A 72,089-nucleotide genomic window follows, 5' to 3' on the forward strand; every position below is an offset into this window, starting at 1 on the left:
CTCTGTGCCTTCCTGCCGTCTCCGATGCCGCCATTTTCTCATTAATGGCCAACAGATTAGATTTCAGATCTGTGATGGCGGCAGAGAATGTGGACTTAATGTCTGCGGCTATCACAGCGAATGTGAGGGGGTGATCGGGGCGAGCTTTCCCCCTACCTGAGTCCTCAGGAGCGGATTGGGAGTCTTCACTGTATTCCTCTTCATGGCGTTCCGGTGCCATCTTGGCTTTTTCCACGCTGCTGTGGGTCCCTGTCTTGTTCTTAAACAGGTCCGTGATGTTCCGAGATGGAGTTGTGGATGACCCTCTCCTCCGGCGTGAGTGCGGAGTGGTGTAGAGCCGCTTGCCCGGCATCTGAGAGTGGTGGATCGGATATTTAGGCAGGTGCAGGCCGTGTGCATGTCGGAGCCCTCTCACTGTGCGTCCATGCTCATTGTGCGCCAAGCCACGCCCCCGTTTCTTTTATTTTGATCGGGTAGTGATTATTATGTTTTTTAGCATAGTTTACAAAAAAATCCACATCAAAAACGTATTAAATAGCAGCAATACTGGTGCAAATTCATGTACAGATCAGCAGTGTGCTTAACCACTTGCCGACCGCCGCTAGTACATACAGTATACATCATCAGAATGGCATGGCTGCGCAAAGCAACATACAGGTACGTTGCTTTGAATCTTCCGCTGTGCGTGCGCGCCCCTGCCGCAAGCTCTGTAACCGTGCCTTGGAGGACTATTCTTCTGCCTGCACCTCTGTACCTTTGCTGACCGCCTGATAACCGACCCGGCCTGTCTGACCATCCTGTCTGCTTCTGGTTCCAGTCCAGTCTGCTCCAGTCTGCTGCACAGTTCCTGTCTGTTTATGGTACCAGTCCAGTCTGCTCCACGGTTCCTGTCTGTTCCTGGTTCCAGTCCAGTCTGCTCCAGTCCAGTGAACTGTGCCAACTGTTCCTGGTCCCGGTCCAGTGTTCCAGCTCCTGTCTGCCAAACCTGTCTGCTGCTTCAGCTCCTGTTTCCCAGTTCCCGAGAAGTTCCTGGGTGTCTGGACTACCCCTATCTCTGTTGATTCTGCGAGGCATGCTTACCACTCCTCACTCCTGTGCCTTCTGTTACTTTACCAGGGGCCGCTAGTGGGAGCCGTAAGGGAGGCCTCCCTCTGCTATATCGGGCTCACCACCATCAGGTACGTGACAGTAGCAGACAGCCATGTCTGAGCCTGAGCAGGGAGCCTCTCCTATGGAAGAACACCTGGCAGGATTGACTGAAGCCATTAAGAATCTCCAGCAAGGCTATACCCTCTACAGGCAGGGCAGGATCAACACCAACAGTTGTGATGCTCCCACTGGAACCCAGAGTCCCTACGCCTGAAAATGTATCTGGAAATTGGAGCCAATTTAGGGCTTTCCGCAATTCTTGCAAACTATACTTCGCCCTTCAACCACGTACCTTCTCCCTGGAAGTTACCAAGGTGGGTTTTGTGGTCTCCTTGCTTACCGGAGACCCCCAAATCTGGGCCCACTGCCTTCTAGAACAGAAGAATGCTGTTTTGACCAATCTCACCACCTTCTTCGACGCAATGGTCCAATTATATGAAGACTCCAACTTTCAGCAACTGCAGAAGCCGCATTACGTAACCTGCAACAGTGACGCAGGGCAGCGGAGGATTACGTGGTGGTGGAGCGCAGATAAGAACTGGAATGATCCCGCTCTCCATCACCAGTTCCACATGGGACTCTGATTCTTTAAAAGATGAACTGGCAAGAGTCGGAATCCCACACACAGAATGCGTTAATTGATCTGGCCATACAGATCGATCGACGCCTGAGAGAACGAAAGGGCTTAAAGGGCTACTGTCAGGGAAATGGCCGTGGAAGTTTTGGCAATCTTGCCAGTAGAAGAAATGGCCGAAGGCTGTGTCAGGGAAATGACCGTGAAAATACTGGCAATCTTGCCAGTAGAAGAAATGGCCACCAGAGACACATCATGTGACAGGTGGATCCCCCTGCTGGCCTATAAAAGGCTGCCACTGTCTGACCCAAATTGCTGGATTGTCGTCAGCTTCCTGTGTCTGTTTACCTTGTAACTCCTGGCTTGATCTCTGCTTTTGGCCTGACCTGTGATCCCGATTATCTCCTCGCTCTGACCTTGGCTTGGCTGACTATTCTTCGATCCACTGCCCACTGTTTATGACCCGGCTTGCTCTTGTTTGCTCTTGGACCCTCTCCCGGTATATGACCTCTGGTCCATGTGACGAAGTGAGGGGAGCTCAGACTGGCTAAGACCTAGGGAGTGTTGGCGTCTTTTTTCTATGGACCTCTGCTGAAAACGAATATCGATCTGGTTGCATAGGGAGATGACATCGTCCAGACCGACAGGGATGGTTCTTCCCGCTAATTCGTCCTTCACTCGGTCAGAGAGGCCATGTAAAAAGGAAGCGACCAGGGCCTCATTGTTCCAGCTCAATTCAGCTGAGAGAATACGGAACTGAAGAGCATATTGTCCCACTGAACGGGATTCTTGGCGGAAACGTAGAAGAGCACTAGCCGCTGAAGAGGCGGAGCCGGCTCCTCGAAGATGTTACGGAAGAGCTTCAGGACGTCGGACAGGCTGGAAACTACTGGATCATTCTTCACCCACATGGGGGCAGCCCAGGCTATAGCTTCACCGGAAAGGAGGGAAATAATATAGGCTACCTTTGCCCGATCAGACAAGAAGTTTTGAGGCTGAAGTTCAAAATGGATGGTGCACTGGCTAAGAAACCCCCTGCAGGCTTTGAAGTCTCCAGAAAAACGGATTGGAGGTGGTAGCTTCAGTGAATGCGACTCTGCGACTGGTGTGACAGGCGCAGCCGCTGGTTGTACTTGGGGTTGCAGATTCGGGGTGCCCAACAAGGTCTGAAGCTGATCAAAGCGGGAAGCCAGATCCTGAAGGAAACGCATCACCTGAGCCTGATTAGCATCATGCATCTCGAGTCTGCGAATAAATTTGCCCTGTAATGGATCGTCTGCGGGGAGGGGCACGTCGGCCGGATTCATGGCTGTTCAAACTGTCAGGTCACCTGTGGCCAGGTGACAAGTGCACCCCGTTGGGGTCAGGGATGCACCACAGGGTGGTGAACCCTATAGCCGACTGCTGCTATCAGAAAGGAAGCGTGAACTCAAGATTCCCCAGGGCGCGGAGTCTAAGACCCAGCTTTGTGTTCACCAGAGCCTCTAGTGGTGAGGATGGCCTTCGCCGCAGCTGGATCTAGGTCACGACCCCTAGGATCCCCTAGGTCACGCTCCGCAGGAAGAGAGGGGAAGCAGCAAGCAGGACAATCGATAGTGATGGGTAAGCCGAGGTCAGGGCAACAAGCAGACAAGGGTAACCAAGGGACAGGCAAAAGGTCAGGGTCACAGGCAAACAGGAGAAGTCAGGAACGAGAAAAAAACGGTACACAGGAAGGTAATCATAGCACACTGCAGACAGGAACTTAAGCTACACGGTTGAACAGCACTGCAGACCTGTAGTGCAACAGTTAATATAGACTTCCTGGGATGGCCTGGGTGGGGCCATACAGGAAGGAGAGGTGATAAAAAGGAAACCAGAACAGAGTCAGGCCTCTAATGAACAGATGGAGACAGGTAAGCTGCCAGACTTTATTGCATATCCATGACACTAATAATGTTGTCCAGGAGGGCTATTTAACCACTTAAGACCCGGACCTTTAGGCAGCTAAAGTTTTTGTAATTCGGCACTGCGTCGCTTTAACTGACAATTGTGCGGTCGTGTGACGTGGCTCCCAAACAAAATTGGCATCCTTTTTTTCCCACAAATATAGCTTTCTTTTTGTAGTATTTGATCACATCTGCGTTTTTTTTGCGCTATAAACAAAAATAGAGCGACGTTTATTAATTGGTTTGCGCAAAATTTATAGCGTTTACAAAAAAGAGGATAGTTTTATTGCATTTTTTTTTTTTTTTCTACTAATGGTGGCGATCAGCGATTTTTTTCATGACTGCGACATTATGGTGGACACTTCGGACAATTTTGACACATTTTTACTGTGAAAATGACAGTTGCAGTTTGGGAGTTAACCACAAGGGGGCGCTGATGGGGTTATGTATGACCTCATTTGTGTTTCTAACTGTAGGGGGGTGTGGCTGTAGGTGTGATGTCATCGATTGTGGTTCCCTATAAAAGGGAAACACGATCAATGACAGCGCCACAGTGAAGAACGGGAAAGCTGTGTTTACACACAGCTCTCCCCCCGTTCTTCAGTTCCGGGGGACCGATCATGGGACTCCAGCGGCGATCGGGTCTGCGAGTCCCGCGGCCACGGTCACAGAGCTTCGGGCCGGGTCGCGTGCACGCTCCCACAGCGCGCGACCCCAAGGTTCGGCTTAAAGCGGAGGTTCACCCATAGCGCACACTTTTTAGCCTTAGATTCCTGCTCGTTTTGTCTAGGGGAATCGGCTATTGGTTTTAAAATATGATCCGTACTTACCCGTTTACGAGATGCATCCTCTCCGTCGCTTCCGGGTATGGGCTGCGGGACTGGGCGTTCCTTCTTGATTGACAGTCTTCCGAGAGGCTTCCGACGGTCGCATCCATCGTGTCACGATTTTCCGAAAGAAGCCGAACGTCGGTGCGCAGGCGCAGTATAGAGCCGCACCGACGTTCGGCTTCCTTCGGCTACGAGTGACGCGATGGATGCGACCGTCGGAAGCCTCTCGGAAGACTGTCAATCAAGAAGGAACGCCCGCTCCCGAAGACCCATACCCGGAAGCGACGGAAGAAGATGCAGCTCGAAAACGGGTAAGTACGGATCATATTTTAAAACCAATAGCCGATTCCCCTAGACAAAACGAGCAGGAATCTAAGGGGAAAATAGAAACAAAAACCGAATTGGGTGAACTTCCGCTTTAAAGAGCCACGTACATGTACATGGATGTGCCCAGCCATGCCATTCTGCTGACGTATATCGGCGTGAATGGGTCCTTTAGTGGTTAAGCCTGCCTGTCACATACAGTCCCCGCTGTCTGCTCTATAGTGTTTGTGTACCTAAAACCTGATCTGTGATTTGACCTGTGAAAGACCCCGGCTTACCTGTGACTATTCCAGCCATCCGTCTGCACCTGATCCTTGGCCTGTTCTGACTATTCTTCTGCCTGCACCTCTGTACCTTTGCTGACCGCCTGATAACCGACCTGGCCTGTCTGACCATCCTGTCTGCTCCTGGTTCCAGTCCAATCTTCTCCAGTCTGCTGCACGGTTCCTGTCTGGTTCTGGTTCCTCTTCAAGCTGTTCCAGTCCGCTGAACTGTGCCTGTCTGTTCCTGGTAGCGGTCCAGTGTTCCAGCTCCTGTCTGCCAAACCTGTCTGCTGCTTCAGCTCCTGTTTCCCAGTTCCTGAGGAGTTCCCGGGTGTCTGGACTACCCCTATCTCTGTTGATCCTGCCAGGCACTCGTACCACTCCTCACTCCTGTGCCTTCTGTTTTTTTACAGGGGCCGCGAGTGGGAGTCTTAGGGGGGGCCTCCCTCTGCTATATTGGGCTCACCACCATCAGGTACGTGACAGTGTCTGGCCTAGGGAAAGATTTCAGTGGAGGAAGGACCGCTAGAATCACTTATGCCTCCTGGGTGCCTTTTGCTGCCACACTGCCTTTCAGTCTTCCAGTCAGATTCTGTCGGGCATCACAATCCTCCTACGAGTCCGCTATAATACTGGGACTGTGTAATACATGTCCTGCTGTGAGGGACTGCTGTACTGGGGTTTGGCCGTGATATACAGGCCCTTTGGCCACCTTGTTGGAACTTTGTGGCACACCTCAGCCACCATGTGCATTTACTCCATTTTGGGCACTATCCATCTAGCTCCTCTTACAACTTGGCGTAGTTGGCAGGATATACCAAGAACAGCATCTGTCAAAGTAGTGGGGAGTGTTCTCAGGTGTAGTACAGACTCTATGCACAGGTGGCGCTGTTTCGGTAGCCACCAAACTGAGAGGAGGGAGGATAAGGAGGAACTTTAGCTCTTTTACTGGATTTCCAGCATTGACACCAGATGTGGCGTTGGTATATAGGGTCACACTTAGCACAGTGTAGCTACCCCACCATATATTTACTTAGTGACTGCCCCCCCCCCCCCGGTTCAGTTCGCACCAGAGCTTGCGAACAGGCAAAAAATTTGTTCGGACACGCGAACACCTTTAAAGTCTATGGGACACGAACATGAAAACATTTAAAAAGTTTTAAAAACTGCAGTTTTTTCAGGAGCAGTGATTATAATAATGCTTAAAGTCAAACAATAAAAGTGAAATATTCCTTTGAATTTCGTACCTGGGGGGTGTCTGTAAAGTCTGCCTGTAAAGTAGCGCATTTTTCCCGTGTTTAGAACTGTCCCTGCATAAAATGAAATTTCTAAAGGAAAAAAGTCATTTAAAACTACTTGCGACTATAATGTAATGTCTGGTCCCGGCAATACAGATAAAAGTCATTGAAAAAATGGCATGGGCTCCCCCCTCTCCAGTCCATTACCAGGCCCTTTGGGTCTGGTATGAATATTAAGGGAAACCCTGAACCAAAATTAAAAAAAAATTAGTGGGGGCCCCTCCAAATTCCATACCAGGCCTATAGTCTGCTCTTGTCTTTTTTAAAATTGTTGACACTTTTTTGGGTGAAATTGTAGTGGTACAATGTACCCAGGTTACCAATTCACATAGGGGGGTCGGGATCTGGGGGTACCCCCAGTTAAAGGGGTCTTCCAGATTCCGATAAGCCCCCCGCCCGCAGACCCCACAACCACCGGGCAAGGGTTGTGGGGATGAGGCCCTTGTCCCCATCAACATGGGGACAAGGTGCTTTGGGGTGACTCCAAAGCACCCCCCATGTTGAGGGCATGTGGCCTTATACTGTTCAGGAGGTGGGGGGCGCTCTCTCATCCCCCTCTTTTCCTGCGGCCTGCCAGGTTCACGCTCGAATTAGGGTCTGGTATGGATTTTTGGGGGGGACCCCCACACCATTATTTTTGATTTTGGTGTGGGGTTCCCCTTAAAATCCATACCAGACCTGAAGGGCCTGGTATGGATTTTGGAGGGGACCCCCACACCATTTTTTTTTTATTTGGCACAGGGTTCCCCTTAATATCCATACCAGACCTGAAGGGCCAATAATAGAAATTTGCAGCGAACACCCCAAATTGTTCGCTGTTTGGCGAACATCAGGCTCATCCCTATCTAAGGGAAAAGGCTCTACTAGTCTCCAATGGGTGTAGTCACCTACTGGTTAGCTCCTCAGCTTACCCTCTACCACCACTCACTGCTCCCTATATTCCTCCCTTCTCTTAAGACAGTCTCTGCTTCTTAGGTCAATGTCCATTCATAGTGTGATTGAAGTAAAAGTAAAGATGGTAGACAATTGATCAACAGCAACCTCTTTTTTTTTCTCTCCTAATAATCCAGTTTTTCAACACAGGAGCATGTATAAACAGGAAGATCCTACCATAGACTCTGCGGCCAGGTGCTCGCGATTCAGCGTGTCTCAGAGTGACTCACTAAAGAGCTGGATGAACTGCATTTGGGAGTATCTCTATTGTTTCTGGCATTGAAGAACTTCTATTGCATCTTTCACCTGGTAGGCTAGAAAAAAAATTACTCTCGACCAAAGGCAAGAAAATCTTCTTTCTAGTTCACTAAAAGCCTTTCTTCTTAAAGACCCCCCATATTCAAGTGACAAGATCCCACCTGAAGGCCAACTTCACCGATCAGGGAGAGGACAGCTTGCTGCTAGGTGGCTTCACATGCACTCCTAAAGTCCTCATACACCCCTGTTCTCTTGATATCTGGCTATTGGGTAGGGGTACAATGATAGTTGACAGACATAGTAGGTAAGGGTACAATGATCGTGGACAGAGATAATAGGTAAGGGTGCAATAATAGTGGACAAAGATAGTAGGTAAGTGTACAATGATAGTAAATAAAGATAGTAGGTAAGGGTACAATGATTGTGGACAGAGACAGAAGGTAAGAGTACAATGATAGTGGACAGAGATAGAAGGTAAGGGTACAATGATGGTGGACAGAGATAGAAGGTAAGGGTACAATGATAGTGGACAGAGATAGTAGGTAAGTGTACAATGATAGAAAACAGAGATAGTAGGTAGGGTACAATGATAGTAGACAGAAATAGAAGTTAAGTGTACAATGATAGTGAACAGAGATAGTAGGTGAGGGTGAAATAATAGTGGACAGAGATAGTAGGTAAGGGTGCAATGCTACTAGACAGAGATAGTAGGTAAGGGTACAATGCTAGTTGACAGAGATAGAAGGTAAGGGTACAATGAGTGGGCAGAGATCGTAGGTAAGAGTACAATGCTAGTAGACAGAGATAATAGGTAAGGGTACAATGATAGTGGACAGAGTTAGTAGGTAAGGGTACAATGATAGTAGACAGAGATAGTAGGTAAGAGTACAATGCTAGTAGACAGAGATAGAAGGTAAGAGTACAATGCTAGTAGACAAAGATAGAAGGTAAGAGTACAATGCTAGTAGACAGAGATAGTAGGTAAGGGTACAATGCTAGTAGACAGAGATAGAAGGTGAGGGTACAATGATAGTAGACAGAGATAGTAGGTAAGGGTACAATGATAGTGGACAGAGATAGTAGGTAAGGGTACAATGATAGTGGACAGAGATAGAAGGTAAGGGTGCAATGATAGTAGACAGAGATAGTAGGTAAGGGTACAATGATAGTAGACAGAGATAGAAGGTAAGGGTACAATGATAGTGGACAGAGATAGAAGGTAAGGGTGCAATGATAGTAGACAGAGATAGTAGGTAAGGGTACAATGATAGTAGACAGAGATAGAAGGTAAGGGTACAATGATAGTGGACAGAGATAGAAGGTAAGGGTGCAATGATAGTAGACAGAGATAGTAGGTAAGGGTACAATGATAGTAGACAGAGATAGAAGGTAAGGGTACAATGATAGTAGACAGAGATAGAAGGTAAGGGTACAATGATAGTGGACAGAGATAGAAGGTAAGGGTGCAATGATAGTAGACAGAGATAGAAGGTAAGGGTACAATGATAGTAGACAGAGATAGACGGTAAGGGTACAATGATAGTAGACAGAGATAGAAGGTAAGGGTACAATGATAGTAGACAGAGATAGAAGGTAAGGGTACAATGATAGTAGCCAGAGATAGAAGGTAAGGGTACAATGATAGTAGACAGAGATAGTAGGTAAGGGTACAATGATAGTAGACAGAGATAGAAGGTAAGGGTACAATGATAGTAGACAGAGATCGAAGGTAAGGGTACAATGATAGTGGACAGAGATAGAAGGTAAGGGTGCAATGATAGTAGACAGAGATAGAAGGTAAGGGTACAATGATAGTGGACAGAGATAGAAGGTAAGGGTACTATTATAGTGGACAGAGATAGTAGGTAATGATAGTAGACAGATATTATTGTAGAATAAGCCCAGATTCCGCCTCCATCACTGCTCACCCCTCCCTTCCATAAAAAGAGGAGTTGTGTCAGCAGTCCTATCACACCTGTCCTACCTGCAGCTGCTACATCCCTAGCACACTGCACTCACCTCTACCTGCAGGGCATCGGTGTCACAAGGCTTCCCTGGATAGAAGGAACATTGGTACAGAGGCACTGAGAAGAGCTCATGTAACCTTGGAGGAGCTGAAAGAAAACCAGGAGGACACCTTCCGTCGTCTCTTTGAATCTGGACCTTCTGAATGGTAAGTTTGTGTTTTCTTTTAGACAAAGTGGTGTCAACATTACTAGAGACTCGTGGCCAAAAGTTTTGAGAATGACACAAATATTTGTTTTTACAAAGTTTGCTGCTAAACTGCTTTTAGATCTTTGTTTCAGTTGTTTCTGTGATGTAGTGAAATATAATTCCACGCACTTCATACGTTTCAAAGGCTTTTATCGACAATTACATGACATTTATGCAGAGAGTCAGTATTTGCAGTGTTGGCCCTTCTTTTTCAGGACCTCTGCAATTCCACTGGGCATGCTCTCAATCAACTTCTGGGCCAATCCCTGACTGATAGCAACCCATTCTTTCATAATCACTTCTTGGGCCAGATTCACGTAGCTCAGCGGATCTATAGATCCGCTCGTTCTACGTGAATTAAGATCCGCTCCCGCAAGTTTAGGAGGCAAGTGACTAATTCACAAACCACTTACCTCCAAACTTGCGACGGCGGATCCAAAATCCCCCGGCGGAATTCAAATTCTGCGGCTACGGGAGTGTAGTATTTAAATCAGGCGCGGTCCCGCGCCGATTTAAATGCGCAGGCGCCGTCCGCAAAATTTCCCAGCGTGCATTGCTCCCACTGACGTCGCTAGGACGTCAGTGGTTGCGACGCTTACGTAAACGACGTCCGTCCGTATTCGAGAACGACTTACGCAAACGACGTTAAAAAATGTAAATTTGACGCGGGAACGTCGGCTATACTTAACATTGGCTGTGCCTGATAAAAGAAAGGGTAAGTATACGACGGAAAACCGATACGGAAACGACGTAAGAACACTGCGACGGGTCCGCGTACGTTCGTGAATTTGCGTATCTCGCTGATTTACATATTATTTATCGTAAATCAGCGGGAACGCCCCCCGTAGCCATTTTTAAATTGAAAAAAAGATCCGACAGTGTAACACAGTGTGACACTGTCAGATCTAGCCCTATCTATGTGTATGTGATTCTATGAATGAGGCGCATAGATAGGACCAGTGTAAGTCAGAGATACGATGGGGGATCTGTAGATATCTGGAGAAAATACACCGTCGTATCTCTTTGTGAATCTGGCCCCTTGGAGTTTGTCAGAATTAGTGGGTTTTTGTTTGTCCCCCCCGGGTGCCTCTTGAGGATTGACCACAAGTTCTCAATGGGATTAAGATCTGGGGAGTTTCCAGGCCATGGACCCAAAATGTCAACGTTTTGGTCCCCGAGCCACTTAGTTATCACTTTTGCCTTATGGCACGGCGCTCCATCGTGCTGGAAAATGCATTGTTCTTCACCAAACTGTTGTTGGATTGTTGGAAGAAGTTGCTGTTGGAGGTGTTTTGGTCCCATTCTTCATTCATGGCAAATTGTGAGTGAGCCCCCCACTCCCTTGGATGAGAAGCAACCCCACACATGAATGGTCTCAGGATGCTTTACTGTTGGCTAACACAGGACTGATGGTAGCGCTCACCTTTTCTTCTCCGGACAAGCCTTTTTCCTGATGCCCCAAACAATCGGAAAGAGGCTTCATCAGAGAATATGACTTTGCCCCCCCAGTCCTCAGCAGTCCATTCACCATATTTTCTGCAGAAGATCAATCTGTCCCTGATGTTTTTTTGGAGAGAAGTGGCTTCTTTGCTGCCCTTCTTGACACCAGGCCATCTTCCAAAAGTCTTAGCCTCACTGTGCGTGCCGATCATGCGATCACACCTGCCTGCTGCCATTCCTGAGCAAGCTCTGCACTGGTGGCACTCCGATCCCGCAGCTCTCCGATCACACCTGCCTGCTGCCATTCCTGAGCAAGCTCTGCACTGGTGGCACTCCGATCCCGCAGCTCTCCGATCACACCTGCCTGCTGCCATTCCTGAGCAAGCTCTGCACTGGTGGCACTCCGATCCCGCAGCTCTCCGATCACACCTGCCTGCTGCCATTCCCGAGCAAGCTCTGCACTGGTGGCACTCCGATCCCGCAGCTCTCCGATCACAGCTGCCTGCTGCCATTCCTGAGCAAGCTCTGCACTGGTGGAACTCCGATCCCGCAGCTCTCCGATCACACCTGCCTGCTGCCATTCCTGAGCAAGCTCTGCACTGGCGGCACTCCGATCCCACAGCTCTCCGATCACACCTGCCTGCTGCCATTCCTGAGCAAGCTCTGCACTGGCGGCACTCCGATCCCACAGCTCTCCGATCACACCTGCCTGCTGCCATTCCTGAGCAAGCTCTGCACTGGTGGCACTCCGATCCCGCAGCTCTCCGATCACACCTGCCTGCTGCCATTCCTGAGCAAGCTCTGCACTGGTGGCACTCCGATCCCACAGCTCTCCGATCACACCTGCCTGCTGCCATTCCTGAGCAAGCTCTGCACTGGTGGCACTCCGATCCCACAGCTCTCCGATCACACCTGCCTGCTGCCATTCCTGAGCAAGCTCTGCACTGGTGGCACTCCGATCCCGCAGCTCTCCGATCACACCTGCCTGCTGCCATTCCTGAGCAAGCTCTGCACTGGCGGCACTCCGATCCCACAGCTCTCCGATCACACCTGCCTGCTGCCATTCCTGAGCAAGCTCTGCACTGGTGGCCCTCCGATCCCGCAGCTCTCCGATCACAGCTGCCTGCTGCCATTCCCGAGCAAGCTCTGCACTGGTGGCACTCTGATCCCGCAGCTCTCCGATCACACCTGCCTGCTGCCATTCCTGAGCAAGCTCTGCACTGGTGGCCCTCCGATCCCGCAGCTCTCCGATCACACCTGCCTGCTGCCATTCCTGAGCAAGCTCTGCACTGGTGGCACTCCGATCCCACAGCTCTCCGATCACACCTACCTGCTGCCATTCCTGAGCAAGCTCTGCACTGGTGGCACTCCGATCCCGCAGCTCTCCGATCACACCTGCCTGCTGCCATTCCTGAGCAAGCTCTGCACTGGTGGCACTCTGATCCCGCAGCTCTCCGATCACACCTGCCTGCTGCCATTCCTGAGCAAGCTCTGCACTGGTGGCACTCCGATCCCGCAGCTCTCCGATCACACCTGCCTGCTGCCATTCCTGAGCAAGCTCTGCACTGGTGGCACTCTGATCCCGCAGCTCTCCGATCACACCTGCCTGCTGCCATTCCCGAGCAAGCTCTGCACTGGTGGCACTCCGATCCCGCAGCTCTCCGATCACACCTGCCTGCTGCCATTCCTGAGCAAGCTCTGCACTGGTGGCCCTCCGATCCCGCAGCTCTCCCTACACCTGCCTGCTGCCATTCCTGAGCAAGCTCTGCACTGGTGGCACTCCGATCCCACAGCTCTCCGATCACACCTCCCTGCTGCCATTCCTGAGCAAGCTCTGCACTGGTGGCACTCCGATCCCACAGCTCTCCGATCACACCCGCCTGCTGCCATTCCTGAGCAAGCTCTGCACTGGTGGCACTCCGATCCCGCAGCTCTCCGATCACACCTCCCTGCTGCCATTCCTGAGCAAGCTCTGCACTGGTGGCACTCTGATCCCGCAGCTCTCCGATCACACCTGCCTGCTGCCATTCCTGAGCAAGCTCTGCACTGGTGGCCCTCCGATCCCGCAGCTCTCCCTACACCTGCCTGCTGCCATTCCTGAGCAAGCTCTGCACTGGTGGCACTCCGATCCCGCAGCTCTCCGATCACACCTGCCTGCTGCCATTCCTGAGCAAGCTCTGCACTGGCGGCACTCCGATCCCGCAGCTCTCCGATCACACCTGCCTGCTGCCATTCCTGAGCAAGCTCTGCACTGGTGGCACTCCGATCCCGCAGCTCTCCGATCACACCTTCTTGCTGCCATTCCTGAGCAAGCTCTGCACTGGTGGCACTCCGATCCCACAGCTCTCCGATCACACCTGCCTGCTGCCATTCCTGAGCAAGCTCTGCACTGGTGGCACTCCGATCCCGCAGCTCTCCGATCACACCTGCCTGCTGCCATTCCTGAGCAAGCTCTGCACTGGTGGCACTCTGATCCCGCAGCTCTCCGATCACACCTGCCTGCTGCCATTCCTGAGCAAGCTCTGCACTGGTGGCACTCTGATCCCGCAGCTCTCCGATCACACCTGCCTGCTGCCATTCCTGAGCAAGCTCTGCACTGGTGGCCCTCCGATCCCGCAGCTCTCCGATCACACCTGCCTGCTGCCATTCCTGAGCAAGCTCTGCACTGGTGGCACTCCGATCCCGCAGCTCTCCGATCACACCCGCCTGCTGCCATTCCTGAGCAAGCTCTGCACTGGTGGCACTCCGATCCCGCAGCTCTCCGATCACACCCGCCTGCTGCCATTCCTGAGCAAGCTCTGCACTGGTGGCACTCCGATCCCGCAGCTCTCCGATCACACCCACCTGCTGCCATTCCTGAGCAAGCTCTGCACTGGTGGCCCTCCGATCCCGCAGCTCTCCGATCATACCTGCCTGCTGCCATTCCCGAGCAAGCTCTGCCCTGGTGGCACTCCGATCCCGCAGCTCTCCGATCACACCTACCTGCTGCCATTCCTGAGCAAGCTCTGCACTGGTGGCACTCCGATCCCGCAGCTCTCCGATCACACCCGCCTGCTGCCATTCCTGAGCAAGCTCTGCACTGGTGGCACTCCGATCCCGCAGCTCTCCGATCACACCTACCTGCTGCCATTCCCGAGCAAGCTCTGCACTGGTGGCACTCCGATCCCGCAGCTGAATCCTCTTTAGGAGACGGTCCTGGCGCTTGTTGGACTTTCTTGGGCACCCTGAAGCCTTCTTCACAAATGCAGTTGAAATTTTTTTTATGGGATTAGTTAATTTTCATGGCAAAGAGGAACTTTGCCGGTGACCTCGGGACTGGACAGGGACGACTGGGATGATGTCTGGGGGGCGGCTTTCCTGGCCTTAGTTTCCTCTAGAGACAGACTTATACACTATAAGTTTCTACATAGGGTGTACCTGACCCCTGCTAGACTGGCTAGAATGTTCAGAGGTCAGGGATCAACCTGCTGGCGGTGCTCCATGCCTGCTGCCGATTTCATACATGTTTTTTGGGAATGCACACAGATTCAGACATACTGACAGGAAGTGGTGGATTGTATCCGGTCGGTCACCACCATCTCGGTCCCCATGACTGTGGAGGTGTGTCTGTTACTGTTGGTTGAACCCCTGGCTACGACCAGGGCTATAAGAACCCTTCTCATTCTCGTTCTCTTCTACGCCAAGAAAATAATTATTCTCTCATGGAAGAGTTCCTCTGCCCCCACGGTATCAGCCTGGAAAGTCTTAGTCAACAAAGCCATCCCATTCTACAAAGCCACATACTTGAGCAGAGGAGCATTGACCAAGTTCGATAAGGTCTGGGGGGGTTGGATGGCCTCCACGGATACGGTATCAGACTAAACCAATTTGACGAAGAGGTGTAGTATTTAGCGGCTGCAGTGGTAGAGGAATCCTGTAGGAGGGAATCGTAGAAACATTTGCCCTACGCGCGTGGGGGTGACTGTTCAATTTTGCAGAGGGGCATGTGGTAATCTGTTGATATGGATGGGTTTCTTGGGTGGGAATGAGACCGTATATCATTTGGTTTTTGCACTGGAGCTGGGTGTGGGCGGAAGAGCCTTATGTATATTGTATGGGGGGGATTGGTTATGCTCTAACTTCATTTTGCTTCTATTCATCCTAGTCCGTTCAGTGAATATGGACGGTCTCCAATGCGAGCATTTCTGTTCCCCCATTCCTTCCCCCTCCCCCCCCCCTTTTTTTTTTCTTTCCCCCCTAATTTTGTTAGGTTTTAGTTTTGTACACCGGTCTCTGTGTTTCAACCGGTCAATGTTGGTCATGTATGTGGCCTGTTAATGTATGTGTGTTTTGAAAACTCAATAAAAACAATTTTACAAAAAAAAAAGAGGAACTTTGCAATTAATTGCAATTCGTCTGATCACTCTTCATAACATTCCGGAGTATATGCAATTTCCCATCTCGCAGACTTTGTGAAAATTAGTATTTGTGTCATTCTCAAAACTTTTGACCCACGGCTGTAGACTGTCCGTTTTGGAGCTTCAGGTTTAGCATTTCACCTTTTTGCTTTATTTATTTTTTCTGTACTATCTGGTCTTTCCTTATTATGTTAACTGACGCATTAGTCACCCACAGGGAAGTGTGCCAAATGCTTCAACAATATTCAAATACAGCCGGCCCTTTGTGTAAATCTCAGCTTACGTCCTCATAGAAGCAAAGCTTTGCTTCCTCACTTCCCTCTTTCGTGAAACATATGGGGCCAGATTCACGTAGCGCAGCGGATCTATAGATCCGCTCGATCTACGTGAATTAAGATCCGCTCCCGCAAGTTTAGGAGGCAAGTGGCTAATTCACAAACCACTTACCTCCAAACTTGCGACGGCGGATCCTAAATCCCCCAGCGGAATTCAAATTCCGCGGCTAGGGAAGTGTCATATTTAAATCAGGCGCGTTCCCGCGCCGATTTAAATGCGCAGGCGCCGTCCGCGAAATTTCCCGGCGTGCATTGCTCCCACTGACGTCGCTAGGACGTCAGTGGTTGCGACGCTTACGTAAACGACGTCCGTCCGTATTCGAGAACGACTTACGCAAACGACGTTAAAAAATTTAAATTCGACGCGGGAACGTCGGCTATACTTAACATTGGCTGCGCCTGATAAAAGAAAGGGTAAGTATACGACGGAAAACCGCTACGGAAACGACGTAAGAACACTGCGACAGGTCCGCGTACGTTCGTGAATTTGCGTATCTCGCTGATTTACATATTATTTATCGTAAATCAGCGGGAACGCCCCCGGCGCCATTTTTAAATTTAAAAAAAGATCCGACAGTGTAACACAGTGTAACACTGTCAGATCTTAGCCCTATCTATGCGTATGTGATTCTATGAACCAGGCGCATAGATAGGACCAGTGTAAGTCAGAGATACGATGGTGTATCTGTAGATTCACCGTCGTATCTCTTTGTGAATCTGGCCCATGGTATTTTATAGACATGTGCACAGAAAAAAATGTATTTTTTTTTTGTTCTGTTTCGTATCGTTCCTTAGGTTCGTTCCCGTTCGTTTTTCGTACGACAAGATTTTTTCGTATTCCGATCGTTTCATATTTTCGTTACCGTTTTATTTTCTTACATGCGGGATGGTTCGTTATTCTGTTTAATTCATGTTCGTTACTTGTTAGACAATAATTTTTGTGAATTTTCGTCAATGATTTGCATTCTGTGTTTTGGATTCCTTTTTCTGTTCGTGCTCGTGTTCGTGTTCTGTTCGTGTTTTCGGTCGTGTGTTCGTGTGACATCTATGACAATTTGTTGTGGATGTCATGTGGGCATGCGACTGAAGATACGAACAGAAAAAGGATTTTCGTCATTTTGTACTTTCGTAAATATATCGCCGGATTCGCGGCACTTAACAACAAAAACGATCGTTTTCCGTTCGTTCTCAGAAAATTTGTTTGTTTTTAAACTCCATCAGAAAACCATTTTTGGGTTCAAAAGTCTGGCCAACTGATCTCCCTTCAGATGAAAATCCACAGAAAAGTTTATTTGGCTTTACTGTACTACTCAGCACAAAAGAGAAGCTGCTTCACTAACTAACTACACTCACTGCCCATTCAAAAAAAACGAATCTGTGGCAAGGGATTTGCATTTTGTGTTTTGGGTCCTTTTTCTTTTGGTGTTTTCGGTCGTGTGTTCGTGTGACATCTGTGGCAAAAGATTTGCATTCTGTTGAATCCAAAATACGAACAGAAAAAATACAGGGGGCCATATTCTTAAACAAGTTACGTAGGCGTATCAACAGATACGCCTACGTAAGTCCCTTTCCTATGTTTAAGTGTATTCTCAAACTGAGATACACTTAAACATGCCTAAGATACACCAGCCTGCGCCGTTGTATCTTAGGCTGCAATATTTACGCTGACCGCTAGGTGGCGGTCAGCGTAGAATATGCAAATGACTACTCACGCCGATTCTCGAACGTACGCTTGCCCGCCGTAGTGTTTTAACGTCGTTTCCGTAAGCGATACGCGGCGTAAAGATAAAGATGCCCCCTAGGTGGCGTACTCAATGTTAAGTATGGCCGTCGATCCCGCGTCGAAATTTCAAAATTGAACGTCATTTACGTAAGTCGTCCGTGAATGGCGCTGGACGCCATTTACGTTACAGTCAAAACAAATGACGTCCGTGAGACGTCATTTAGCGCAATGCAAGTCGGGTAATTTACCCGACGGAGCATGCGCATTACGATCGGCGCGGGAGCGCGCCTAATTTAAATGATCCACGCCCCCTGCCTGGATCATTTGAATTAGGATGGCTTACACGGGTGGACTTTACGCGATGCCGCCGCAAGTTCACAGGTAAGTGGTTTGGGAATCCGGCACTTGCCACTTAAACTTGCGGCGGCGTAACGTAAAGTACATACGTTCCGCCGCCTGAAATGTATCAGAATATGGCCCAGGGGGTCTTTTGTTGTGGATGTCGTGTGAGCATGCGAATGGGGATGCGGACAGGGAAAGAATTCAAACAAAATGCAGAGTGCGGGTCTTTTGTTGTGGATGTCATATGAGAATACGACTGAGGCCCCATACACACGGGAGGATTTATCCGCGGATACGGTCCAGCGGACCGTTTCCGCGGATAAATCCTCTCGAGGATTTCAGCAGATTTCTCTGCGATGGAGTGTACTCACCATCGCATTGAAATCCGCGCCGAAATCCTCTGGCGATGACGTGTCGCCGCGATTATGACGCGGCGACGTGCGCGACGCTGTCATATAAGGAATTCCACGCATGCGTCGAATCATTACGACGCATGCGGGGGATCCCTTTCGGACGGATGGATCCGGTGAGTCTGTACAGACCAGCGGATCCATCTGTTGGGATGGATTCCAGCAGATGGATTTGTTTAGCATGTCAGCGAATATCCGATCTGCTGGAATCCATCCCAGGGGAGATTTATCCGCGGAAAAAGATCCGCTGGCGTGTACACACCATAGGATCTATCCGCTGAAACCCATTTGCTGGGATTTATCTGCGGATGGATTCTATGGTGTGTACGGGGCCTGAGGGTGCGAACAGAGAAGGGATTCAAACAAGATACAGAGTGCAAATCTTTTGTTGTGGATGTCGTGTGGACATGCGGCTGAGGATACGAGCAGAGAGGGGATTCAAACAAAATACAGAGTGCAAATCTTTTGTTGTGGATGTCGTGTGGACATGCGGCTGAGGATACGAGCAGAGAGGGGATTCAAACAAAATACAGAATGCAAATCTTTTGTTGTAGGTGTCATGTGGACATGCGGCTGAGGATACGAGCAGAGAGGGGATTCAAACAGGATACAGAATGCAAATCTTTTGTTATAGATGTCATTCTCGTTCTTTTGCCGTTTTAGTTTTGTCGTATTTTCGTCAGATCGTTCGTTCGTATTTGCGGTTGTTCGTTATGCGGCTCATTCGTAATCCCGTCGTTTTCGTATTTTGGTGCTTTAATTTTTTCGTATGTACACATTATTCTGCGGGTACGAAAATGAACATTTTCGCACGAAAATAACATTCGTACGAACGGGAATGCACATATCTAGTATTTTAGTCTAACATGTTTTCTATTGTATGTGGTCTCTTTGCATTGCCTCCATTATCTCCCCTCTAACAGAAGTTACACTCGTAGAGCTGTAGATATTGTAGATATCGCGTACACGCGATCGGACATTCCGACAACAAAACCGTGGATTTTTTTTTCAGACGGATGTTGGCTCAAACTTCTCTTGCATACACACGGTCGCACAAATGTTGTCGGGAATTTCAATCGCCGAGAACGCGGCCACGTACAACACATACAACGGCACTATAAAAGGGAAGTTCAATACCAAGTGCGCCACCCTTTGGGCTCCTTCTGCTAATCTCGTATTAGTAGAAGTTTGGTGAGAGACCTCTCGCGCTTTTCAGCCCGTTACAGCGTGACGAATATGCTATCTCCATTACGAACGCAAGTTTTACCAGACCGAGGGCTTCAGTCTCGTACTTGATTCAGAGCATGCGTGGAATTTTGTGCGTCAGGAATTGTCCACACACGATCGGAATTTATGAGAACGGATTTTGTTGTCGGAAAATTGGAGAGCCAGCTCTCCAATTTTTGTTGTCGGAAATTCCGACAGCAAATGTCCGATGGAGGCTACACGCGGTTGGAAATTTCCGACAACAAGCTCCCATCGAACATTTGTTGTCGGAAATTCCGAGCGTGTGTACGCACCATTTGAACGTCTTTAAAACATAGACAGCACCGATGTTAACATCCATTGGTACCAAGCCAGTCCTTGCTGGGTCTTTAAAAATTTGAAACAATGGCCCAGATTCAAGAAGCAATTGCGCCTGTGTAACCATAGGTTACATAGCGCAATTGCTTACTTGCTCCGGCGTAGCGAATGCTCCTGATTCAGGAACCTCGTTACGCCGACTGCAGCCTAAAATCTGCGTGGCATAAGGCTCTTAGGCTGCATTCTTGCGATGGCCGCTAGGTGGCGTTCCCATTGTGCTCAGTGTATAGTATGCAAATTGCATACTAACACCGATTCACAACGTTGCGCGAGCCCTGCGTACGCAAGTTACGTCATTTCCGTACGGCGTGTTTAGCGTAAGGCTGCCCCTTCTAATAGTAGGGGCAGCCGTCGTTCACGCGTCGCGAAATTTGAATTTCACGTCGTTTGCGTAAGTGATTCGTGAATGGCGCTGGACGCCATTCACGTTCACTTGGAAGCAAATGACGTCCTTGCGACGTCATTTGCCGCAATGCACGTCGGGAAAGTTTCCCGACGGAGCATGCGCTCTACGCTCGGCGCGGGAGCGCGCCTAATTTAAATGATTCCCGCCCCCTACGGGATCATTTACATTAGGCGCCCTTACGCAGGGCAAGTTTACACAGCGCACACGCAATTTACGGAGCTACTCCGTGAATCGCAGGTAGCGCAGGAAATTTGCGGGGGCGCAGGGCAAAAACGCTGCCCTGCGCCTCCGTAAAAAAGGGGCAAATCTACCTGAATCTGGGCCAATGGCTTTTGCCACGTACACACGATTGGAAATTCCGACAAGAAAACTCCAATGTGAGCTTTTGGTCCGAAATTATGACCGTGTGTAGGCTCCATCGGACTTTTGCTGTCGGAAATTTCAGCCAACAAAAGATTGAGAGCAGGTTCTCAAATTTTCTGGGAAATTACATTCGCCTGTAGCAGTTCCGACGAGCAAAATTCCAACACATGCTCGGAAACTATTCGACGCATGCTCGGAAGCATTGAACTTAATTTTCTAGACTCGTTGTAGTGTTGTAAGTCACCGCGTTCCTGACGGTCGAAAGTTCCGAGAACTTTTATGTGACCGTGTGTATGCAAGCCAAGCTTGAGCGCAAACTCCGTCGGAAAAACCATCCAAGGTTTTTCCGTCGGAAAATCCGATTGCGTGTTCACGGCATCAGATATAACTCAACTCAACTCTTTTAGAACTCATGGGTGAAAATCGAGTCCTTTATTCAAATTTTGTTTGTCTTGTTGTTCCTGGAACATAATAAATGTTGGGCCATTGAGCCACGGAGGTTCCTTGTGTGAATACCGTTCCCATATTGTACATCAGCACCACCACACTCTCTTTGTAGCTCTATAAAGTGTTACAGAACATGTGAGTTCTATGGAAATGGGAGGAAGAAGAAACACCAGCTCACTCCTTATGCCTCGTACACGCGATCGGAATTTCCGATGGGAAAAGTCAGACGGAATTCTTTCATCGGATATTCCGACCGTGTGTATGCCCCGTCGGACTTTTTCCGTCAGAAATTCCAATGGAGTTAGAAATAGAACATTTTCTCTTTTTTTCCCCGACGAAAAAAATTCTATTGGAAATTTCGTTCCTCTGTATGGAACTCCGATGGAGAAAAAACATGCATGCTCGGAAACAATTCGACGCATGCTCGGAAGCATTGAACTTAATTTTTCTGGGCTCGTCGTAGTGTTGTACGTCACCGTGTTTTTGACGGTCGGAATTTGGTGGGTCCGTGTGTATGCAAGGCATCTTGAACGGTAATTCCGTCGGAAAAACCCATCAGAGGGCCAGATTCAGGTAGATCCACGCAATATTTGCGTGGGCAAAGGGCAACGATTTTTGCTCTGCGCCCACGCAAATATTTTGATATGCCCGCGATTCACGGAGCAGTAGCTCCGTAAATTGCGCGGGCGCTATGCTAAATAGCCGGGCGTAAGGGCGCCTAATGTAAATGATCCCGCCGGGTGCGGGAATCATTTAAATTAGGCGCGCTCCCGCGCCGAGCGAACAGCGCATGCTCCGTCGGGAAACTTTCCCGACGTGCATTGCGGCAAATGACGTCGCAAGGACGTCATTTGCTTCTAAGTGAACGTGAATGGCGTCCAGCGCCATTCACGATTCACTTACGTAAACGACGTGAAATTTAAATTTCACGAGCGGGAAGGGCGGCTATACTTTAGCATTGGCTGCCCCTGCTACAGCAGGAGCAACCTTGCGCTAAAGTCGCCGTACGGAAACTCCGTACCTTGCGTGCGCAGGGCCCGCGCAACTTTTGTGAATCGGTGGTAGTATGCAATTTGCATACTATACGCCGATCACAATGGCCGCGCCCCCTAGCGGACAACGCAAGAATGCAGCCTGAGATATGAAGGCATAAGGAGGCTTATGTCTGTCATATCCTAGGCTGCAGTCCGCGTAGCGATGTTCCTGAATCAGGGGCATTCGCTACGCGGGAGCAAAACAGCTATTGCGCCGCGCAACCTATGGTTGCGCGGGCGCAATAGCTTCTTGAATCTGGCCCAGAGTTTATTCCAACGGAAACTCCGATCGTGTGTACAGGGCATGACATTATAATAATTCTTAGAAATGTTGCTCACTTCCTTCTATCCATTTGCCCAGGACACTGATGAACCCTGCCCTAGAATCTTTTTAATATGGAGCAACTTATTAAATTCCTCGTTGTCATTGTTGTTGTTGTGTAATTCCTTGTGTGACACACCCACCAAGGAAAAATCATATTCAAATCCTTCAGTTCTCCTGATCTGTTCATTGTTGCTTTGTAGCATTTTGTCTTGTTGGTGACAGGGGGCTCAGTGGCCCTTTAGTTCCATATGGTGGGGTACAGGTCCTTCCCAAATTTTCTAGGACTCGCCTAGTAGAAGGATAGCCTTGGAGTGATTGGGGGTAACTCTGAATTGGGGGGGGGGGGCAATCAATCTGGAGGTGGAGGAACAAATGTGCAGTAACGCACTGAAATATACTGCGATAAACGTGCAATAATGCACTGAAATTTAATGAGTTAAACAGGCAGTAACGCACTGAAATATACTGCGTTAAATTGCAGTAACGCACTGAAATGTACTGCGTTAAATTGCAGTAATGCACTGAAATAAACTGCGTTAAACGCACAGTAACACGCGGAAATATACTGCGTTAAATGTGCAGTAACGCACTGAAAATGTAATGCATTAAATGTGCAGTAATGCACTGAAATAAACTGCTTTAAACGCACAGTAACACGCGGAAATATACTGCGTTAAATGTGCACTAATGCACTGAAATATACTGCGTTAAATGTGCAGTAACACACTGAAATATACAGGGCCGGATTCAGATAGGTTAGCGGATCTTTAGATCCGCGTAACCTATCTGATTTACGATCCGCCGGCGCAAGTTTTTGAGGCAAGTGCTTAATTCAGAAAGCACTTACCTCAAAACTTGCGGCGGCGTATAGTAAATCCCCCGGCGGAATTCAAATTCAGCGGCTAGGGAGCATCTACAATTTAAATCAGACGCGTCCCTGCGCCGATCGAACAGCGCATGCGCCGTCTGCGAATTTTCCCAGCGTGCATTGCTCCAAATGACGTCGCTAGGACGTCATTGGTTTCGGCGTGAGCGTAACTTGCGTCCAGCTCTTTTCTGAATCGACTTACGCAAACAACGTAAAAATTCAAAACTCGGAGCGGGAACGACGGCCATACTTAACATCGGATATCCCTCACATAGCAGGGGTAACTATACGCCGGAAAAAGCCAAACGCAAGTGACGTAAAAAAAAAAGCGACGGGTGGGCGTTCGTTTCTGAATCGGCGGAAATCCTCATTTGCATATTCGTTGCGTGTAAAAAACGAAACGCCATCTAGCGGCCGGCCTGGAATTGCAGCCTAAGATCCGACGGGCGATAGCATCATTTCCTGTCATTTTGATTGGAGGATACACGTTTGTGAAGAAACCAATGTGTTGGGTCTATGCTTTTTTTTGTTACCCATTTTTCATTAAATTCTGGTGGAAAAATATTTTATACTATTTTTGGCATTTATCTCTTATTTGGGGTACACGATCTGATGTCACGGTTAGATTGAGAGACCCCAATATCTCCCCCGCTGAGTTTTTGCTGGGTGGAAATTTTTGCTGGTATAGAAACTTTTTTTCCATCGAAAAAATTGAGAACCAGCTCTCAGTCTTTTGTTGACGGTAATTCCGACACAAAAAGTCAGATGGAGCCTACACACGGTTGGAATTTCCGTCAAAATGCTCACATCGAACTTTTCTTGGCGGAATTTCCAATCGTGTACGCGGGCATAAGAGCTATGGGCGGAAGGGACGTGTTGACGTCCTTTCCGCCCTTCAATGGTATGGAGACGGGTGGGGGCCATCTTCCCCTCACTCGTATCCATACCCAGTAGGAGAAGGACCTGATCGCATCCGCCGCTAATGGCGGCTCCAGTAAGCGGCGGAGGGCATGGGAGAGCGGCGGGAGGGGGTACCCTCTCCCACTGCCGATAACGGTGATCTTGCAATGAATCCGCCACAGAGACCACCATTATCGCAAACCAGACCACCGCCTGAAGAGATGGATACCTGGGTAATGGCAGCAGCTGCTGCCATAACTGAGATATGCGTCTTCAAAGTGCCGACATATATAGGAGTTCGGCGGTCCGGAAGTGGTTAAGCCAAAATTATGCAGTGGAACCTCGGATTACGAGCATAGTTGGTTCCAGGAGAATGCTCGTAATCCAAAGTACTCGCATATCAAAGCGAGTTTCCCCATTGAAGTCAGTGGAAACTAAAATAATTTGTTCCGCATTGACTTCAATGGGATGCAATACCGCATGCGGCCAGAGGCGGGGGGCGCCGGATAGCCTCGGAAAAGGCCGAAAAGGCCCCAGGACACTTCGGCTGACCTCGGCAAACCTCGGAAAGACTTCCTACCCGAGATTTGCCGAGGTCAGCCGTGCTGTCCTCAGGGCTTTCCATGCATTTCCGAACGGCTGCGATCGGCGACGCTCAGCTCTTCTCGGCTCTGGCGTCCCCCCACCTCAGGCCAAGAGAGGTACTGCACACCACTTTGGCCTGAATCGCAAACTGAGACACAATTTTTTTAAATACAGCGCTCGTATTGCGAAACGCTCGTTAACCGCATTACTCGCAATCCGAGGTTCCACTGTACCTAAAACATTTGTTAATTAACACGAGAAATTAATGTTTCTAAAAGAGCATCACCAAAACCAATCTTCTTAAAACCAGCAGCCACTGGATCCACCATTGGAGACTCTTTAGGGCAGGAGAAGACTGTGGCTACTACTTACCCTCCATGCAGAATGTTAGTGGAGCTCCTTTGCATACACTGTCGCTCACTTTGGATTGCCTGCATATGCTATTGTATGCCATGTGAACAAGAGTACAGATTTCATCGTATCATGGCTGTGAGTGTAAGGACGTGAGGGTGGAAGGACCAGAGACAACATCAGTACCCAGGGGGAGTTAAATCTTATGCCTTGTACACACAACCAGTTTTCCCGTCGGGAAAACTGCCAAGACAGCTTTTGGCCAGAAAAACTAGCCTTGTGTATGCTCCATGGTAGTTTTCCCGACAGGAAAACTGCCGGGAATCTTGGTGGGAAAAATGAGAACATGTTTCCTTTTTTCCCGGCCTAGATTCCCGGCGGTTTTTAAACTGGCAGTTTACCTATGGGGAAAGCCTGCAGGGGCAGGGATGGACTGGCCATTGGGACTACCAGGAGTTTCCTGGTGGGCCGATGGCTCAGTGGGCCAGCTTCAATGACAGCGGACAGAAGATCAGGAGAGGAATGCAAAAGCATGTAGGGGACCAGAGAAGCAGAGGGGTTACCAATTGAGCACAGGAGCAGCAGAGGAACAGAGAAGCATGTAGGGGAACAGAGAAACATGTGGGGGACCAGAGGAGCATGGGGCAGAGAAGCATGTGGGGGAACAGAGAAGCATGTGGGGGACCAGAGAAGCATGTGGGGGACCTGAGAAGCAGGGGGTACCAGTTGAGCATAGGGGGGGGACCAGAGAAGCACAGGGTTACAGAGGAGCATGGGGGGGAGGACGGAGAAGCATGTGGGGAAACAGAGAAGCAGGCGAGGACCTGGAGGAGCAGGGGGGGATGACAGAGGAGCATGGGGAGGACCAGAAGGAGCACGGGGGAGGGGACAGACAGCTGACTCAACAGCTATGGCCTGGGAGTTTCTCACTTCTGCCTAATCTTGTCCTATTAGGGGAGGCACCAAACTGATTCTTTGACCCGGGTGAAATAATGTCTAGCTTCCCCACTGGTACTGCCTATAAGAGTACCAGTACCAGCCGTTCTACTCTAATAAAGTAGAACGTCTAGTAAAGGGGGAGCGGGTGCTTGGATGATCATCGGGGTTGGCCGGCCGGGGGGGCGGCTTTGTCTGGCTGCCATGGAAGAGACCTGTCAAAGTGGGCCAGTCTGGATGAAGTCCAGGGCCAAATTTGTTTCCCAGTCCAGCCTTGTGCGGGGGAGCATACACACGGCCGGGATTCCCGATCAAAGCTCTCATGGCAGTTTTCCTGTCAAGAAACCCGGCCATGTGTAGGGGGAAAGACTGCCCTCAGGTAAAAAGTCAGCCGGGAAACCCATACGTGCGTATGAGGCTTTAGATTGTCATCACTCTATAAATAAAGGCAGAACTTCTCTGGAAACCAGGAGCAGAACAAACCTTTCTGGTTTGTTGCTATTTGGGCACCAGCCACACCTGATGCCGGGAAATTTACCCAAACACAGAGGGGTGCGGGCCAGACGTTAAGCTTCCAACGAATTCTATTTATTGTATATGTTACGTAACCATTCCAAACATTAACCAACACAATTCAAACACCAATAATATCCCAACTCTGCTCCACGGGCCCCTCATTCCAGCTAATCCAGTTCATATGATACACAACCTTTTCAAAACATAAGAAAAACAATTCATAAATAAAGATGGGCCGAATGACCTCCTGTTCAGGTTCGTGGCAGAACTTTCGAACTTTGCAAATGTTCGGAAACCAAATAAGGAACCCAATTGATGTCTATGGGACCCTGATCTTGAAAAAGTGCATATTTTGAAGGCTTATATGAAGGTAATTGGTCATAAAAACAATATGGGGGCCTGGGTACTGCCCTGGGGGACATGTATCAACGGAAAAAAAGTTTGTAAAAAAACATAATTTATTTAAACGAGCAGTGATTTGCTGATGCTTAACGTGAAACCATAAAGATTAGATATAACAATAAAAATGAAAAATTCCTTTAAATATAGTGCCTGGGGGGTCCCCTTAGTCTACATGTAAAGTGGCACATCTGTACTGTGTATATAAGCTGCTGCAGCAATAATTGCATTTATAAAGGCCAAAAAAATAGATTTTCCCTGCCAGCTTTCTTAATTTTATAAACAACAAGGGCTTGCGGAGCCAGCCTGTATGATGAGGCCACAATGTAGTGCACTCAGAACAAGAGTAGAGATTTTTTGGATAAACTCTGGTGTCTCTTTCGCAGGCTTTGGATAAAAGTAACAGGGGCAGAAAAATTGGTCTTTGGGTGTCGGTGGCGCCTTCACACCGTAACCCTATTGAGGTACTTTTGATGAAAGCAAGAATTGGCCTTGCTGTCAAAAATTGCAATGATATGCACCTGTCAAACAGGTGTGGAAAAATTGGCCCTTGGATGTTAATTGTGCCCATGAAAACTACGCACTGAAATTTACTGCATTAAACGTGCAGTAATACACTGAAATATACTGCATTAAATGTGCAGTAATACACTGAAATATACTGCGTTAAATGTGCAGTAATACACTGAAATATACTGCATTAAATGTGCAGTAATACACTGAAATATACTGCATTAAATGTGCAGTAATACACTGAAATATACTGCGTTAAACGTGCAGTAATACACTGAAATATACTGCATTAAATGTGCAGTAATACACTGAAATATACTGCGTTAAATGTGCAGTAATACACTGAAATATACTGCGTTAAACGTGCAGTAATACACTGAAATATACTGCGTTAAACGTGCAGTAATACACTGAAATATACTGCGTTAAATGTGCAGTAATACACTGAAATATACTGCATGAACCACTTAAGGACCCCTACCGACGATATACGTCGGCAGAATGGCACGGCTGGGCACAATCACATACCTGTACGTGTCCCTTTAAGGCCCAGCCGTGGGGTCGCGACCCGGTCCGAAGCTCCGTGACCACGCCCGCGTGCCTGATCACCGCCGATGTCCCGCGATCGTTTACCGGAGCTGAAGAACGGGGAGAGGTGAGTGTAAACACACCTTCCCCATTCTTCATTGTGGCAGTGTCAGTGACCGTCTGTTCCCTGATATAGGGAAAGACGATCATTGACATCACACGTCAAGCCCCGCCCCCTACAGTTAGAAACACATATGAGGTCACAGCGCCCTAGTGGTTAACTTCTAAACTGCAATTGTCATTTTCACAGTAATCAGTGCATTTTTATAGCACTTTTCGCTGTGAAAATTACAATGGTCCCAAAAATGTGTCAAAATTGTCCGATGTGTCCGCCATAATGTCGCAGTCATGAAAAAAAATCGCTGATCGCCGCCATTAGTAGTAAAAAAATATTAATAAAAATACAATAAAACTATCCCCTATTATGTAAACGCTATAAATTTTGCGCAAACCAATCGAAACCAAACGCTTATTGCAATTTTTTTTACCAACAATAGGTAGAAGAATACGTATCGGCCTAAACTGAGGAAAAAAATAACTTTTTTTTATATATTTTTGGGGGGTATTTATTATAACAAAAAGTAAAAAATATTGAATTATTTTCAAAATTGTCGCTCTATTTTTGTTTATAGCGCAAAAAATAAACACCGCAGAGGTGATCAAATGCCACCAAAAGAAATCTCTATTTGTGAGAAAAAAAGGACGCCAATTTTGTTTGGGAGCCACGTCGCACGACCGCGCAATTGTCAGTTAAAGCGACGCAGTGCCGAATCGCAAAAAGGGGCAAGGTCCATGTACAGTAATGCACTGAAATATACTGTGTTAAATGTGCAGTAACATACTGAAAAATACTGCGTTAAACATGTGGTAACGCACTGAAATGTAATGTGTTAAATATTAGATATATATATGTGTATTAATTTTCGTCCGAATTTTGGGCATTTCCGTTATCGTTTCAACAAACGAAAACAAACGCGCAGGATCCAAAATTCGAAAGATCCAACAAAAAAAAATGCTTAATTTTTGTTTTTGTTGCTGCAACAGTTCGATATAGATAGGAGATTCAACATGACGCTGACAATAGCAATCTGTGTCTATCGAATCTGTGGTCGAATGTGCCGAACCCATAACTCTATTTGTCCAAGATTATTTTACATAGAGAGAGGAAAGATTCGACATAGAGAGGAAAGATTCGACAATATAGAGACAGTGGGGTAGATTCAGATAGATTAGCGGATCTTTAGATCCGCGTAATCTATCTGATTTACGATCCGCCGGCGCAAGTTTTTGAGGCAAGTGCTGTATTCAGAAAGCACTTGCCTCTAAAGTTGCGCCGGCGGATCGTAAATCCCCCGGCGGAATTCAAATTCCGCGGCTAGGGGGAGTTTTCTATTTAAATCAGGTGTGTCCCCGCGCCGATTGAACTGCGCATGCCCCGCCGGCTAAATTTCCCAGCCTGCATTGCTCCAAATGACGTCACAAGGACGTCATTGGTTTCGACGTGAACGTAAATTACGTCCATCCGTATTCGCGACCGACTTACGCAAACGACGTAAAAAAAAAAAAATTCGACCCGGGAACGACGGCCATACTTAACATAGGATACGCCGCATATAGCAGGGGTAACTATGCGCCGGAAAAAGCCGAACGCAAACGACATAAGAAAAAAGCGCCGGGCGGGCGTTCGTTTCTGAATCGGCGGAACTGCTCATGTGCATATTCCTCGCGTACAAAAAACGAAACGCCACCTAGCGGCCGGCCTGGAATTGCAGCCTAAGATCCGACGGTGTAAGTCACTTACACCCGTCGGATCTTAGGGAGATCTATGCGTAACCTGATTCTATGAATCAGGCGCATAGATACGACGGACGGAACTCAGAGATACAACGGCGTATCAGGAGATACGCCGTTGTATCTCTATCTGAATCTGGGCCAGTGTTGGGGTAGACCATTCGACATGAACGACAAAGATTCGACGAAGCAGCGAAAAACAAACAAACGTTGAATCTGTCATTGAAGGCTTATGGTGTCTGTCGAATGTTCTAAGAAGATTCGACAAGCAGCTAAACTGTACGACGCCGCGATCGTACATTTCCGGTCAAATGCTCCTCCCATAGGCTATAGAAGAATTCTAATGTTGGTTTACTAGTAATAATAATTTATAAATATAATTATTACTAGTGTCATACAACATTAGAATTCTTCTATAGCTTGTGGGCGGAACATTAGACCGAAAATGTACAATCGCGGCGTCGTACAGTTTAGTTGCTTGTCAAATCTTCTTAGAAAATCCGACAGACACCATAAGCCTTCAATGACAGATTCAGGGATGGAGGCCTATGGTAGTTTATCATATGCCTCATGTAAAGTCCCAACCTTATCCCCCCTTTGTTTCAGGAGTGGAATAAAAGTGTCTCCACAGATCTACCACTGACAGTTAATCATGCATTGTCATTATTTGACTAGCTGACCCAGGTTGATGTGGTCCGCTTTTGGTTTGGTAGGCATGATTAGTTCCACTCTTGTATTTCTTTTGTTTTTTTCCAGTGCTCTTTTTTGCTAGACCAGCTATAGGTAGGGGTGTGGTCAGGTGATCACCTGCCCCCTATCTATTGATTAGCACACCTGTGCTCCTACTGAGGAGACTTTAAAATTCATAGTTAGGACTGCAGTACACAGAGTGCCTTGACGGGGCCTGCAGCTTACACAGGTATTTGCAAATGCGTGCAACCAAACCTCTGTTGTTAATGCATTCAGCTAGACAGGTCAATTTGGTTTGTTGCCTTTTTGGTTGGTAACTTTGAGCCTGGTTATTATGGGGAAAAAAAATGATATTCCATATATATATTTAATTGCATATTGCTAAAAACGCATCTAATTTAAAGTCCCCTCCCCCCTTCTATCCATGACAGATTCAACCTTAATTAATTCGGACTGATGCATTTTTTAACGAAACAAAATAAATAAAAACTAATTTCGGGAGTAACTAAATAAATTATTTTTTTGGATGAAAACAAAATTCCGAAACAAAATATTTCAGTGTGCACATGTCTATTAAATGTGCAGTAATGCACTGAAATATACTGCGTTAAAGGCACAGTAACGCACTGAAATATACTGCGTTAAATGTGCAGTAATGCACAGAAATGTAATGCGTTAAAAGTGCAGTAACACACTGAAATATACTGCGTTAAACGCACAGTAACGCACTGAAATATACTGTGTTAAATGTGCAGTAACGTACTGAAATATACTGCGTTAAATGTGCAGTAACGCACTGAAATTTAATGCGTTAAACACGCAGTGATGCACTGAAATATACTGCAATAAACGTGCAGTAACTAATTGAAATATACTGCGTTAAATGTGCAGTAGCGCACTGAAATATACTGCGTTAAATGTGCAGTAATGCACAGAAATGTAATGCGTTAAAAGTGCAGTAACACACTAAAATATACTGCGTTAAACGCACAGTAACGCACTGAAATATACTGCATTAAATGTGCAGTAACGTACTGAAATATACTGTGTTAAATGTGCAGTAACGCACTGAAATATACTGCGTTAAATGTGCAGTAACACACTGAAATGTAATGCGTTAAATGTGCAGTAACGCACTGAAATATACTGCGTTAAATGTGCAGTAACACACTGAAATGTAATGCGTTAAATGTGCAGTAACGCACTGAAATATACTGCGTTAAACATGGAGTAATGCACTGAAAATCAATGCACTGAAATATACTGCGTTAAATGTGCAGTAACACACTGAAATATACTGCATAAACTTGCAGTAATGCTCAGAAATAAACCTGATCTGACAAAACAAACGGACACTAAATTAAAAATAAATGGTGGTCACTACACTCTCACTGACTGAACTATCCCTAGATTCACACTAAACGTATTTTCTACACTGACAATAGAATCACAATAGCACACTACGGCCTGGATTTACAGACATCGGCGCATATTTATGCCACCGTAGCATATCTCTTTTACGCTACTCCGGCGCAGCGCACAGAGGCAAGCACTGGATTCACAAAGCACTTGCTCCCACTCGCTGTTAAAGATACGCTGGGTTTCCTCGGCGTAGGCCGGCATAGGTGGGCGTGAGCCATGCTAATGAGGGGTGACCCCATGCAAATGATGGGCCAAGCGTCATAGAAGTACTTAAAATGAACGGCGCATGCGCCGCCCCTTGGACGCATCCCAGTGCGCATGCTCAGAATCACGTCGGAACTACTCCCTTAGATACGACGGATCACTGCTCACGCCGTGAACGTAACCTACGCCCAGCCCTATTCACGTACTACGTAAACAACGTAAAATACGACGGCTGTGTTCCCTGGTCCATACCTTAGCATGAGTTGCGCCTCATATATGGGGAATAACTTTACGCCGGACGTACGACTTACGCAAACCGCGGGGTGGTTGCCGGGTGCAACTACGTTTGTGAATCGGCGTATCTCCCTTATTTGCGCATAGAAAATCTATGGGAGCGGCAAAAGCCGCCCGGCGTAAATATGCGCCCACGATACGACGGCGTAGGCAAGTTACGTCAGTCATAGGAAGGCGTATCTAGTTTTGTGGGCACGGCGCACAGATACGACGGCACATATTTACACTTACGCGGCGTATCTCAAGATACTTCGGCGTAAGTGCTTTGTGAATCCGGGTCCATCTGTCTAGTAGCACTGAACAGAGCCCTGTTCTATCTCTCTCCATGGCGATATTGCACAGCAAATGGCCACTATGGGGAGAATATTTTGGAGTGGGACTAAGCGCAATGAGCCATGATTGCGCTTAGTCCCACTTAGCAAGTGTCTATTTCCTGGTATTAAATCACACCTGAGTTAAATGTATTTATATTCATGTTCTTATTAGTGCTTGCAGTACCTTTCCCTCTACTAGGTGTGTCAGAGGGGCTAATGGGTGTTCTTCAAGTTGAGTTGCAGAACAGAGAACCCAAATTATCTATTACACTTACTGGATATGATTCACAAAATTTCCCAAACATTAGGGGAACCAATGCAAATCAGACACCAGTTATTTCCAGTTCTACTGGTTCCTGTGCCACAGTCCCTGAATTGCAGCTAAGCAGGTTCATAGGATATCCAACCTTTTACAAACATTACCAGAGCCCTTATTCTGTGTCCTGAAGTGTGCTATCCATTCACCGCAGCAGAGACCTCTCCTAAAAATGCAGCCCCATTCACCGCAGCAGAGACCTCTCCTAAAAATGCAGCCCCATTCACCGCAGCAGAGACCTCTCCTAAAAAATGCAGCCAGGCCTCCATATCTGAGGTCTTACCTGTCGGTAGGCAGATTTGAAGTTGAGTGCGCACCTGGGTGTTGGGTGGCATACGGTTACAAAAGAAGATTGGGGCCATATACTGTATATCAGGGATCCTCAAACTACGGCCCTCCAGCTGTTGCGGAACTACACATCCCATGAGGCATTGTAATGCACTGACAGTCACAGACATGACTGGGCATGATGGGAATTGTAGTTCCTGAACAACTGGAGGGCCGTAGTTTGAAGACCCATGCGTATATACACATTGGATTCAGTAAGCAATTGCGTCTGCGTATCCATAGATACGCAGCGCAATTGCTTAGTTGCGCCGGCGTATCGACTGCTCCTGATTCAGGAAGTTAGATACGCCGACTGCAGCCTAAGATATGACTGGCATAAGGCTCTTATGCCGTCGTATCGTAGGCTGCATTCGTACGCTGGCTGCTAGGTGGCGTTCCCGTAGTGGTCAGCGTAGAGTATGCAAATTGTATACTCACGCCGATTCACAACCCTACGCGCGCCCGCCGTACGCATTTTACATCGTTTACGTTCGTCGGGTTCCGCGTATTAGCAGGGGCAGCCAATACTAAGTATACCCGTCGTTCCCGCGTCGCGATGTTTGAAAATTACATTGTTTGCGTAAGTGAATCGTGAATGGCGCTGGACGCCATTTACATTCATGTTGCGACGTCATTTGCCGCAATGCACGTCGGGAAAGTTTCCCGACGGAGCATGCGCACTACGTTCAGCGCGGGAACGCGCCTAATTTAAATGATCCACGCCCCCTACGGGATCATTTAAATTACGCGCGCTTACGCCGGCCATTTTTACGGAGCGCCCGCGCAAATTACGGAGCTACTGCTTCGTGAATGAAGCGTAGCGCACGTAATTTACGGAGGCGTAGCGTAAAAACAGTACGCTGCGCCTCCGTAAGAAGGCGCAAATCTACCTGAATCCACCCCATTTACTTCAAGCATTTTCTTGCACTGTTCACATTTTACTTGGACTGATTTTGCACCGTGAACTTTATTGATTTATCGTCTTTGGACACTTTTTGATGAATTTATTTATTGATCTAAAAACACTGAGAAAGCCGACTTTGTGAAAATAATATTTGTGTCATTCTCAAAACTTCTAGCTTCTCTCACAATAAGGGCTACCGACTCTAACAATGGTGATGTCTAGTGGACAATTCGGGGAATTACACCAAGCACCCTTGTGCCCCTACCCTACAGCTGTGCTGCTATCTAAAGTTCTCGTGTTCCCAGAGTACCCCAGCCAAAACCTGCTTCATAGTCGGCTTAGATTTAGCCAATGAGAGTCGTAGCTAAAAGCAGTTCATCCGAGACTAAACATTGTCGTATTTTCTGCTTTTTCTGTTTCTTTAGATGTTTGCAACAAGAAGACAAGATATCCCTCCACCATTTAATCGGGACTTGATGAATACCCCAACGTCTTTCCAGACTCCGACTATCGTATTACCCTCTACTTCATCACCTTTTCCCACAACCCCCCTTTCCACATCCCGCTCTATGCCACCTATTTGCCCATTGCCCTCTGCCCATTCTCCTGCTTCCAAACCTCCCACAACCTCCCTGGAAATCACTGGCTGCTCCCTGAAGTGCCTGATCAATGACCGAGACCTGAACCTATTGGAGCGTCTGGGGGGCGGTTGCTTTGGGGTGGTCAAGAGAGGGGAATGGAGGATTTCCAAAGGAAGAACAGTGAGTATTCCCTTCCTTTATCGTTACTAGTTCTCTGAGGTCTCTGCCCCCCCATCATGTTCTGTCTCAATCATCTACTACATCTTTACAGGTGGGTGTTGCTGTGAAAATCCTCCATGCAAACGCCAACTGTGACCCTGAAGCCCTTCAGGATTTTCTGCGGGAAGTGAATGCCATGTACGCCTTGGAACACCCACATCTCATCCGACTCTATGGAGTGGATCTTACACAACCAATGAAAATGGTGAGTGAGTGACACTCAACTTACTGGGGTAACTGGGAGAGAGTTAGGTTTGGTTTACACAAAACGTGGCATTGGACGCGGTTTATTAAAGCTCTCTGAGTAGCAATCAAAGCTCCTTTGATAAATAAAATGGTCACCTTACAGTCCTGGTCACAGGTTGTGTTTGCTTTGCTGTAAAAATTATACCCCCATGTCGCTTTCTTGGTGCTTCAAAGTGTCTCCAAAGCCTCCATAGAAGTCTACGATAGAGCTTACCCACAACATTTGAGAAGCCTTTTTTCCTAGTTAGCTTTGCTTTGTTTTGGAGGTACTGCAGGTATGAGATATCCCAGGATGCACTGGGAAACCGACCTATGAACCTGAAAGATGACACTTTCGGTTCATGTGTATATATTATGGAAGTGTCTGGTGCAGACGTCACATCTGGTGCACAGTGTGGAGCAGCAGAAAGGTGAATGGGATCTGGACCAGAGCAGAGCAACTAGCAGACCGCACACGTAGTGTGCAACATGGGAACGCTATAGTCAGGCCCGCACTGGCCATAAGGCATACAGGGCATATGCCCGGTGGGCAACGGCAGCCCGCGGGCCGCATGTCACGTCTCCCCCAGTGCACTCTCAGCTGCGAGTCGGAGCCGCACTCGAGTGACAGTGACACCAGTTGGCACATTAGGGGGCCGGGACCTGCAACGATCCCCTTCTCTCTGGTATGGTAGCCGCGGCTCTGATCAGTCTCAGCTGTCTCACACAGCCGAGCAGAGTGAAGTTGCCTCCCCCTCCTCCTTTATGTCTACACAGGGGCAGGGGACCCCGACATGCAGTCATTATGGTTCATAATGGGTTTGAATGGGGGGGTCTGTATTGTAGGGGGGGTTCTGTATTGTAGGGGGGTCTGTATTGTAGGGGGGTCTGTATTGTAGGGGGGGTTCTGTATTGTAGGGGGGGGGTCTGTATTGTAGAGGGGGTCTGTATTGTAGAGGGGGTATGAATTGTAGGAGGTATGTAATGTAGGGGGGCTGTATTGTACAGGGGGGTCTGTAATGTAGAGGGGGTCTGTAATGTAGAGGGGGTCTGTACTGTAGGGAGGGGGTATGTACTGTAGGGAGGGAGTCTGTACTTTAGGGAGGTCTGTGTAATATGCAGGGGGTCCAGAACTGTTAGGGGGGTGTCTGTGTAACAAACTGTGGGGGGCTGTGTAATGTAAAGGGGTCCAGAGGTGCAGTGCTATGTAATGTAAAGGGGTCCAGAGGTGCAAGGTGCTGTGTAATGTAAAGGGGTTCAGAGTTGCAGGGTGCTGTGTAATGTAAAGGGGTCCAGAGGTGCAAGGTGCTGTGTAATGTAAAGGGGTCCAGAGGTGCAGGGTGCTGGAACCCCACATCCCATCATTAACTGCCGCCATGAAGCGCCGCCGCCGCGCCCCCCCCCCCCCCCCCCCCCCCGGGCTGCTCATTCTAAAATGCCTGGGCCTATTTTTTATCCCAATACTCATAACCAATGAGACCAAATAGACAACCCAAACTTTTAGAAAAAAGCACTGTACCACAGGAAAATAATTAAAATGCCATTCCTTGCTAAAAGCATGGAAGTTTATTGATTGAACAAGGGCATACAGAGGCAAGGGATGGTGTTAACCCAATGGAAATACCTGTAGGCGGAAGCTGCAAGAGTGACAGGGTGGCTCCTGCTATTAATATCCGGATATTAATATCATATGTCAGCTTGGACTGTGAGACAAAGGTTGTGCACAGCCAAACTCCCGGGATGGAAGGGAGATCTGTGTCCTAGCACAATGACCCACTGAGGGGGGGGGGGTGTTGGTGAGGTTGGCTCATGGGTGTATGGGTTGGCCGCCTGGAGATACCAATGCAGGTAGAACTGGCAGGGCCTGGTGGCTGTGTAGCGTGATCCATCGCCTAGGGATGTTATCACAAACTGGGCAGAAGTGGAGCCCGACGGCCACAAGCTATGGGCAACGCTGGGAAGGAGAGCCAAGCCAGAGACCACTGTGCCCAAGAAACGTGAAGAGCCAGCTGCAAAGACTAAAAAAGGACAATAAGCCCCTTCTTCAGGTCATAGAGAGCTGGCTGAAACTAGCAATGTCACATGTGGTATGCAGCGTGGGAGCAATATAGCGGGAGCAGAGTGGCTACCATAGAGAGAAGAGGATCAGCAAACAAGAGGATCAGCAGAGCTGGGGGTTACTACTGAGTGGGGGATGAGCAGAGCTGGGGGTTACTATTAAGTGGGGGAACCACAGAGTTGGGGGCTACTATTGAGCGGGGATCAGCAAACCTGGGGGCTACTACAGCAGAGCTGTGGGTTACTACTGAGTGGGGAGATCTACTGAATGGGGCATCAGCAGAGCTGGGGGTACCACCCAACAGGGTATCTGCAGAGCTGGGGGTACTACTCAACAGGGTATTTGCTGAACGAGGGTACTAATAAGCTGGGGATCGGTTGAACAAAGGTGCCAATGAGCTAAGGATTTGCTGAACAGGGGTACTACAGAACACATATAGGGCATTTGCTAAGCTTCATTAAAGCTTCAAAAAAGCATCACAAACACATCTTAGAAGCATATTGAAATGGTAGGCGCTTTAATGTGTGTTAGGCCCCGTACACACGCCCGAACATGTCCACTGAAACTGGTCCGCGGACCAGTTTCCGCGGACATGTCCGACCGTGTGTACGGCCTAGCGGACAGGTTTCCAGCGGACAAAAGTTTCTTAGCATGCTTAGAAACTTGTCCGCTGGAAACCTGTCCGTCGGACGTGTCCGATGGTTAGTACGATTCATCGGACATGTCCGCTGGTTATGACGTATAACCAGCGGCCCGAAATCCCGCGCATGCTTGGAATTGATTTGACGCATGCGTGGAAGCATTGAACTTCCGTGTTAGAGAACGTCGGTGTCTTCTACGTCACCCCATTCTCTGTCCGCGGGGATTTTGGTCCGATGGTGTGTACACACATCAGACCAAAAGCTCCCAGCAGACATGTCCGATGAAAACGGTCCGCGGACCATTTTTATCGGACATGTCTCCTCGTGTGTACAAGGCCTTAAAGTTGAAGCAAGTGTAAGTGAGCCCTAAATGTAATTTACACAAGAGAGGCCCAAATACAGAAGGAACATCAACCCCCCCCCCCCCCAATCATAATGACATCCTCCTGTAGGGTGACACAGAAAGGGAGTCCTGTGTATCCCTCTGAATGGTCACAAAGGTATTATGTATATACTGTATCTGTATCATTTGGACTTTCTTTTCTATCTTTGTGTCTCAGGTCACAGAGTTGGCCCCGCTCGGATCCTTACTCGATCACCTGCACTCTTTTGATGGCGTGTATTCTCTGCAGCTCTTGTGGTTATATTCCAACCAAATTGCCTCTGGGATGAGCTACCTTGAGGCATGCAAGTTCATCCACAGGGATCTGGCAACTCGGAATGTATTGGTGGTCAGTGAAAAGACGGTAAAGATCGGGGATTTTGGATTGACGAGGATCTTGGCGACAAATGCTGATCATTACACCATGTCTCCTCACCGAAAGATACCCTTCGCATGGTGAGGATGGAATTCAGCACATAGTTGGGTAGTAGAATCGAGTGAAGGATCTGTCCTCCTGTTGTGAGGAGTAAGATGCTAACCAAATCTAAGGTTGGGTTCTGTTTGGAAAGTCTTAATCACTGATCAGTCCGTTATTTTCCCTCTGTGTTGTAGGTGTGCTCCGGAGAGCTTGAAGTTTGGCAAGTTTTCACACTCAAGCGATGTCTGGATGTTCGGGGTCACCATGTGGGAGATGTTCACCTATGGACAAGACCCTTGGCTTGGCCTAAATGGGAAACAGGTAATGTACCGATCCTGTGGAGCAGTGGTCTGCATATCGTGGCCTTCCTTCTCCTGGCTCTTGGGGCACTATTCCTGCTACTGACACCAATAGTGGGACATAATTCCTCTCAGTGACACCAACAGTAGGGTACTATTCCTCCCATTAGTGCCATTTGTTCTGTTCTCGCTACACGTTTGCCCCTGGCGTGTATGTAGCTTAACATACAGTTTAAACCTTCAATCCTAAAATAACCAGACTGTCTGTAACTTTGGATCTTATTTACAATGAACAGGTGGTGGCCATATAAAAATAGGATGTACACGTGCGTGGATGTATGGTGAAACTAAAAATAAACAGATAAATGAATATATAGGAATTACATGAACACAAACAAATGCCCATTAAGTATACAGGTAAATAATCTTAAGCATACCAGCGATGCTGCCTTAGAAGGACCAGGATTTTTCTCAGGAATAGGGATGAGCTTCGTGTTTGAGTCAAACTCATGTTCAACTCGAACATCATATGTTCGATCGTTCGTCGAAATCTGAACGTTACGGGCCGTTTGCGCCGAATTCGAGTGGCATGTCACAGCCCATAATTCACTGCGGCATCTCAGTGCATTGCTGGCTAATGATTGGCCAAGCATGCACTATGACCCGCATGCTTGGCCAATCACAGCTTGCAAAAAATGGAGAGCTTTTTCTACCACTGTTCAACAATGGCATGTAATTACAATTCTTGATATAATAGTTCACACAGCAGGTCGTTCCAGCGCCCACCAAGACTAATTGTGAGGGCTTACAGTGTTGTGGCAACACCAACACCTAGGGGCCAAATTTCTGCAGAGTATATACGGCAGGCCCCTACTTTCAAACATCCAACTTACAAACAACTCCTACTTGCAAACATAAGGAGACAACAGGAAGTGAGAGGAAATCTACCCCTAGAAAGAGAAATTCTCTTCTGTAAGAGGCGTCTCCTGTCCACTGATGCTTTATCACCAATCCTTGTTTCACAAAAAAACCCACATTTTCTAAAAATAATTTGTCTTTGGGACAGAAAGTAAGGTGCAATCTTCTGAACAGATGCACACAGACAGCAAAACAAATGTTACAGGGGTGATAACCCTTCTCTATGTTTTCAGAAAAGCTTAAAAATAGATTTTTTTGGCTGGAGCTACACTTTAAAGAAGTAACAGTTCAAAATTACGAACAGATTCTACTTAACAACAAACCTACCGTCCCTGTCTTGTTTGCACCGCCTGTATACTGCTGTTCAAAGTATATAGGGCCAAAGGGGCTTGTAATGACCTGGGGGGGGTGGGGGGCAGAGAAACCCATGCTATTTTTCTCAATGATTTTCATCCATATTGCAGGGACCAAACATTACATTAAAGCCGCAAGCAGTTTTAAATGACTTTTTTCTTATATAAATGATATTTTGTGCAGGGACAGTTCTAAACACGGGAAACATGCGCCACTTCACAGGCATACTATAGACACCCCCCATGTAGGATATTTAAAGGAATTTTTCATTTTTTTTTTTCACTTTAAGCATCATTAAAATCACTGCTCCAGAAAAAACGTGCGTTTTTAAAACTTTTTTTTGCATTGATACATGTTTCCTGGGGCAAGACCCGGGTCCCCAAACCGGTTTTAGGACAATAACTTGCATATTAGCCTTTAAAATGAGCACTTTTGATTTCGAACGTTCGAGTCCCATAGACATCAATGGGGTTCTAAAGTTTGCGCGAACGTTCGGTCTGTTCGAAGGTTCTGGTGCGAACCGAACGGGGGGGGGGTGTTCAGCTCATCCCTACTCAGGAACATGTGGTGTAGGCTTAGCTGGCTCCCCTACAGTCTGTCCCAGTGGAGAAGATGAAAGAGAGTTGTAATAGGAAGTGGAGCTAGTTCCCAGTGATATGACAGGAAATGTGTATTAACCATAGAACACTGCCCATCCATAGTCTTTTGTTAGAGTGGCATCTAGTGGACAATGTTGGTATTGCAAGTCCAGAAGATATTTTTCCTGATGCAGGCATGACACCATTGATAGGGCTCTATTTCTCCTGCTACTGACCTCAGGTGCTATAAAAAAAATATATAGTGCCACTGACTACCAAGCCTGAGGCATTGCTTACTCCCACTGGTCAGAATCTGCCCCCCCCCCCCCAAACAAAAAAAAATCTGAAAGGACAGTAAACTGCTCCCTGGTTTAGAAAGTTTGGAGCATTAGGCTGTAGAGTACCACCAATCACCTTCCCAGTCGTTGGTAACTGTCTCCATTTCTCCAGATTTTAGCTGCAATTGAAAGAGATTCTGAGCGGCTGGAGTGCCCCGAAGATTGTTCTCCTGATTTGTACAATGTGATGATGAAATGTTGGGCATACATACCGAAAGAGAGACCAAATTTTACCTCTATCATCAGCCTTCTGCAAGAGGTGAGTGACTTGTCAATTGTATCAAAGAGATCTGTTTTTAATATCATCTTCTAATTCTGAAAGGACTGCCCATGAACTGTCTGCAATGTTTCCCTGGTGTGTACCCTTGTAGGGATCCAGGGGCATGGGCGTAGCATAAGGGGTTGCAGGGGTCACAATCGCAAACCCCACCCCTAGCTCCAGGGGGCCCCTGCAGCCTCCCTGTCATATTATCATATCCTCCACAAAGTCCATCTCCGATCTGCCCAAGGGCCCCACAGCCACGTTCCAGTACTGAGCTTCCACTTTGCCTTCCACAGTCCACACCCCTCCATTGTCATTGGCAGGGGACAAGCTGTGAGCCATTTCCTGAATGAGGAGGAGCACAGGGTGAGAACAGCCCAGGGGCCAGGTCACATTTTGCATCGGGGCCCACAAGCTTTAAGCTATGCCTCTGTCCAGGAGAGCCTCTTTTTTTGTATACATACATATTTTCCTCTACCCTATCATGCAATGGACTCGGAAGACTATCACCATTTTTGGCCTTTACTCCTCGGGGGTCTGTCTTTAACTTTGGCCTCCTCTCTCATTATAAATACATCTGGATCATCTGTCTCTGTTATCGCCTTGTGCTTTGGTCTGCAATACAGTACCTTGTACAATGTCCCGGCTCAGCAGCGGCGATATTGGCCGCCAGCGACCCCCGTCATGGGAGGCAGCGCCAAGCTCTGACACTCCTCCCGCTCGCCGCCCCCAATGGATTCCTATGGATGCGCTGCATCTCGTGGGGGAGGCGAGCACGAGAAGCACAGCCTCGCAGCTGCGAACTCCAGCGCGGTCCCATCGCGCTGGAAATACAAAATCGGCGGCAGGTACTGTAGATCTAGGAAGTGATTGACCTCTGCTTTTACCTCTGCTGGTGATCTTTCTTCTTTTAACCAGTTCAGCCCCGGAGGATTTGGCTGCCCAATGACCGGGCCACTTTTTGCGATTCGTCACTGCGTCACTTTAGCTGACAATTGCGCGGTCGTGCGACGTGGCTCCCAAACAAAAACTAACAAAAAATGAACTCTCCCATTCCCATTAACTTTAGCGTAGTGCCCATACTGAAAGTAAGGGGGCGCTACATAAAGTCTCAATTTCTGTAATTTCCTCAGTGCTGCACTCCAATACTACTCCTTACTCCTTACATGACCTCTCTTGATAGTTTCTCATTTAATAGAAATCTTCTTAATTCTACAGGCGAAACCTCTTGAGGTGCGACTTCTGGAGGAAGTTAACAATTCCTCCTCTCTGCCCCTGGATCCCGGGGATGTCGTCACTATCATTGAAGTTGGGTAAGGAAAAAAAAATTGTTCTCTGTGCCCATGTACCTCCATCCACCATTCACCTCCCAGCTAAGAACTGGTCATCAGTCATCTTCTAACAATGAATTATCTGTCTTCCCACCATATATTATCAATGTTTCCTTGCTGAACATTCTCGATCCATTCATCGTTCACTATCTTCCATATATGGTCAACTATTCATGATCCGTCTACTTCAGTGGTTCTCAACCTGGGGGATCGGGACACCCTCGAGGGTTGAATTACAGTTTGTTAGGGGTCACCGAATTCTAGGCTGTTACTGAAGCCCGCACCGCTCTCCCAGGCTTTTTCGTGGCCGCCCAGCAGGGCTGTCCCTGGAGCCCACAGCCGCCCACTCAGCCTCTTTGCAGCAGCCGATTCAGTTCACGGCATGGGTGGGAGGAGAGACTAGAGGACTGCTGACTGGTGAGGAATGTGAAGTGGGAGGAGCCGGAGGAGACCCTATCTCCTGATTTCGGCATAGGTGTCACTGCTGGCGAGACACCACATAGCTGGAGACACAGTGAGTGACTCTACCAGGCTGTGATTAGAGTTGCCATTAAAAGTCCCCACTACAGTTCTCAGATTAGCAGATAACCTTGATCAAGAGCACCCAAGATGGCTGATCAGAACTCCCCCAGCACTGCCACTCATCCCAACTCCTCACCAGCACTGCAAATCATCACAACTCCCCATCAGCACTGCCACTCATCCCAACTCCCCGCCAGCACTGCCACTCATCCCAACTCCCCGCCAGCACTGCCACTCATCCCAAATCCCCGCCAGCACTGCCACTCATACCAACTCCCCGCCAGCACTGCAACTCATCCCAACTCCCCGCCAGCACTGCCACTGATCCCAACTCCCCGCCAGCACTGCCACTGATCCCAACTCCCCGCCAGCACTGCCACTGATCCCAACTCCCCGCCAGCACTGCCACTCATCCAACTCCCCGCCAGCACTGCCACTCATCCCAACTCCCCGCCAGCACTGCCACTCATCCCAACTCCCCGCCAGCACTGCAAATCATCCCAACTCCCCACCAGCACTGCCACTCATTCCAACTCCCCGCCAGCACTGCCACTCATCCCATTCCCCCCGCCAGCACTGCCACTCATCCCAACTGCCCACCAGCACTGCAACTCATCCCAACTCCCCGCCAGCACTGCTACTCATCCCAACTCCCCGCCAGCACTGCCACTCATCCCAACTCCCCACCAGCACTGCCACTCATCCCAACTCCCCGCCAGCACTGCCACTCATCCCAACTCCCCGCCAGCACTGACACTCATCCCAACTCCCCGCCAGCACTGACACTCATCCCAACTCCCCGCCAGCACTGACACTCATCCCAACTCCCCGCCAGCACTGCAACTCATCCCAACTTCCTGCCAGCACTGCAACTCATTCCAACTCCCCGCCAGCACTGCCACTCATCCCAACTCCCCAGCAGCACTGCTACTCATCCCATTCCCCCCACAATCCTCCCCACCAAAGAGTAAGAGAAGGAATAGAATTAGAGAATACGTGGAAGGGTGAGGAAAAGAGGGGGAGGAACAAAGGGAAAGAAAGAATAAAGCCCTGTACACACGGCCGGGAATCTCGTCAGGTAAAAAAACATTGGTTTTCCTGACGAGATTCCTTGCAAGCTTTCCTTGCTCGCCGAGTGTACACACGGGCCATTCAAAAGAACCGCTGTTCTTTTGAATGGCAAGAACACGATGAGTCATCGACTACGACGAGCATGACTGTTCCAGCTTTAGATTCTCTGGTGGCAACTATACTGTATATAAAAACCAACCCAGATACAGTGGAACCTCGGATTACGAGCATAATCCATTCCAGGAGAATGCTCATAATCCAAAGCACTCGCATATTGAAGTAAGTTTTCCCCATAGAAGTCAATGGAAACGAAAATAATTTGTTCCGCATTGACTTCTATGGCATGCAATACAGCATGTGGCCAGAGGTTGGGGGGGCACCGGAGAGCCTTGGAAACATTCGGAAAATCCCTGGGACATCTCGGCTGAACCGCTGTGCTCTGGCGCCCCCCGCACCTCAGGCCAAACGTGGTCCTACACCCCTGTGGCTTGAATCCTGCTAGTTTTGCAAGGAAACACTGGCAAACCGAGTCAGGATTTTCAAATATACAGTACTTGTATTGCGAAATGCACGTTAACCGCGTTACTCGCAATCCGAGGTTTCACTGTAGATGTTATTTTCAACAACATTTTTATATATTTTTTTGCACTAGTACTTTTACATTCCTCGTATTGTTACATAACACTTTTGTAAATTCCTTCCCAAAGGTTTGACTCTAAGCTCTGGAGGGGACAGAATAAGAGGACTCTTCAAATTGGACTTTTTCCCGCCAGTGTCATCTGTTCGGAGGACTTTAACAATGCCTGTAACTCTTTGCACTCGCCCAAGAGTCTGGAGAAGCTTTCTCTTAGGAATGAAGACTCACAGAAAGAGTAAGTCTCTTGCCACCTCTGAGTAAAGGAAGTGACAGTACTTCTCACGTACTCACCAGTTCTTGCTTTTTTCAGCATGAGAGCCAAGGCAAAGGAAGATCGAAGAAGATGTGGTCCTAGAGGTGTAATGCTGCGTCGATGTAAGTGTCTCTGTGTGGTGAACATTGGCCCTTCCCATCTCCTCGCCTCTTCTTTGCACGTCTTCCCTTCTTTCCTTTCTCCTCGCCTTACCTTCATCAGTTATAATAAATTTTTATCTTCTGTGATGGACCCCCGTACTCATGATGAGTCTGTCCGCCGTATCGCTCCTCTGTCCGGTACCACACACGCAAGACCCCCTTAGCTTTCCCATTCTCTAGTCGTTGCTCAGTGTAGGTAAAACATCAGACAGTTTATTAGAACCAGAATATAAGTCTTATATACAGTTGAGGAGGAGGAGGTTCTTACCTCCTACTACTCTAATGCCCCGTACACACGGTCAGATTTTCCGACAAGAAAAGTCCGATGTGAGCTTTTGGTCGGAAATTCCTACCGTGTGTAGGCTCCATCTGACTTTTTGCTGTCGGAATTTCCGCCCAAAAAAGTTTGAGAGCTGGTTCTCAAATTTTCAGACGGAAAAAAATCATATCGGAAATTCCGATGGCCTGTAGCAATTCCGACGCATGCTCGGAAAAAATTTGACGCATGCGCGGAAGCGTTGAACTTCATTTTCTCGATTCGTCGTACTGTTGTACGTCACCACGTTCTTGGATGTTCAGAGAGCTTTTGTGTGACTTTGTGTATGCAATCCAAGTTTGAGCGGCATTCCGTCGGAAAAACCATCCAAGGTTTTTCCGGCTGAAAATCCGATCGTGTGTACACGGCATAACAATACACAGAAACATAAATTAACATGAGCTAATTACAAATCCTTTAGACCAGAGGTCTCCGGATTCGGCCCTTTGCTTGCCTTTATCTGACCCTTGGGGCATCATTCCATCCACTGACACCAACAATGGGGCATATGGAGCATTACCAAAAGGGCACAGTACCTTCAATTGACACTAATGATGGGCCACTATTCCTCCCACTGACACCAATTATGGGCCACTATTCCTCCCACTGACACCCACGATGGGCCACTATTCCTCCCACTGACACCAAGGATGGGCTACTATTCCTCCCACTGACACCCACGATGGGCCACTATTCCTTCCACTTACACCAATGATGGGGCGCTATTCCTCCCACTGAGACCAATGATGGCCCACTATTCCTCCTACTGACACCAATGATGGGGCGCTATTCCTCCCACTGACACCAATGATGGCCCACTATTCCTCCCACTGACACCCACGATGGGCCACTATTCCTCCCACTGACACCAAGGATGGGCCACTATTCCTCCCACTGACACCAACAATGGGCCACTATTCCTTCCGCTGACACCAAAGATAGGGCGTGGTTTACTCCCAGTGGACACCAGGACATTTTCTACTCCCACCAGCCCTAGACGGGACCTCCTAAAGTCTGAAGGACAGTAAACTGGCCCTTTGCTTAGAAAGTTTGGAGACCCCTGCTTTAGACAGCCTAGGTGACTCATAGGCATGATCTTTGAGTTCCTAGCCTGGCTGTCTCCTAGCTCCCTAACTACAATACACATTATCATAAATCAACACAGAACTCCTTCACTCAATAGCAGAGTTAATTAACACGAACAACAATGGGTGAAAGACTTAGATCCCACACTAGCCTTATTTACAATAAACACATTATAGCAGGCAACAGACAGACAGGTGGCTGGAGTTGACATCAGCATCACTATTTCTAATATGACATATACAGGGTTCCCAGAGTCTGTGTGTCCTGGGGGGGGGGGACGGGACATGAACCCGAATCCAAAGTAACATTACATCAAGGGTCCCCAGGCATACATCTCACAAAGAGCACCGTTCCCCCAAATACCAGGGCCCATGATCGCAAGGCAAGAGGCTAGCATTCAGTCCCCTCCAAAATCCTCCGTCCCGGGTAGGTCTGTCACATTTTCCAACCTCTGTCATTAGTTCTGTTTATTTTGTTCAGCTTCTTCCATTCTTCTCACGTCTTCTCTCTCACATTTATCTGAATTGCACCTACAGGTATATCTAGAAGTCTGGAGAACATTCATGACTGTAAGGCAAAGGACAAGCTTCATAGCCAGCCCCCGCCTAAGCCCTGTAGACCAGATATGAATTGTATTGCACCTGCACCCCGTGTACTATCTGCAAGAAGACTGAGTGACCAGCCCCCACAGAATTTGGTGGAAAATCTAATGCCTCCTAAAACAACATCCTCCAAGGATAGGTTTCTGGCTGTGCCCACCATGCATTGCCCCAATCAGTTCTTGAACTCCAATAAGAAAAACAAGTTTCCGTCTAACCCAAATTTGGATCCAGGAGAGGCCCCGATTGTCACTAAAGTGACACAAGAATGTAAATCTCGAAGATGCAGCAGCAAAATGACTCACAGCGAACTGCTGAGAAAGATCAAAGAGGTGAGGACACCAAATGGGGTCTACACATTATTAAAAACATATGCAAGCTTTTTGGGCGGACAGGAGGAGGGGTGCTGTTGAAGGGAATGACATTAAATTAGCTTTGCAGGCCTGGAGTTCTGGTGTTAAGCACTCCTCTATCTCTCCTGGTGCCCCTTTGTCCCCTTTTGGCTCCCATGATTCCCCAAAGGTCTTCAGCCTGAAGCAGAGAGTGGCATGAGGATCTCAGAACCATGAAATTCAATGTGTAGGACATAAAAAGTGTCAGGCCTCGTACACACGACAGAGTTTCTCGGCAGAATTCGGCGAGAAACTCGGTCAAACCCGGATTCTGCCGAGAAACTCTGTCGTCTGTACACTTTTGGCCCGATGGAGCCGCCGAGGAACTCGTCGAGAAAATAGAGAACATGTTCTCTATTTTCTCGTTGTTCTATGGGAGAAGGCGGCCCGCCGAGCTCCTCGGCGGCTTCATCCCTGAGCTCGACGAGGAACTCGATGTGTTTGGCACGTCGAGTTCCTCTGTCGTGTGTACGAGGCCTCAGATTGGAGGAAAGATGAAAGAGAGATGGGTCAGAGAGGTCCCTTTGTCTCTCCTTAGCCAATCTACATGAAGTAGACCTTCAGGTATTGGGAGTCCTTCCTTTTTAAGATGCAACACCCTCCTTGATATTCTTCATCTAGATCAAGGGTGTCCAAACTTTTTTCAAGAGCCAGATTTAATGAAGTGAACATGCGTGAGGACCGACCATTTTGCCTGACATTCTTTGAACCATTAAAATTCGGTCTAATAAGTGTGTTCCTCCAAGGCTGCCCAACAAGAATTCTCTTGCCTTTGTGGTGATGGATATCTTTTGTGCCCCAAGAATCCCAGAGCGATGCTCAAGACTAAGGTTGAGCTTGGGCGTGTGTTAAGACCTGCAGTGGTTAAGGTACTGCGGCCTTCTTTCCGTCCCTCAATCGCCGAGCATAAGTGATTGTCGCTACCATAGATGGTAGGGGGATAGTGGAGATGAATGCAGTTTCCAAGATGAATGTTCCCCCCAAACATGAGCCAAGACTTCATGAAGGGTGTCCAGATCTACAATAGCTTTAATGAGAGGCAGGTCTTATATACAGCAAAAGGAATACTTGAAGTAATCAGATGAACAATGACAATCTCCTCACACAACATCATACAATGGTTTTACTAACGACCTCTAAGGAAACAGACGTCCTGTCTCCGATGTAATCCACATGTGTTAATTACTGGTCAGTTACCCCGACGAGGTGATGCAGAGATAAGCTCTTCTCACCTGCTAAACAATAGAAATTCACACAATGAATGCTTCTTGAGAGACAGACGAAAGTTCATTTACATGACACCGCAGACGATATTATCACAGCAAGCTCTGCCTGGGAGATATTGATATCAGTTAAGGAATAAACCAATTATCTCCAGGCAGAGAGCACCCCAAGTTTCCCAAAAGTTGGAGCACCCCTTTCCACACAAGGTATCCCTACAATTACATATCCCCTGATAGCTCCGATCTGGGGGACCAACATATCCAAATTTCACCCAGATCGGTCCAGGGGTTCTTAAAAAACAAACAGAACCTATGAGAAAATCCAGAATAAAGTCTATTTTCTTCACAGCGTGTTATTTGTATATACCGTATTTATCGGCGTATAACACGCACGTCGGTGTATAACATGCACCTTCACGTTGAGGGAAGTTTCAGGAAAAAAAATATTTTAAATAAATTAAGGACTGGGAAGCAAAATAAGGGTCAGTGCCCATCAATGCAGCCTCACATGTGGCATGAATGCAGCCTCACCATTGCCATCAGTGCAACCTGATCGATGCCCATTTGCAGCCTCGGAGGGAACAGGACGAGCACCAACAGTTTACTTACAGGGGAATCTCCGGTTTACTCTTTAATACAAAGTCCCACCACCAATCATAGAGTCGTCCAATGGCAGCCCAGGAGACAGGACTCCCTATTACAGAGGCAGCCGAGTAAACAAGAGATTCTCTTGTATATAATCTGATGGCGCTTGTCCCGCCCCCTCTGAGGCAGCGCCGATACAGTATATATATTTCATGACCCTGGGGGGATATATATCCAAATTACCAGAAAGGGCCACATTAAACCGGAACGCGGGCCTCAATTGGCCCGTGGGCCGGACTTTGGACATGCCGGATCTAGATGATTGGGTGTCTTGGTGAGCCTTCAGTACTTTGTACTTCGGTACATCAGTACTTTGTGGGTAGTGATGAGCTGAATGTTTTATAGAAGAAAAGTGTAACGGAATGGCCCGTGATACCCAGAGACTTTTGAAGGATGAGGGGGTACTCCTGTGCCAGTTTCACTAATGACTCTTGGGTCTAGGGTCATCATATGTCCAATATGGACATAGGATGACTGAGAAATGATATCATGAATTACATGAGATGGGACAATAATGATAATTCATGTATTGCAGGATTGCTTGAAATATTACAAGTTGTTAATTCTGACCCCAACAGGTCAATAGGAGAGTGACTCATTCAATGCGGTACATAGACTGTTGAGGTGCTAATTAAGTCTACCTGGCTGTAGTGATAAAAGCTTGCTGTGATTGCATTCTATTGTCTATTGTGCTAATTAAGTCTGCCTCTCAAGAACCTTTCATTGTGTGAAGTTCTATTGATGATAATATGTGTTGTGACTTAGCACCCTCTAAAGGTTAGACGTCTGACTTACGTCTACAAAGGAATGTGTATTGTGTAGCAGGTGAGAAGTTCCTTGTGTCATGCTGTGGGTGGAGTTGAGTCATTGTCCATATTTGGTTGCTAACTGTATAAGAAGAGCTGAGTTTATCATTAAAGTATTCATTTGTTTGGAACCAAAGAACAGAGCTTGTGTCTCGTTAGTCTGGAAAAATCCATATGGATCGTGTCTGCTGGATTGTGGAGTGTCGGATAAGCTGTCTTGGGTTGGTGGAATGGAATATCGTAAACGGTGTTAACCCCTGACCGTTACAAAAAGATTTGCCCCAGATTGGTCTTATCTACTGATGTTCTTCATCGGATGCTGGTCAACAGTCAGAATAGCTTAAGCTGCTACAATGGGCCTCTGATCCCTTTTTAATAAGGAAATAGATGTTTTCCAAGTGGCATGGCCACATGAGTATGATGCCTCATAAAGATATAGATCCCCCAGATCACTTTGATGCCGACAGATCCATAAATAATACGTCCAATAAAAGTCATTGGATCAACAGTAAAGTGAATTTATTTGTGACTGCTCCTCAGACACTGACCCAAAACAGCAGCCTCCATGTTCTTTTCATGACAGGTACACTTTAATGTAAGCGGTGCATTATCCAGGCACCAATGAAATCCTGGCCGATGCGGACATTCTGTATAATATCAATGTTCTACTTTGCTGCAGGTGGAAGATCAGATCCATGGCGTCACACCAGGGAAGTGCCATGAAGCCCTGCGATTCTTTGGAGGGGAGGTGACGCGAGCCGTCAAGCACTTAAAGGTGACAATTTCCTAATAAATAAGAAAACTGTTCAACTCATTGGTGAATGTAGATCGGAAGACGCTGACAAATGTCTCCTCTTTATCCTTGGTGGTTGGAACAAAGCTTTCTTCATGGAGTGTAAAACCATTTTCTTCATTAGAGGAATGGGAGTGAGTTTCTCACCATACACAACATTAGAATTACCCAAATATCTAAACAAAATCACACCCAATATTTAGTAGACCCTCATTTTGGGTGCCTATCCAAAGATTGGAACTGACCAGGTCGAGAATAGTTTGGAGGTTTGAGTACAATCTTGTGAGATATTACCTGGTGGCCATTGAGGACCTTCTATGAATACTAGTTTGCCAGGTTGGTTATAATACTTTCTGCATTACTAACCTAGAACCAGGGCTGGACTGGGACAGCAATTTTTCCCTGGACATCATCCAGACCGGCCAACTTTAATTTTGCAGTATATATACTGTTGGGGGGGGGGTGGAGGACACAGGGGGACACCATGGGGATGGAGGACACAGAGAGACATCGTGGGGGGTGGAGGACAGAGGGGGACAGTGTGGAGGCTGGAGAACAGAGGGGGACAGTGTGGAGGCTGGAGGACACCGTGGGGGGTAGAGGACACAGTGGGACAGCGTGGGGGCTGGAGGACAAGAGGGGGACAGCGTGGGGGCTGGAGTAGAAAGGGGGAACAGCGTGGGGGCTGGAGTAGAGAGGGGGACAGCGTGGGGGCTGGAGTACAGAGGGGGACAGCGTGGGGGCTGGAGTACAGAGGGGGACAGCGTGGGGGCTGGAGTACAGAGGAGGACAGCGTGGGGGCTGGAGGACATAGGGGGACAGCGTGGGAGCTGGAGGACACCGTGGGGGGTGGAGGACAGTGGGACAGCGTGGGGGCTGGAAGACAAGAGGGGGACAGCGTGTGGGCTGGAGGACAGAGGGGAACAGCATGGGGGCTGGAGGACAGAGGGGAACAGCGTGGGGGCTGGAAGACAAGAGGGGGACAGCGTGGGGGCTGGAAGACAAGAGGGGGACAGCATGGGGGCTGCAGGACAGAGGGGAACAGAGTGGGGGCTGGAGGACAGAGGGGAACAGTGTGGGGGCTGGAGTATAGAGGGGGACAGCGTGGGGGCTGGAGGACATAGGGGGACAGCGTGGGAGCTGGAGGACAGAGGGGGATAGCGTGGGGGGGAAACCTGAGAGTATCATGGGGCCTCCTGTTGGAGCCCGGGCCCCCTACATCTGTACTGGCTGCCTCTGCTCCCCCCTCCCCAGTGATGGCCATAGTACACAGCCTCACCTGATGCCTGCAATAAGACCTCTCCTGGCGCGCTGCTCTGTGCCGGCCCCTCCTCTCTTCTTGTCTGTCCCAGATGAAGTCATGTACAAGCACCTGGGTTGGACGGAAGGGAAGGAGGGGCCTGTGGGGAACAGCATGCTGTGAGATGTCCTATTGCAGCCGCCTCCAGTGCTAGTGTTGCAGCTGTCATGGGGCCCCACAGTGCCCATAGGTCAGTCCGTCCCTGCAGTACAGCAGTGCTCAAAGTAATGGCTGCGTGGGCCGTGCAGCTATTACTTTGACTGGATGTCACTCAAACCGGCCCACTAAGCCATCGGCCCACCAGGAAACTCCCGGTAGTCCCAATGGCCAGTACATGCCTGACAAGAACAAGTGTGGAGATCAGGAAAGTCTTTATCCATCATCTGTGTTCTTGGTCCAGGTTAATCAATGAAACCAATGGATCGGCATAATATCCCTGAAGGTACCAATATTAAATTAGCAATGAAAACTATTGGAAAATATAGCAAAAGGGAGCAGAAGATCCATAGATGGAAAATTTTAATTGGAGTTTGACACTTATAAGTTTGCTAGAGAAGCTTCTTGCTGACTGATACAGCCCTCCACCATACTGTGTTGCTTGGACACAAATGTCATGGGCCCTTAGCACCACCACCACCATGAAATTCAAGGTTAAATCTTTATAAAGACATTTCAGAGCAAAATCTAATTCCATACTAAGATCTAAAGTTATTATAAAGAATTGCAACTATATTGTTACTTAAGAAACAAGAGTTGCCTAGAAAGAAGAATCAATACACATTTAGGGGTAGAAGAGAATCTTTCACCAGAAGGTGGGGGTTGTCAGAAGGTTGCGTGATCAGATGATAGGGAGATTGAAAGGTGGAGGAAACAGAAGGTGGGGTTGTCAGGAAGTAGGGTCATCAGAAGGTGTTGTGGTCAGAAGGTGGGCATTGTCAGAAGGTGGTGTGGTCAGGAGCTGGGGTAGATGGAAGTAGTCAGAAGGTGAGGTGATCAGAGGGTGGGTGGGGAAGGGGGGCTAAAAAGGCAGGATTGTCAGGAGTTAGGGTCATCAGAAGGTGTTGTGGTCAGAAGGCAGGCATTGTCAGAAGGTGGTGTGGTCAGAAGGCGGGCATTGTCAGAAGGTGGTGTGGTCAGGAGCTGGGGTAGACGGAAGATGAAAGCGGTCAGAAGGTGAGGTGATCAGAGGGTGGGTGGGGGGGTAAAAAGGCAGGATTGTCAGGAGTTAGGGCCATCAGAAGGTGGGGATTGTCAGAAGATGGGGTGGTTAGAAGGTGGGATAGTCAGAAGGTCGTTTAATCAGAATGTGAGGGCTGTCAGATGGTAGGAGCAAAAACACAAACTTTCTCCTGTATCCGGGAGCCCAGTCACCAAATGGCACAACCAGAGCCTTCTAATGAAGTAGGGGGATGACTAAAGTCTTGCTGCCCTCCTCATAACAATGGGGGGTATTCTTGAGGCTGAAACTATAGAAAGAAAAGAAGGGCGCACCGATCTTGTGCTTTACCAATGGCAAGGTTTATTCATAAATATACAGATAAAATAACTACTCACAAACAAGCTTTAAAATATGGCTTAACAACCCTCCGGCAGTAGCGAATGATGTTTCTAGATGCCTGCGACCTGGGCCAGATGACCGGGGGAACCAGACGGCACCAATCACGGCTCATTTGCAAGGGCGGACCCTCTTCCTCAGAGCCACAGAACCACAGCAATAGGATACTATTGCTGTGGCTCTAAAGGAAGAGGGTCCGCCCTCGCAATGTGTAAGCCATCAGAAGGTGAGGGTTGTCAGCAGGTTGGGTGGTCAAATGGTAGGGGGATAATGAGGTAGGGTTTTCAGAAGTTAGGGTGGTCAGGAGGTTGGGTTATCAGACGGTTTGGTTGTCTGGAGGTTGGGTTGTCCGAAGGGGGGGATGGTCATAAAGTAGGGTGGTCAGAAGGCGAGGGTTGTCAGAATGTAGGGGGATCACAAAGGTAGAGTTTACAGAAGTTAGGGTGGTCAGGAGGTGGGGTTGTCAGACGGTTTGGTTGTCTGGAGGTTGGTTGTCAGAAGGGGGGATGGTCAGAAAGTGGGGTGGTCAGAACTGTAGGGTATCATGAGGTAGGGTTTTCAAAAGTTATGATGGTCAGAAGGTTTGGTTGTCTGGAGGTTGGGTGGTCAGGAGGGGGAATGGTCAGAAAGTAGGGTGGTCAGAAGGTAGGGTTGTCAAAAGGTGGGGCGGTCAGAAGGTGGGGTGGTCAGAAGTTGAGGGTATCATGAGGTAGGGTTTTCAAAAGTTATGATGGTCAGAAGGTTTGGTTGTCTGGAGGTTGGGTGGTCAGGAGGGGGAATGGTCAGAAAGTAGGGTGGTCAGAAGGTAGGGTTGTCAAAAGGTGGGGCGGTCAGAAGGTGGGGTGGTCAGAAGTTGAGGGTATCATGAGGTAGGGTTTTCAGAAGTTAGAAGGTTTGGTTGTCTGGAGGTTGGGTGGTCAGAAGGGGGGATGGTCAGAACGTAGGGTGGTCAGAAGGTAGGGTTTCAGAAGGTGGGGTGGCCAGAAATTAAAGGTACCATGAGGTAGGGTTTTCAGAAGTTAGGATGGTTAGAAGGTTTGGTTGTCTGGAGGTTGGGTGGTCAGAAGGGGGGATGGTCAGAAAGTAGGGTGGTCAGAAGGTGGGGTGGTCAGAAATTGAAGGTACCATGAGGCAGGGTTTTCAGAAGTTAGGATGGTCAAAGGGTTTGATTGGTATGTCAAAAGGTTGGGTTGTTATAACAACTCAACTTGGAGTCATCTTGAATTACAACCCCAGTGGGACTGATGGAACAAGTTGGAGGGAATTCTCAACCCCCCCATTAATGGGGAAAAGAGGTGTAAATTTCCGGTTCCATATTCACTACAGGAGAAATCCTTTGCACTTTGATTAACTGACTTATTATGACTATTTCATGGATTTCGAATTTATACAATTTATGCAACATTGTGCATGGTGAATGTGGGGCACCCTGGTACAGTATTTAATATGACAGATCCGTCACATTTTAATGGATGGTGGATTGTTATATGACAAATGGTGAAGTGGATTGCGTTTTTGTAGAATTGACATGTGAGGTTCTTCTCTGTGTATCATCGAATTTCTTCTTCTCTCTCTTCAGGTGGTTCATCTGTACAACATGAGCCAGTACAGTAAGGAGGAGTGTCGCCGAATCCTAGAGAACTTCAACTGGAACCTGGAAGCGGCTTCAAGCTACGTCCTGCGACATAGGAACCCTCGATAATGGGACTGAATGAAGGTTCTTCCCTTTATGCAGAACTATTCCGAATTCCTGAAGACCTAGAAAGGTGTCGAAGGTCAGGTCTCTAGGTACCGGGATTTACCATCACAGCTCTGACTCTACACACAAAGAAAGCTTCTGGATGCATTGGTTGACTTTTTTTTCCGAATTCTGATCTTGGCATGTTTTCAGCATCCCATCTGCCATTTTATTCACTCCTAACATCCCAGCACATTCGGATGCCGGTAATGAAGGAATTTCATTGAAGGAATTTCACTGAAGGAATTGCTTTGGCTGAAGAGTAAAATTGGGCAGCACCATGCGAAATGTTTTGTCTCAGCTTCATCTGAAAGACGTATCCAATTCGAGAGGAACCAGACTGTGCTTTCAGGCGTTCAACTTGGAAATGGCATGTTCTACATTTCAGAATGGTGTCACATTTATCGGTGGTGCTCTTGTGTTAGGACATCACGGAGGAATCATCGATGGTCAGCTTCCACTGAGGGTTTTCCTGTTATAGATTGCTTTATTGCTCATAGATCAACTGGCACTGCCATGTTGGGATTGGTGTAACACTACGCCTGTGGTTAGATTAACACTACATACCATATTGGGGTTGGTGTAACACTGTGCACCATATTGGGGTTGGTGCAACACTCTGTGCCGCTGTGTGGTTGGTGTGACACTGTGCCCCAGCTTAAGGTTGGTGTAACACTGTGCACCATCTTGTGGTTAGTTAAACACTGGGTGCCATCTTGTGGTTGGTGAAACACTGGGTGCCATCTTGTGGTTAGTTAAACACTGGGTGCCATCTTGTGGTTGGTGAAACACTGGGTGCCATCTTGTGGTTGGCGTAACACTTAGCGCCATCTTGAGGTTGGTGTTTTCCAAGTAGAGGAGTAACACCAACCATTACAGAGTAAGATCAACGTGTGACACATTGAATGTTACATAGTTACATTGTTACATAGTATAGTTACATTGTTACATAGTATAGTTACATAGTTACATAGTAGGTGAGGTTGAAAAAAGACACAAGCCCATCAAGTCCAACCTATGTGTGTGATTATATGTCAGTATACATTGTATATCCCTGTATGTTGTGGTCATTCAGGTGCTTATCTAATAGTTTCTTGAAACCATTAATGCCCCCGCTGAGACCACCGCCTGTGGAAGGAAATTCCACATCCTTGCCGCTCTAAAGCCCTGTACACACGGTAGGACTTTTGGCCAACCAACTTCAAAATCTGCAACTTTTCAAATTTGTCCGACCGTGTGTACGCTCCATCAGACCAACTTTTTCTGGTTTCATCCAACAAAAAGTTGGGTCTGCGAACGGACCAACTTTTCGGCAACAAAAGTTTGATGGTGCTTTGTGTGACCGTGTGTACAGCAATCCAACCAACTTTTGGACAAAGTGCAAATACGAATGCTCAAAACCAATGTTAAAAGCAAAAAACAATAGCAGAATAACTAAAGGGTGGCGGTAAAGAGCAGAAAAGAGCAAAAAAAAACATGTGATGTTAGGAAACTTTTAGAAAAGTTTGCAGAAAAGTCTGACTGTGTGTATGCTATGGGTGTGACCGGACAAATCAATTAGGACAAAAATCCAAGGGAAATTTTGTTGGATGTCCTACCGTGTGTATGAGCCTTTACAGTGAAGAACCCTCTACGTAGTTTAAGTTTAATCCTCTGTTTTAAAACTGGCAGTAACGCACACAGAACTATATGGTGTTAAACTGGCAGTAACGCACACAGAACTATATGGTGTTAAACTGGCAGTAACGCACACAGAACTATATGGTGTTAAACTGGCAGTAACGCTTGCAAAACAATATGGCGTTAAACTGGCAGTACCGCACACAGAACTATATGGCGTTAAACTGGCAGTAACACACACAGAACTATATGGCGTTAAACTGGCAGTAACGCACACAGAACTATATGGCATTAAACTGGCAGTAACGCACACAGAACTAAATGCCGTTAAACTGGCAGTAACGCAAACAGAGCTATATGGCGTTAAACTGGCAGTAACGCACACGGAACTATATAGCATTAAACTGGCAGTAACGCACACAGAGCTATATGGAATTAAGTTGGCAGTAACGCACACAGAACTATATGGCATTACACTGGCAGTAATGCACACAGAGCTATATGGCGTTAAACTGTCAGTAACGCACACGGAACTATATAGCATTAAACTGGCAGTAACACACACAGAGCTATATGGCATTAAGCTGGCAGTAACACACACAGAACTATATGGCATTAAACTGGCAGCAACACACACAGAACTATATGGCGTTAAACTGGCAGTAACGCAAACAGAGCTATATGGCGTTAAACTGGCAGTAACGCACACGGAACTATATAGCATTAATCTGGCAGTAACGCACACAGAACTATATGGCATTACACTGGCAGCAACGCACACAGAACTATATGGCGTTAAACTGGCAGTAATGCACACAGAACTATAGGGCGTTAAACTGGCAGTAACGCATGCAAAACTATATGGTGTTAAACTGGCAGTAACGCACACAGCGCTATATGGCCCTAAACTGGCAGTAACGCACACAGAACTATATGGCATTAAACTGGCAGTAACGCACACAGAACTATATGGCCCTAAACTGGCAGTAACGCACACAGAACTATATGGCATTAAACTGGCAGTAACGCACACAGAACTATATGGCATTAAACTGGCAGTAATGCACACAGAACTACAGTACAGACCAAAAGTTTGGACACACCTTCTCATTCAAAGAGTTTTCTTTATTTTCATGACTATGAAAATTGTAGAGTCACACTGAAGGCATGAAAACTATGAAGGGACACATGTGGAATTATACATAACAAACAAGTGTGAAACAACTGAAAATATATTTCATATTCTAGGTTCTTCCACCTTTTGCAGCAGACACATCTCTAGAACTGGTAAGAGGAGACTGTGTGAATCAGGCCTTCATGGTAGAATATCTGCTAGGAAACCACTGCTAAAGAAAGGCAACAAGCACAAGGGACTTGTTTGGAATAAAGAACACAAGGGATGGACATTAGACCAGTGGAAATCTGTGCTTTGGTCTGATGAGTCCAAACTTGAGATCTTTGGTTCCAACCCCCGTGTCTTTGTGCGACGCAGAAAAGGTGAACGGATGGACTCTACATGCCTGGTTCCCACCGTGAAGCATGGAGGAGGAGGTGTGATGGTGCGGGGGTGCTTTGCTGGTGACACTGTTGGGGATTTAATCAAAATTGAAGGCATACTGAACCAGCATGGCTACCACAGCATCTTGCAGCGGCATGCTATTCCATCCGGTTTGCGTTTAGTTGGACCATCATTTATTTTTCAACAGGACAATGACCCCAAACACACCTCCAGGCGGGGGAAGGGCTATTTGACCAAGAAGGAGAGTGATGGGGTGCTGCGCCAGGTGACTACCTCTTGAAGCTCATCAAGAGAATGCCAAGAGTGTGCCAAGCAGTAATCAAAGCAAAAGGTGGCTACTTTGAAGAACCTAGAATATGAAATATATTTTATTTATTTGTATATTTAGTTTTGATGCCTTCAGTGTGAATCTACAATTTTCATAGTCATGAAAATAAAGAAAACTCTTTGAATGAGAAGGTGTGTCCAAACTTTTGGTCTGTACTGTATATGGCATTAAACTGGCAGTAACGCACACAGAACTATATGGCATTAAACTGGCAGTAACGCACACAGAACTATATGGCGTTAAACTGGCAGTAATGCACACAGAACTATATGACATTAAACTGGCAGTAACGCACACAACGCTTTATGGTCCTAAACTGGCAGTAACGTACACAGAACTATATGGCGTTAAACTGGCAGTAATGCACACAGAACTATATGGCATTAAACTGGCAGTAACGCATGCAAAACTATATGGTGTTAAACTGGCAGTAACGCATGCAAAACTATATGGTGTTAAACTGGCAGTAACGCATGCAAAACTATATGGTGTTAAACTGGCAGTAACGCACACAACGCTATATGGCGCTAAACCGGCAGTAACGTACACAGAACTATATGGCGTTAGACTGGCAGTAATGCACACAGAACTATATGACATTAAACTGTCAGTAACGCATGGAAAAACTATATGGCGTTAAACTGGCAGTAACGCACAAAGAACTATATGGCGCTAAACTGCCATTTTAATGAGTGGCCATGTGTCTTGTTAAACTTCCTTCCGAGAAAAAGTTTTATCCCTATTGTGGGGTCACCAGTACGGTATTTGTAAATTGAAATCATATCCCCTTAGATTAGATTGTTTGCATTTCTTTGTAAAATTGTATATTGCTATGTGAGTTTACTTATATTGCCCCGTAGAGTCGGTAGGTACTGAGAAGCAAGGGTTAACACTTCTGGTCTGGTTTTCCCAGGCTTTTTTGGGATGTACCATCCTCTGCAGGGGAAAACAGTTAAAAGGGGAACTGCCTCTTTGGCAGGGGTTTCGGTTTCGGTTCTGCTCCAGGATGGGAAAGGAATAGGAGCTGTGCCAGGATGTAATGGCTTTTTCTTCTGAACCCCCCCCCCCCTGGTGGGAACCCAGTCGGGGTTCGAGAGATATGGACTTGTGCCACTGCTAAATGGACTATAAAAAGGACTTCCTCACCTATCTAAAGGACGACCACCTCATGGAGCACCAGGAAACATCCAAGGGGCACAAAGAGGTGCTTTGTAGTAGGAAAGAAATATCTGTATATTTTGGATCTTTTGTAATACTACTGTATATAAAAAAATATATATTTAGTAAAGAACTTTGCTGTTACAAAACTTTGCCTGGTCTGAAGTCACTTGAGGACAACTGTGAAGAGGTGCATGTATGTTTGGTGTATGGCAGAACAGGGTTTACCCCCGGGGGCGAGATTAGTTAGAGAAGATGTAGTACATAATGCAGGGCCGCTGATAGAAATCATGGGGCCCCGTACAGCCTACCTGACGGGGACCCCTTCAGCTCCACCCCTGGTCCCTTCTTCAGCCCCACCCCTGGCCCCTCCCCAGACAATGCCTTGAAACAAGTATACAGAGCAGTACACACCGAGCAGTATACAGAGCAGTATACAGTACACAGAGCAGTATACAGTACACAGAGCAGTATACAGAGCAGTATACAGTACACTGAGCAGTATACAGTACACATAGCAGTATACAGTATACACCGAACAGTATACAGTACACAGAGCAGTATACAGTATACACCGAGCAGTATACAGTACACAGAGCAGTATACAGTACACAAAGCAGTATACAGTACACAGAGCAGTATACAGTACACAGAGCAGTATACAGTATACACCGAACAGTATACAGTACACAGAGCAGTATACAGTATACACCGAGCAGTATACAGTACACAGAGCAGTATACAGAGCAGTATACAGTACACAAAGCAGTATACAGTACACAGAGCAGTATACAGTACACAAAGCAGTATACAGTACACAGAGCAGTATACAGAGCAGTATACAGTACACAGAGCAGTATACAGAGCAGTATACAGTACACAGAGCAGTATACAGTACATAAAGCAGTATACAGTACACAGAGCAGTATACAGTACACAGAGCAGTATACAGTACACAGAGCAGTATACAGAGCAGTATACAGTACATAAAGCAGTATACAGTACACAGAGCAGTATACAGAGCAGTATACAGTACATAAAGCAGTATACAGTACACAGAGCAGTATACAGAGCAGTATACAGTACACAGAGCAGTATACAGAGCAATATACAGTACACAGAGCAGTATACAGTACACAGAGCAGTATACAGAGCAGTAAACAGTACACAGAGCAGTATACAGTACACAAAGCAGTATACAGTACACAGAGCAGTATACAGAGCAGTATACAGTACACAAAGCAGTATATAGTACACAGAGCAGTATACAGAGCAGTATACAGTACACAAAGCAGTATACAGTACACAGAGCAGTATACAGAGCAGTATACAGTACACAGAGCAGTATACACCGAGCATTATACAGTACACAACGAGCAGTATACAGAGCAGTACACAGAGCAGTATACAGAGCAGTATCAGTTCTGTTCAACTTTTTTAGTATCGTGCTGCATCCAGAAGTCAAGAACAAGAGAGAGGTTTCCCCTAAGCGGACTTTTAAGGCCCTATCAATGTTGTTGATGTACGAGTATGCAAAATCTAAAGTAGAAAAAGATTTTATTCATAATTAAACATCATTAACCACTTAAGACCCAATATGCAGGTAAAGGACCTGCCCAGTTTTTGCGATTCGGCACTTCGTCGCTTTAACTGACAATTGCGCGGTCGTGCGACGTGGCTCCCAAACAAAATTGCCATCCTTTCTTCTCCCCACAAATAGAGCTTTGTTTTGGTGGTATTTGATCGCCTCTGCGGCTTTTATTTTTTGCGCTATAAACCAAAATGGAGCGACAATTTTGAAAAAAATTCTATATTTTAATAAATATCCCCCCAAAAAATATATAAAAAAAAATTTTTTTCTCAGTTTAGGCCGATACGTATTCTTCTACTTATTTTTGGTAAAAAAAAATCACAATAAGCGTTTATCGATTGGTTTGCGCAAAATTTATAGCGTTTACAAAATAGGGGATAGTTTTATTGCAGTTTTATTAATATTTTTTTTTTACTACTAATGGCGGCGATCAGTGATTTTTTTCGTGACTGCGACATTACGGCGGAAACTTCGGACAATTTTGACACATTTTCCGGACCATTGTCATTTTCACAGCGAAAAGCGCTATAAAAATGCATTGATTACTGTGAAAATGACAATCACAGCTTAGGAGTTAACCACTAGGGGGTGCTGTAGGGGTTAAGTGTGACCTCATGTGTGTTTCTAACTGTAGGGGGGCGGGGCTGGACGTGTGATGTCACTTATCGTCTTTCACTATATCAGGGAACAGACCATCACTGACACTGCCACACAGAAGAACGGGGAAGGTGTGTTTACACACACCTCTCCCCGTTCTTCAGCTCCGGTGACCGATCGCGGGACACCGGCGACGATCGGGTCTGCGGGTCCCGCGGGCGCGGTCACAGAGCTTCGGACCGCGTCATGCGAGTGCGCCAGCGGCGGCGCGCTCGTGACCCCACAGCTTGGCTCTTAAAGAGACATGTACAGGTACGTGATTGTGCCCAGCCGTGCCATTCTGCCGACGTATATCGGCGTGAAGGGGTCCTTAAGTGGTTAAAAAATACATATGAAAATGAAATACTGATTTATCTGAACAACGTCATCAAATATCACCGTGCTGAAGTGTATATGAAAGGACCTCCTTACACCCCAACGCGTTTCGGGGTACATTTTACTCCTTCTTTAGGGTGCATAGAAAGGAGAAATTATATGGTATTGGATAGCAGGGGGATTTTTCAATATTTCATTATATAACATTAACCGCTTGCTGACGCCCGCACGACTATTTACGTCGACAGAATGGCACGGGCAGGCAGACTGGCGTACAGTCACGTCCCTTTGAATCACGTGCCTCGCGAGTGCGGCCACGAGTCCCTGGAACTCGATGTTCCCGGGAGTCCCGCAATTGCTGTCGGCAAAGGGCAGAACAGGGGAATTTGCCTTTGTAAACATTCTGCCTAGTGACACTGTCACTGGGGTAGATTCAGTAAGCAATTGCGCCTGAGTAACCATAGTTACGCAGCGCAATTGCTTACTTGCCCCGGCGTAACAAGTTCTCCTGATTCAGAGAGCTTGTTACGCCGACTGCAGCCTAAGATATGCGTGGCATAAGGCTCTTATGCCCTCATATAGTAGGCTGCATTCTGACGTTGGCCGCTAGGGGGCGTTCCCGTTGTGGTCAGCGTATAGTATGCAAATTGCATACTAACGCCGATTCACAATGTTACGCGAGCCCTGCGTACGCAGTTTACGTTGTTTGCGTACGTCGGGTTTCGCGTAAGGCTGCACATGCTAAAAGCAGGGGCAGCCAATGCTAAGGATACCCGTCGTTCCCGCGTCGCGAGGTTTGAAATTTACGTAGTTTGCGTAAGTGAATCGTGAATGGCGCTGGACGCCATTCACGTTCACTTTGAAGCAAATGACGTCCTTGCGACGTCATTTACCGCAATGCACGTCGGGAAAGTTTCCCGACAGAGCATGCGCCCTACGCTCGGCGCGGGAAAGCGCCTAATTTAAATGATTCCCGCCCCCTACGGGATCATTTAAATTGCGCGCGCTTACGTCGGGCATTTTGCCGGAGCGCCCACGCAATTTACGGAGCTACTGCTCCGTGAATCGCGGGTAGCACAGAAAATTTGCGGGGAACGCTTTGACTGATGACGGGAACGCTCATCAGTGGCCCAGATTCAGGTAGCCTTGCGCTTTTTTTACGTAGGCGCAGGGCACCGTTTTTGCCCTGCGCCTACGTAAAAAAAGCGCAAGGCTACCTGAATCTGGGCCACTGATGAGCGTTCCCGTCATCAGGAATGGGCATCAGTGACGTGTCACAGGTAGCCACGCCCCCTAACAGTAAGAATCACTTCCTAGGGAACACTTAACTCCTGCAGCGCCACCGAGTGGTTAACCCCTTCACCGCCAGTGTCATTTTCACAGTAATCGGTGCATTTTTGTAGCACTGTTTGCTGTAAAAATTACAATGGTCCCAAATGGTGTCAAAAGTGTCCGATGTGTCCGCCATAATGTCGCAGTCACGATAAAAAATAGCCGATCGCCGCCATTACTATTAAAAAACAATTATTAATAAAAATGCCATAAATCTTTCCCCTATTTTGTAGACGCTGTAACTTTTGCGCAAACCAATCAATAAACGCTTATTGCGATTTTTATTACCAAAAAAAGGTAGAAGAATACGTATCGGCCTAAACTGGGGAAAAAAATGTTTTTTTTATATCTTTTTTGGGGGATATTTATTATAGCAAAAAGTTAAAAATATTGATTTTTTTTCAAAATTGTCGCTCTATTTTTGTTTATAGCGCAAAAAAAAAAAAATCGCAACACAGTGTGCCACCGTGTGGTTGGTGTTTTCCAAGAAGAGGAGTAACACCAACCATTACAAATATAAATGACAATCTACAACATGAACACTGGATGGCGGCAGACAGATAAATGACAATCTACAACATGGACACTAGATGGCAGCAGACAGATAAATGACAATCTACAACATGAACACTAGATGGCAGCAGACAGATAAATGACAATCTACAACATGGACACTAGATGGCAGCAGACAGATAAATGACAATCTACAACATGGACACTGGATGGCAGCAGACAGATAAATGACAATCTACAACATGGACACTAGATGGCGGCAGACAGATAAATGACAATCTACAACATGGACACTAGATGGCGGCAGACGGATAAATGACAATCTACAACATGGACACTAGATGGCAGCAGAGACAATCTGCAACATGGACACTAGATGGCGGCAGACAGATAAATGACAATCTACAATATGGACACTAGGTGGCAGCAGACAGATAAATGACAATCTACAACATGAACACTAGATGGAGGCAGACAGATAAATGACAATCTACAACATGGACACTAGATGGCGGCAGACAGATAAATGACAATCTACAACATGGACACTAGATGGCGGCAGACAGATAAATGACAATCTACAACATGGACACTAGATGGCAGCAGACAGATAAATGACAATCTACAACATGGACACTAGATGGCGGCAGACAGATAAATGACAATCTACAACATGAACACTAGATGGCAGCAGACAGATAAATGACAATCTACAACATGGACACTAGATGGCGGCAGACGGATAAATAACAATCTACAACATGGACACTAGATGGCAGCAGACAGATAAATGGAAATCTACAACATGGACACTAGATGGCGGCAGACAGATAAATGACAATCTACAACATGGGCACTAGATGGCGGCAGACAGATAAATGACAATCTACAACATGGACACTAGATGGCAGCAGACGGATAAATGACAATCTACAACATGGACACTAGATGGCGGCAGACAGATAAATGACACTCTACAACATGGACACTAGATGGCGGCAGACGGATAAATAACAATCTACAACATGGACACTAGATGGCGGCAGACAGATAAATGACAATCTACAACATGGACACTAGATGGCGGCAGACAGATAAATGACAATCTACAACATGGACACTAGATGGCGGCAGACAGATAAATGACAATCTACGACACTAGATGGGACTTTTCAGCACATACGTGACAAATATTGATTTACATGGAATTTGGATGTGTGCACGTCACGTGAATACATTGTATTATTGTCATGGAATTCATGTAACAAAAGACATTTTTATTATGTTTGTTTTGGTTTTAGATCTCCATACTGATTGTCAGGAGCTTGTCGCCGGTGTTCCGTATACAATGTATCACGAGCAAAGGCGGCAATGGGAGTCCCAATGATAAAGTGAGAAAGTCCCGTGTGGAGTTCCGCTTTAAGTTCTCTGGTAAAGGGTGAGTGATGTGTGAGGAATGTGCTGAGTGATGGAGACGCCCCACTCATGTAAATGGTAATAGAACCCCTCTAACCCCTCCCACCAGCCCCCACCCCCACCCCCACCCCCGGGGCCACCGCTTCTCCTCATCACATCCTCATTCTTACAGATTATTTAGCATTTCCTTCTTCCTCCGGGAGACTCTTCTTCATCATACAGACATATACAGTATACACCGAGGTCCGACTGCACCCAGAACCTTCTGTGCAATATTCTCCCACACTGGAGGGGTTCCTACATGTACAGAATAATGGAGGACATTGTCACGGGGGGGGGGGGGGGCAGGGAAGACATTGTCATAGGGGGGCAGGGAGGACATTGTCATAGGGGGGCATTGATGACATTGTCACAGGTGGGCAGGAAGGACATTGTCACAAGGGGGGCAGGGAGGACATTGTCACAGGGGGGCAGGGAGGACATTGTCATGGGGGGCAAGGAGGACATTGTCACAAGGGGGGCAGGGAGGACATTGTCACAGGTGGGCAGGGAGGACAGTGTCATAGGGGGGCAGGGAGGACATTGTCACAGGGGGGCAGGGAGGACATTGTCACAAGGGGGGCAGGGAGGACATTGTCACAGGGGGAAGGGAGGACATTGTTATAGGGGGGCAGGGAGGACATTGTCATAGGGGGGCAGAGAGGACATTGTCATAGGGGGCAGGGAGGACATTGTCATAGAGAGGCAGGGAGGACATTGTAATGGGAAGGGCAGGGAGGACATTGTCATAGGAAGGAAGGGAGGACATTGTCATAGGGGGGCAGGGAGGACATTGTCACAGGGGGAAGGGAGGACATTGTTATAGGGGGGCAGGGAAGACATTGTCATAGGGGGGCAGAGAGGACATTGTCATGGGGGGCAGGGAGGACATTGTAATAGAGGGGCAGGGAGGACATTGTCATGGGGGGCAGGGAGGACATTGTAATGGGAAGGGCAGGGAGGACAGTGTCATAGGAAGGACAGGGAGGACATTGTCTTAGGGGGGCAGGGAGGACATTGTCTTAGGGGGGCAGGGAGGACATTGTAATGGGAAGGGCAGGGAGGACAGTGTCATAGGAAGGGCAGGGAGGACATTGTCATAGGAAAGAAGGGAGGACGTTGTCATAGGGGGGCAGGGAGGACATTGTCATAGGGGGCAGAGAGGACATTGTCATAGGGGGCACGGAGGACATTGTCATAGGGGCAGGGAGGACATTGTCACAGCGGGCAGGGAGGACATTGTCATGGGGGGCACGGAGGACATTGTCATAGGGGCAGGGAGGACATTGTCACAGCGGGCAGGGAGGACATTGTCATGGGGGGCAGGGAGGACATTGTCACAGGGGGGCAGGGAGGACATTGTCACAGGGGGGCAGGGAGGACATTGTCATAGGGGACAGGGAGGACATTGTCATAAGGTGGGGCATGGAGGACATTGTCATGGTGGGCAGGGAGGACATTGTCATGGTGGGCAGGGAGGACATTGTCATGGGGGGCAGGGAGGACATTGTCACAGGGTGGCAGGAAGGACATTGTCACAGAGGGGCAGGGAAGACATTGTCACAGGGGGGCAGGGAGGACATTGTCATAGGGGGGCAGGAAGGACATTGTCATGGGGGGGCAGGGAGGACATTGTCATAGGGGGCAGGGAGGACATTGTCATAGGGGGGCAGGGAGACATTGTCACAGGGGGCAGGGAGGACATTGTCATGGGGGGCAGGGAGGACATTGTCATAGGGGGGCAGGGAGACATTGTCACAGGGGGCAGGGAGGACATTGTCATGGGGGGCAGGGAGGACATTGTCACAGGGGGCAGGAAGGACATTGTCATAGGGGGCAGGGAGAACATTGTAATAGAGGGGCAGGGAGGACATTGTCATGGGGGGCAGGGAGGACATTGTCATAGGGGGGCAGAGAGGACATTGTCATAGGGGGCAGGGAGGACATTGTCTTATGAAGGAAGGGAGCACATTGTCATAGGGGGGCAGGGAGGACATTGTCACAGGGGGGCAGGGAGGACATTGTCACAGGGGGGCACGGAGGACATTGTGATAGGGGGGCAGAGAGGACATTGTCATAGGGGGCAGGGAGGACATTGTCATAGGGGGGCAGAGAGGACATTGTCATAGGGGGCAGGGAGGACATTGTTATAGGGGGGCAGGGAGGACATTGTCATAGGGGGCTGGGAGGAAATTGTCTTAGAGGGGCAGGGAGGACATTGTAATGGGAAGGGCAGGGAGGACATTGTCATAGGAAGGGCAGGGAGGACATTGTCATAGGAAGGAAGGGAGGACATTGTCATAGAGGGGCAGGGAGGAAATTGTCATAGAGGGGCAGGGAGGACATTGTAATGGAAAGGGCAGGGAGGACAGTGTCATAGGGGGGCAGGAAGGACATTGTCATAGGGGGGCAGGGAGGACATTGTCACAAGGGGGGCAGGGAGGACAGTGTCATATGAAGGGCAGGGAGGACAGTGTCATAGGAACGGCAGGGAGGACAGTGTCATAGGAAGGAAGGGAGGACATTGTCATAGGGGGCAGGGAGGAAATTGTCATAGAGGGGCAGGGAGGAAATTGTCATAGAGGGGCAGGGAGGACATTGTAATGGGAAGGGCAGGGAGGACAGTGTCATAGGGGGGCAGGAAGGACATTGTCATAGGGGGGCAGGGAGGAATTTGTCATAGGAAGGGCAGGGAGGACAGTGTCATAGGAAGGAAGGGAGGACATTGTCGTAGAGGGGCAGGGAGGAGATTGTCACAGGGGGCAGGGAGGCATTGTCTGACATAGAGGGGCAGGGAGGACATTGTCATAGAGGGGCAGGGAGGACATTGTCATGGGGGGCAGGGAGGACATTGTCACAAGGGGCAGGGAGGACATTGTCATAGGGGGGCAGGGAGGACATTGTCATAGGGGGGCAGGGAGGACATTGTCATAGAGGGGCAGCGAGGAAATTGTCATAGAGGGGCCGGGAGGACATTGTAATGGGAAGGGCAGGGAGGACAGTGTCATAGGGGGGCAGGAAGGACATTGTCATAGGGGGGCAGGGAGGACATTGTCACAAGGGGGGCAGGGAGGACAGTGTCATATGAAGGGCAAGGAGGACAGTGTCATAGGAAGGGCAGGGAGGACATTGTCATAGGAAGGGCAGAGAGGACATTGTCATAGGAAGGAAGGGAGGACATTGTCATAGGGGGGCAGGGAGGAAATTGTCATAGGGGGCAGGGAGGAAATTGTCATAGAGGGGCAAGGAGGAAATTGTCATAGGGGGCAGGGAGGAAATTGTCATAGAGGGGCAGGGAGGACATTGTAATGGGAAGGGCAGGGAGGACAGTGTCATAGGAAGGAAGGGAGGACATTGTCGTAGAGGGGCAGGGAGGAGATTGTCACAGGGGGCAGGGAGGCATTGTCAGACATAGAGGGGCAGGGAGGACATTGTCAAAGAGGGGCAGGGAGGACATTGTCATGGGGGGCAGGGAGGACATTGTCACAAGGGGCAGGGAGGACATTGTCATAGGGGGGCAGGGAGGACATTGTCATAGGGGCAGGGAGGACATTGTCATAGAGGGGAGGGAGGACATTGGTACAGGGGGCAGGGAGGACATTGTCATGGGGGGGGGGAGGGAGGACATTGTCATAGCAGGACAGGGAGGACATTGTCACAGGGGGGCAGGGAGGACATTGTCACAGGGGGCAGGGAGGCATTGTCTGACATAGAGGGGCAGGGAGGACATTGTCATAGAGGGGCAGGGAGGACATTGTCATGGGGGGCAGGGAGGACATTGTCATGATGGGCAGGGAGGACATTGTCATGGGGGGCAGGGAGGACATTGTAATAGAGGGGCAGGGAGGACATTGTCATAGGGGGGCAGGGAGGACATTGTCAAGGTGGGCAGGGAGGACATTGTCATGGGGGGCAGGGAGGACATTGTAATAGAGGGGCAGGGAGGACATTGTCATGGTGGGCAGGGAGGACATTGTCATGGGGGGCAGGGAGGACATTGTCATGGGGGGCAGGGAGGACATTGTCACAGGGGGGCATGGAGGACATTGTCATAGGGGGCAGGGAGGACATTGTCATCGGGGGCAGGGAGGACATTGTCACAGGGGGGAAGGGAGGACATTGTCACTGGGGGGCAGGGAGGACATTGCCCTTGGAGGAAAGGGAGGACATTGTCACAGGGGGGCAGGGAGGACATTATCATAGGGGGGCAGGGAGGACATTGTCATGCGGGGCAAGGAGGACATTGTCATGGTGGGCAGGGAGGACATCGTCATGGTGGGCAGGGAGGACATTGTCACAGGGGGGCAGGGAGGACATTGTGACAGGGGGCAGGGAGGACATTGTCACAGGGGGGCAGGGAGGACATTGTCATGGGGGGCAGGGAGCACATTGTCACAGGGGGCAGAGAGGACATTGTCATAGGGGGCAGGGAGGAAATTGTCATAGAGGGGCAGGGAGGACATTGTAATGGGAAGGGCAGGGAGGACATTGTCATAGGAAGGAAGGGAGCACATTGTCATAGGGGGGCAGGGAGGACATTGTCACAGGGGGGCAGGGAGGACATTGTCACAGGGGGGCAGGGAGGACATTGTCATGGGGAGGCAGGGAGGACATTGTCATAGGGGGCAGGGAGGACATTGTAATAGAGGGGCAGGGAGGACATTGTCATGGTGGGCAGGGAGGACATTGTCACAGGGGGCAGGAAGGACATTGTCATGGGGGGCAGGGAGGATTTTGTCATTGGGGGGCAGGGAGGACATTTTCAAAGGGGGGCAGGGAGGACATTGTCATAGCAGGGCAGGGAGGACATTGTCATAGGGAGGACATTGTCATAGGGGGCAGGGAGGACATTGTCATAGGGAGGACATTGTCACAGGGGGGCAGGGAGGACATTGTCATAGAGGGGCAGGGAGGACATTGTCATGGTGGGCAGGGAGGACATTGTCATAGAGGGGCAGGGAGGACATTGTCATAGGGGGGCAGGGAGGACAGGAGGACATAGGGGGGCAGGGAGGACATTGTCATAGGGGGGCAGGGAGGACATTGTCATGGTGGGCAGGGAGGACGTTGTCATAGGAGGCAGGGAGGACATTGTCATAGGGGGCAGGGAGGACATTGTCATAGGGGGGCAGGGAGGACATTGTCATAGGGAGGACATTGTCACAGGGGGGCAGGGAGGACATTGTCATAGAGGGGCAGGGAGGACATTGTCATAGGAGGCAGGGAGGACATTGTCATGGTGGGCAGGGAGGACATTGTCATAGAGGGGCAGGGAGGACATTGTCATAGAGGGGCAGGGAGGACATTGTCATAGGAGGCAGGGAGGACATTGTCATGGTGGGCAGGGAGGACATTGTCATAGGGGGGCAGGGAGGACAGGAGGACATAGGGGGGCAGGGAGGAC

At 48.1% G+C, this 72,089-nt stretch overlaps 1 protein-coding gene across 1 annotated transcript; it reads left to right on the forward strand.

The window, feature by feature from the left end:
* The first annotated feature begins 9,520 nt into the window (after positions 1–9,520).
* Positions 9,521–57,173, forward strand: LOC120933810 (activated CDC42 kinase 1-like). Its single transcript, XM_040347208.1, has 12 exons — positions 9,521–9,730; positions 34,921–35,256; positions 35,348–35,500; positions 38,781–39,058; positions 39,215–39,341; positions 41,620–41,766; positions 42,988–43,082; positions 45,401–45,565; positions 45,641–45,705; positions 47,683–48,077; positions 51,491–51,586; positions 56,039–57,173. The coding sequence occupies exons 1-12, from the start codon at positions 9,728–9,730 to the stop codon at positions 56,159–56,161; spliced, it is 1,983 nt and encodes a 660-aa protein (XP_040203142.1). The 5' UTR covers positions 9,521–9,727; the 3' UTR covers positions 56,162–57,173.
* The last annotated feature ends 14,916 nt before the right edge of the window (positions 57,174–72,089 follow it).

The sequence above is a fragment of the Rana temporaria genome, chromosome 3, assembly GCF_905171775.1.
Source record: "Rana temporaria chromosome 3, aRanTem1.1, whole genome shotgun sequence".
Lineage (NCBI taxonomy): Eukaryota > Metazoa > Chordata > Amphibia > Anura > Ranidae > Rana > Rana temporaria.

What these genes read in the sequence shown, in the direction of transcription:
- LOC120933810 (XM_040347208.1), top strand. An exon ending in GTCACTATCATTGAAGTTGG is followed by an intron (nt 43,083 to 45,400) that starts GTAAGGAAAAAA and finishes TCCTTCCCAAAG; the next exon opens with GTTTGACTCTAAGCTCTGGA. An exon ending in AGGTGTAATGCTGCGTCGAT is followed by an intron (nt 45,706 to 47,682) that starts GTAAGTGTCTCT and finishes TTGCACCTACAG; the next exon opens with GTATATCTAGAAGTCTGGAG.